This window comes from Oreochromis aureus, linkage group 2, assembly GCF_013358895.1.
Source record: "Oreochromis aureus strain Israel breed Guangdong linkage group 2, ZZ_aureus, whole genome shotgun sequence".
Classification (NCBI taxonomy): Eukaryota; Metazoa; Chordata; class Actinopteri; order Cichliformes; family Cichlidae; genus Oreochromis; species Oreochromis aureus.
Genome location: NC_052943.1, coordinates 30,578,287 through 30,650,125, shown reverse-complemented (window position 1 = coordinate 30,650,125; position 71,839 = coordinate 30,578,287). Strand labels below are relative to the sequence as shown.

The 71,839-nt window shown below is 48.4% G+C and overlaps 1 protein-coding gene across 1 annotated transcript; it reads left to right on the top strand.

The window, feature by feature from the left end:
* Positions 1–17,932: 17,932 nt before the first annotated feature.
* ppargc1b (peroxisome proliferator-activated receptor gamma, coactivator 1 beta) lies at positions 17,933–69,667 on the top strand. Its single transcript, XM_031726001.2, has 12 exons — positions 17,933–18,270; positions 51,081–51,266; positions 54,907–55,101; positions 60,088–60,213; positions 61,516–62,461; positions 62,590–62,635; positions 63,345–63,409; positions 63,505–64,108; positions 64,294–64,351; positions 64,520–64,638; positions 64,989–65,116; positions 65,311–69,667. Exons 1-12 carry the CDS (start codon positions 18,190–18,192, stop codon positions 65,400–65,402), a joined length of 2,646 nt encoding a protein of 881 aa, XP_031581861.1. The 5' UTR covers positions 17,933–18,189; the 3' UTR covers positions 65,403–69,667.
* The last annotated feature ends 2,172 nt before the right edge of the window (positions 69,668–71,839 follow it).

Sequence of the window (71,839 nt, the reverse complement as noted above, 5' to 3'; positions counted from 1 at the left end):
GATGTAGACATCAGGAGCAACGCAGGGTTCAGCATCATGTCAAAGATACTTAGATAGATGGCATGTACACTGGAGCAGCCAAGGATCGAACCACCAACCTTCCAACTTGCAGATGAGCCACAGCCACTCCACCCAGTGTGAGAAATATATGAGTGCCAAAGGCAGAGTGAAAGCTCGAGTCGAGTTATTTAGATTTGCCGGAGTCTCGTAAACATGCACGAGCCTAATAAAGAGCAGTACAAACTCAAAGTGAAAGTACACGGAGGTCAGAGCTCCGTAATCAGCTCATGCGGCGTGCAGCAGGCTGAAGTTCATTCACATTCACTCACATTACATCAGAGCTAGCTGAGTTAGCTAAACCTGCTGAGGGATGAGGAGGTGTGTTTGTGAAAATGCCATCAGGACAGAATGTTTAGTAACAAAGGAGGTGCAGGAGGAGACAGCAGAGGATGTGGGAGAAGAGAAAACAATGTAGTGTGAGGCAGGAGGATCAGGAGGAGGTGTCAAGGGAAGGTCTTTATATTGCTCCACCATTCCTCCATCAGCCTTTTATCTCTCTGGGTCGAGAGGATCAAGGGTCAGCCGGAGGACTGAGGGATGGATGGGAGAAGCATCTGACACACACACGCACACACACAGACAGACCCACACACACACACACACACACACACACACACACACACACACACACACACACACACACACACACACACACACACACACTCGAGTTGACACTTTTTATTTCAGTGAGCACATCTAATTGACATAATGCTCTCCCTCACCCCTAACCCTCAAAAATGACTGGCTATCCCTAACCCTTGGGTTATAGTACATTTTGAGTCTCAAACATGTGTTCAAACTCGTTGGAATGGACATTTGGCCCCCATAAACGCCGGTGGTTCCCACAAGTATAGTGACATGTCAATTTTCTGTCCCCACAATGATGTATAAACATGCACACAGACTTCTAAAGTCAGGAATTCTAAGCCGACGCACACACAAGTGCACAGACACACACCCACACACACACACACACACACACTCCAACAACATCTGCAAATGTGAATTTCCCCTTACTGGATGTTCCCTGTTTCTGTGAGCTTTTACTGAAAATATGATGAAACTAATAAACTCTGGAATGTTTGATCATGTGACAGTTTCACAGTGACAGCATGGATCTGGTTTTACTTCCAGTGTGTGACCTCGATAATCACTGAAAACAGTCTTTAGACATTAATATCATCTCCGTTTTATTTGTATCTATCTGATATCTACAAAGCTAAAACAAATGCAGCCGCTCTGTGCACATGTAAAATTATCCGTTTTTAAATGTTGTGAGGAAAACGCTGTGACCGAGCCTGTCTGTGTGATTACTGTGGGAGTCTTCTTATTGTGCAATGACCATGTTTCCAGTTAAAGTGATGCATTCTCTGCATAGAAACTGTTTTGCAACATATGCAGTAATAACGTCCTCTCACCAACACAGTGTCAGTCAAAGAGCATCCTCTTTCACTGATGTGTTGCGCTCAGCTGAACGCAGCTGCTGCTGTTGTGTGTCACCAACACGTTCCTGCTTCTTAAAAGTGTTTGTGAGGGTCAAAGGTGGGTGTTAGCCCACCTGTGAGGTGCTTCAAACCTCTGTGACAGCTGAACTACACTCAGCACCCCTTTAAACGTTATAATCAGAAGCAGTCACTGAAATGAAACAACATCTGGATCATGTGCAGAACGAACACAGCAGGCTCTAGAAGCTAGCCCGCACCGAGGCTGAGCTTCAGCTCCTGCTGTAGGTCATTCAAAGCCTTTCTTCATCACTGCGTCTTAACACAGACCTCTGTAAGGTGCTGTGAGAGTGAAGGCTGAGCCGGTTCTGGTGTTCACACATGTATGGACGCAGATAAGAAGGATCCGGCTCAGTGTGCATGATTTCCACAGCCAGCAGTAAAACCAGCAATGAGTGGGAGCAAACAGGACTTCAGTGAAGGCAGAGAAACTGCCCTCAAACTTCAGTGGATTCTTCTCAGCAGCAGACACATTTCACACATCTGAGCTTTAAACTCTCACAGATGCCGAAAGAGTTACTCCCATCACATAATGAAAGTAATCAGAGTAAAATGATGTTGTAATGAGGCTGCTTTAATGGGTGTGGCCTCACAGCAACAGTACATTTACTAAAAAACGGCTCCAGGATTTCATAAGATTTAAAAAGCTCGGGAATGGTTAATGAGAGCCGGTTGAACCAGGAAAGTCTTTCTTTTCAAAGTAAAGAGAATTTTGTGAGTAAAAATCAGGAAACCCTTTCAAATTAAAGGTCGAAGGGTTTTTTTTAGGTTTGAGGCACTTAAATTGTGGAATCGCTGCATTCCTCTGAGTTTTTCTGCTTCCAGATATAAAATTGCAGAATCCAGTGTTGTGCAGCAAGAATGAAGCTGATTTTTCTTCCTCATCTAACTTGTCTGTGTGCAGGTGAGATCAGGTGTGAACAGGTACATCAGTATTCCCTCCAGTCTGAACACGAGTGGCTCTATTCAGCTCACAGCAGGATATGGATCAGTCCCACCGCCATCCGCCATACTGACGCTGGTTCTGTGCAGAACAACAACCGCCCCATGCCTTCTGTCCTCAGGTTCTCCTCATGCATAAACACAGAACGGTTTATCACCAGATAAATATTTATCCACTTATGACCAACAGTCCATCTGTGAGGGGGTTAATCACACAGGTTAATGTGTGGTTAGTGTCAGACAACATGTACTCGTGTCCTTTACTTATTAAACTGCAGCACTGACTCAAGGAACTGTTATTATGATCTTGAATCACTAAAATTATAAAATTACAGTTTAGCTGAGGAACAAACAAGCACTGACGCTTTAATGCTACAGTGACAAGAAATAAAATACCAGCTGACAGTCCGCAGAGAGGCTGCTGCAGTTACCACAGTCTGATGGACGTCATCCATAAACGTGCTCTGAAACGGAGCAGGAGCCTGACCCTGAGGAACACCTCTGACTCCTCATCACTTATTCTGTTCTTCTGCAGCACTTTATTATTATTAAGTGGGACCAGAACCTTCTGTGACTCTGCCTACCAAACCCAGTGTCACCTCCTCACGCTCCTCATGCACCTTTGGACCATACAGCTGCAGAGACCAGGTTCAGTGGACACCTCAGAGTCCAGCAGCATGTGTTGCATCAGGAGCAGGTGACAGCACAGCCAGCTAGACACACACACACAAACACTTACACACACATACAAACACAAACACTCACACATTCGCGGCTGATCTGTGCAGTCCGCTGCTCTCAGCTGATGCTTGCCCTCCTCAGAGGGACTGTGTGTGTGACAGTTAGCGTGTGTGTGACAATTACTCTGATTTGACCTTCCTGAATCTATAGCTCATAAAGTGAATGTTGTGAAAACACAAAGACGTGCAGAGAGTCAGCACGGCTCAGGGGAAACAAACTTTGTTGTGACTCATCTGCAGCAAACAGTCCAGTGTGACCTGATGAGCTCCCACATCCTGTCGTTACACCTCAGAGGGAAAAATATCTGAATTGGAAGAATAAGTGATCTTCTTCGCTGCACTACTGTCACTGAAATATCCACACATCAGGATGTTGGATGTCTGGAAAAGTTTTGTGAGTGCCTGGCAGCTCCGGTACTGGCCCGAAGGCCCGGCACGGCACCGTCATTAAAGCACTCACACATTAATGAGTTGGACTGAAGATGTGGCAGCAGACACACCTTAACACACCGTGGACACCACCTGACAGGAGGCATCGGCCCGTAGATATGCACCAGTATGCATGCAAACACATGTGTAGAGTGGGGGGCGTGGCCTGTGGACAAAGCCACGAGTTTTAGTTTAAATGAACTTTACAGTAGGAAGTTTGTGTCAGACCCACAGCAGCCTCGTTACTGTTACACATGGATGTTTCAGCGTATGATGGCATCCATCAGCAGGTCCAAGACGTTTGATTGGCTCATGATGATGATGATGATGATGATGATGATGTCCTGAGCAGATATTTCTCCTGATAATTACCGACTGCCTTAGTCTTTGTAGATTTCCTCTTTCCATCTGCTGCTTTAATATCATGCAGGGTTATTAGTCGTGGATGGAGTGCTGACACACACACACACACACACACACACACACACACCGGGACGACTGGGTTAAATGCAACTCATGCTAAGCCCGTGTCAGCATGCAGCAGATGGAAGCAGAGAGAGAGGGAGGGCGAGAGACAGCCGCCTGAATGCAGGTGTTTGTGTTGGATCATCTGAGCATGTGTGACAGCACACACTGTACAGTACATGTACACACTCTGTGTGTGTGTGTGTGTGTTACATGTGCATTGTTTGTGTTGTTTTTGTTAATCGATACTCACAATCGATTTACAACACAGTGTTATGAGGGTAAACAAGAGGTACCACGTGTGTGTACGTGTGTATGTGTGTGTGTGTGTGTGTGTACATCTTTGTGAGGACCAGAAACTTACTATACTTGTGGGGACCAACCATCCCAAATCTTGTTCCTCACAAGTTTGAAGGCATTTTTAAGGCTCAAAATGTGGTTTTAGTGTCAGGGTTACTGTTCAGGAAAGCATTATGTCACTGAGATGTCCTCACTAAGATATAAAACGTACAAGTGTGTGTGTGACGGCAGCCAGCTGTGACAGATGTGGCTGTGCAGCCTAATGATTATGCTGAATGTAAACACCATAAGCCCCGTCAGAGTCTTGCAGTCCTGCAGCCCAGATGCCTTTCTTTTACTTCTCTGTGATTTTTCTCTCCATCATTCTGAAAATGTTGGTTTTAGATTATGAAGTATTTTATTCTTCACAGGAACATCTCTTTAAACACAGTATAAGCTGGCATGGAGCAGATACATTATGTCACGCTCCAGGATGTCTCTGTTTGTGTGTAATATTCATATTTGCTGTATGTATTCTGCTTTCGTGTTTTTAGTTTTGTTCTTGGTTGCTTTAGAGGTGAACTCTTCTGTGTGTGTCTTGTTCTCTTGTGTCTAACCTTGTGTATTCAGCTTGTATGTCTGCGCGCTTCCCTGTGTCTCCTTCTCCCAGCTGTTTTCACTTCCCTGATTACCTTCTGCGTATAAATACTCGCTGTCCTCCCATTAGCTCTTACCTCAGTGGGATTTTTTCTTTTCTTTTAGTCCTATACTCAAGCCAGTGTGTTCTCTATCTTTATGTTTCTCAGTTTCCCCTTTTGGATGTTGGGTTTTTCCTTTCTGCATTTTGCTTAAATCCCTCAGAAGATGGCTCTCCTGTGTTTGGATCCGCCACACAGCACTCAGTCTGCTTCTCCTGCAGAGGTGCTTTCCATAAGTCACAGCTCCAATGAATACTCCTACTGATACGCAGTAGAGTTCATGGTGGATTCGATGACGGTGGGCTTGCCAGGTCCCTCCTCAGCAAAGCACCCCAAACCGTGTCACTTCCACTTCCTTCATGCTTCACAGCTGGTGTGAGGATCATTTCCTGCTGTATTTGTTTCATGCCAAACATGTCCTCTGTTCTGGTGTCCAGATAATTAACTTTTATCTGCCAGACAACTTTATTCTAGTCTCTGCTGTCATGTGCATGGACAGTCAGACCATGTTGACGGCAGACTATTGTCTGGACAGTGGAAAGTCTGATTTCTAATTCTGTTGAGATCTTTTTGAATCTGAAGGTCTCAGACAGCTCTTTTGATCTCACGTCTGTGTTCACTCTGTCTTTAACAGTCAGGATCACACCAACCAAGAAACCTCAGGTTTAAACAGAAGAAGCCTCCTTCACAATGCTGAGTAACAAAGTTCTGATCACGTGCACCTGAAGATACACCTGTGTCAGTGTTTTCTTCACTTTCATTGTTTAGTTATGTTATTTGAATCTCCCAGCATTGTTCAAACTGATGTTAAACATCCATATCTCCAGTGTATCCTAACTTTATCCTGCCATGGACATGCACGGATACAGAGTGTGTGTGAGTTTGCGGGTGTCCAAATGATGCAGGACTTGTTTTTAGTTCAGTGTAGAGAAAATCAAAATCTGGGCTGGAGAAGGAGGAGATGCAAATGTAATAATTAGTTATTGATCGAGACAGCTCATTAAAGGAAGACAGCAGCGACACTGGATGTATTTGCATCGGTGTAACTATAAGTCAGCGGCGACAATGCCACGTTTACGTCCCCGCAGGCAGACGCCTGATTTACAGCTCCAGGCTAAGTGTTAATCCATCTGCATGAAGCTAATGGAACCACGGTGTTGATTTATTCCTCCATCATGTACTGCCATCACGCTGCTTCTACTGTGTTTCTACTGACTGGGGCAGACACAGCATGTCCTCCATACACCTGAGCCTTCAAAGTCAGGCTCGGTCTGTTGGATTCTGGACGAATCTGGTGATAACGAAATAAAAGTCCTGAATTCAGTCGTGCTGTGTTTATTCCCGTGTGTGTGCAGCCTGGATCTAAAAGAACGCACAAACTTTGTGAATCTTCTTGTAGACACCAAACACGAGCTCTTTGGGCTGTTTGTATTTTTGGCTGCTTTTTGCACATCTGTTATTTCTGCATCATTTGCTGTTTCTCATCCCTCATATACCTTACACATCTGTGACTCTGCATCCTCGTCACACAGAATATTTGTTGTTTTTGGGTTCTTCGCTCCTGATTCATGAGCACTGCCATCGACTCACAGTCAGCGTGTCACAGTGAATGCAGCCTTTCCTGAATGATGAGGCGTCATCTCAAATCATTTTTAATGAAAGCAGGACTCAGACCTCACAGAAAAGCCTGCTAAGAGGCTGCAGGCACCTCTGTAGAAACCTCATGATCAGCATGGGTCCTTCTGACCACTGCGTGCATCCAAACTCTCAAAGTAATTAAATAAAGTAAAGAAAACAGTCCTAACTTAAGTTCATGTAACATTTTCTTCCATTTGAGTAAGTTCAACTTATTATTTTTGACCAACTTCAACTATTTTGCACATCAAGTGTCTACTACTTAAAAACAGAATTTGATTTTATTTATTTCTTTCAGTTACATGGCTTTGGTTTTCAATTTGATCCCAAACATAAAAGATATGTCTTTAGTCTGATGTAAGAGCTGAGCTGCTTAGATTCTGAGAAAAGACTGTGGAGCAAAAGTAAAATATGCTCATCTCGTATCAGTTCTTCATGTCACACAGTGCAAATTTGTATTTATCTTTTATATTGGTTTTATTCTGATTTTAAGTATTTATTTGAGTGTTTGTTATTTGCATGATTTTATTCTGTTTAAATAAATGCTGAGCACTGGGAGGAGAGAGGCCCCAGATATGAAGAGGAATGCAGTAAGGCCAGGTGGAAAAAGAGGGACCCGCTGCCTGATGGTGGAGTGCGATGCCTCATCTAGAGACAGACCGGTCAGCGTGACGTGGTGACCCAGTCCCAACAGCAGGAACTGCGACAGTAGGCAACAACGTGTGTGATTGATAGCAGGGCAGAGGTATACCTCTGCCTGCATTTGTGAGTAGACTCCACTGTTCACCGGGTGCAGCCGTGTTGGGATAGGGTCGCCATGGCTATAAGCCAGGCCAGGTTGCCATGATGGTTCTGGCCCCAATTTGTTTACTTACAAGGCGATGACACGAGGGGAGTCACGGTGGCATCGTGTGAGAGACTCCAGTACAGAATTTGAGCTGGGCTGGGATGTGGTGGGCCCAGTGAAGGGACGAGACGGGGATAGGAGGCTCCTCCTCGTCTGCCTGGGACGAGGCTGGCGTGGACCCCGCACCGGAAGAGGAATTTAGCTGAGTTTGGTAGCTGAGACACATTTAAACACATTAAGATAATTTGTTATTCTAACATATTTGATTTTTCTTTCCCTTTTCATACAATGCTTATCATGGTGTACAGACATTATAATAAAGTATAATCTTTCGCATTTATGGGAATGGAGTTAAAGAAGGATTCAGAACTGATGAAAAAGAGTAACTGTTAGGTAAGTGACATGCGCTGGTTAAACCAAAGAGAAGTTAACCTTTAGGGTTTGACCATGTAGAGAAACGGCAGAACCCTTTGGGAGGAATATTTTGCTGCACGTCTGAGTTAAAACAAAAGTATTCCAGAATTCATCTCTTCCTTCCGAAAAATTCTTGCAAATTTTTGTTCAGATATGTTTCAAGCAGGCCTTCGAACATTGGGATTCTTGTTTTGTACATCTTATGAAATCAGTCTGTGCTCGCCACTTCACTCACTTTGATGAGCAACATGGATTCTTGTTCTCACCATAGTAAAGATGCTGGCAGGTTGAAACTTGGAGTAGCCTTACACCTGTATGGAAGAACCATAACTATCACATAATCATAGTTCAGTTCATTTTGAACTAAGTAGTTTTCCTGTATTTCACTTTTTTTCCTCCAGTGTAGGTGTAGTCAAAGCTCCCACCTTCAAAGTGGTTCAAACAGAGCATGCCCAACACGGTCTACAGTCGTCTTATTCAACCGATGACTTTATTCAAACAGGTGAGGCAGCAAATGTTTTGGCGCAAATTTAAAACCTTCACAGTGGAAAGAGATTTATCATGAACTTCCAATGGAGATTTTAGCATTAGTATTAGCCCAGTTTGTTTTAATTTTTTGATTTCCTCTTTTTCTCCTACCTAACAGCTCAAACTTCAACATCCACTATCTATTGTTCACTATATCCACTATCCCTCCTCTGCACATATCCAGACCATCTCAGCCTTCCCTCTCTATTTGTCACAAGTTCTGTGGCCTCAGAACTGATTACTGTCTACAACACAGATCATCAGTTTCTACCTACCCATGTGTAGTTTGTTCTCAAAACAACTACAGACATACAGAGTTGTAACTAAAATAATACATAGCTTTTAAACATAACTCCTACACACCAGAAGTTCCTGGGTGATGCTTAAACACAAAGATAAAGTGACAAACAGCAGAATCCTCTGGGTTACAGCTGGTGTAAACCAGCTTTCTGCTTAAAGGGTGAATTGGAGAGATGATTTGTCATAAAATTATCTTGTGAATTTGATCACTCTCTCTCTTCATTCAGCACAAGCCTGATGATCAGCGGTCTCCCAAGAACTGCCAATCAACTTGTTGGTAATGTTTGGAGTGATCTGTGCACTACAGTTGTCCCAAAGGACTGAACAACACCGTATTCATTCAGAGTTCAGCAGTTTGAGAACCTTTTTTCATTTTTTAGCAATAGCTAGACTACAAGAAATTTATAATGGTCATTGTTTTTGAATATGAATGTTAACCAAGCAGGTGTTGAAAAATAAGAGAACCAGGGCAGTGGTGTAGTATATGTAAATGTTACAATTTTTAGAGTGATCGTTAGTGATCCCATTTGTGTCAGGAGTATCAGAAAGCTGAGACACATTTTTTCTAAACACTGAGTCTCTGTGGCCTTTAAATCCTAAAACACACTGCACCAAAAAATGGTCCACCCCAAGGATCGGGTCTCCCGACACAAACAGAGTAATATAGTGTACGCTGTTAAGTGCCAGCAGGATTGCGATGATTGATACATCGGGGAAACCAAACAACCCACAGAAGAGTTACCTCGTCAGGCCAGGACTCCACAGTCTATTTACACCTACAGGCCAGTGGACACTCATCGAATGATAAGGATGTACACATCCTGTACAGGGAGGAACGCTGGTTTGAGAGGGAGTCAAGGAGGCCATTTACATGAAAGGGAAAGACCATCTCTGAATCGAGGAGGGGGCCTAAGGGTACATCTTTCACCATCTTACAATGCTGTGACTGCAGTCATTCCCCAACTGTGTGAATGGCACTCATGGCCATTGATCAGTGGGCTTTGATCAGTGGTCATGAGAATTTGCATATTAATAATCAAGGAACTGACCTCACAGCCCATTGTTAGTGGTGCTAGTTTAAGTCATTGTGCAAATGTACTGTTTTTAAGGTTGGAAACCTGCAGTCAGCTGAGACTGAAGAAGTCACCAGATGATGATGAAACGTTTCACTGAAAAGATGAACAGAATCAACTTGTTTCGATTTCCTTACCTGGAAGATTGAGCGTGCATCAAGACACATTACAGTGTTAAAGTTTCAGCAGTTTATGGTGTAATTAATCAAATCTGCTATTCACAGATTCAAAAGTGCATATTGCCTTTAGCATTTACTTTTTATAAAATGATTTCTTGTAATATTTGTTGAATTTTAACAGTGCAGTGTGTTATTGGTGGAGGCCAAGGAAATACTGTAGAACTGCAGAAATGTACTGAAGCTGTTAAATTTACCAGGACTCGATGTGGCAGTCGGTAGGGGGGGGGTCAGTGATGGGGGGTTCTGATCTTCCTGGCTGATGTGAGGTGAGTATTACGGAGCTGGCATTAACTCATGACTGGAGTTATACGCTGCTGCTGCTGTTGGAATGTTGTGTGTTTTGCTGTGAATTCAATTGCTTTGTTATCAGTGGTGTGTGGAGCGAGGGAACAACATCCAGTGGGAATAGAGACAGAAATGTGGGATGAAGGAGAGCAGGAATGAAATGTGTAATGAGCTGAGCTGGAAACTTGTGTTAGCGCAGACACACAGAGGTGTGGGCGGATTGTGACCTGCGTGTGTGCTGAAGCAGAAAGCTTTTCTATTTCTGTCCTTGTTAGCGCTGCTCAGGTTCTGGGCTAATTTCTGAACTTAGTAGATCCATTAGCTGCATTCATGCAGGTGCGATGATCTGACGAGAGAGCAGACCGAGGATGGAAGATCTGTGCAGCTCGCTGCTGCTGTACGGACGTCTGTGCCGAGTCCAGAGAAAGGAAAGGCGGGGTCTAAACACCGACCACAGCCGTGCTCTTAGTGATGGCGTGGCCACGTGTGCACCAGTTAATGAAAGACACTTTTCCTACTTTATCTTCTGCTCGTCGTTCCGTCCTGGCCGTTTGAATCCAACCCTGACCTCCGAGTCAGACACGTTTTATGGATCCCAATGATGTAACGATACCTGCTGACTACACACAAAAGACACTCACAGTGTCAGAACCTGCCGGCCTTTCAAAAAGCGAGCATGGCAGAGAGGTCCTACGTGGAGTCGAAGCTCAGCCTGCTGCGTTGAAAGCTCAGTGGACTTCTGACTTTGTGAAGTGGTAAACACTTTGAGGATGTGCTGTGAGTGTGAACATGAGGCGTGTGTTATCTCTCGATGGTTCCCTCCTGCTTTCTCACGTGTGTCATTGAAGGACTATGATATGATGATATGAGAGGAATGGTGTGTGATTGAAATGCAGGGTGGTGGAGGGGAGTTGGCTGTGAGGAGGTCACTCAGGTGGGCGCTGTGTGGCTCGTAGCTGACCCTGCAGTCCAACATGGTTTTATGTTTTCTGCTTGTTGACTCGCTGTGAGATGATCTGATGTAATCCATGATGCTGTGGTTGTTTCCCTAAACACGAAGCCCTTCCTGTGTTTGCTTTGTGGCCACGGGGATGATGCTCTGGTCTCACACACCTGTGATCTGCCCACAGGTGGGATGTGATGGCATTTAAACCAAGCCTCAGTGAGCTGTAAGCAGAGCGTTTAGTAATAAGGCCTCTCTACCTGAACCACTTTCACTCTTGTGTAACCCTGTTGCATACTGACCACGCCCACCTGCTCAAACGGCAGCTTCCTGTTCAGCAGGTGTCTCCAGGAACATGTTTTGGCATATGCACGTGCACACACACACACACACACACACACCTGGGCTCATCTCAGGTGTTAACCTGTGGAGCATGCAGAGTGACTAAAACATGAATGAATGAATTCAAACATGGAAACGTAATGAATGAACATGAACATGAAAGCATTAACCCCACTGCAGGGGAAACATGGCTCCTGGTCCTGGTATTGATTGATTGCCTGAAATCCCATCTTCACAAGGCCGCCGTCTTTACTTCATGTTATTTCTCTCAGCATGGCGACGTAATGTTTTAAAAACACTGCAGAGGGGCTCGTGTCCACTCGCCGATCGTATCGATGGCAGCGCTCGAAGGCCGCAGCACGCTCACGTCCTGCAGATGTGTCTTGATGTCACAGAGTGGTGTGTATGTGTCTTTACCTTTGACAATGCAGCATCTCACCCTGAACGAGTCGGCTGCTTTCCTGTCTGAAGCCGCTCGTGCAGGACGCTCAGTGGAAAAACGTTTCTGAACATTGGTTTGACAGCGTGTCGTCTGTTTGTGTTTTTCCTGCTTGTCAGAGCACATCAGGGCGACGCTGTGGGCTGAAAACAGAACGTCACTTTGGCCGTTGCTAATACTCTGCTGGCGTGGACTTATTGGCACTCACACTTGGCTAAAGCAGGGCTGCTCTGAGCCGCTACTGTGGAACGACTTAGAGAGTCATAGAAAGACAAAGAACACACTGCTGCTGGATTGGAAGGTCAAAGGTCAAAGAGAGCTGTTGAGTGACCATAAGGAGGCAAAACATTAGACACACAGGTGTTACCAGCAGGCCTCCCTAGCTCAGTCTGGTGATAGACTAAGTAGAAGAATGTGGCGTCATTCTTTTCTAATGACCAGCAGGGGGCAACTCCTCTGGCTGATTAGATTGGCCTTTGAGAAAATGAGCTTACTGATCAGCTGACCTCTAAGTCACTGCTCACTGGTCTGATGATGGTCCTGTTAGAGTCACGGAGGAGTGTTTCGGGAGGAGCTACCTGTGATTGTCTGAGTAAATGGTAGCGTCTCACTACAAGCCTCGTTCCCACTAAAGTTATGCTGACTTCGACTTGCAGCTTGGAGTAGAGGGGAATTGAACCATCAGCCTTCTGACTGGTAGTTGATCCGTTGAGCACGCTGCTGAGTTTGACACAAACTCGGCATAAAATGATCTCACTGAGATGACATCGTGATGGCTCCGCCCATGTGGAAGCATCCACATCCGTGGAACAGCCGTGGAAATCTTGTCTCAATCACTTTATCCTCCACCTTTCATGACATAATGTCTCAGGTTGCATTTATTCTTTTCACACACTTGTTTTTGGGTGTTTGTGCGACGTTTGCCGTGATTGCAGAGCAGAAGCAGAACCACCAACCTTCCAACAGGTAGACAGCCTGCTCTTCCTCCAAAGCTACAGAGTTTTATGATCTGCAGCTGTGTGTGAATACTTGTGGACAGGTTTGTTTCCTCAGTGATATATGATGCCAAAGGATCAATCCTAACTTTTCTTTAAATGTTTCTTAATTATCAAATCCACATTTAGATCAGAGTGATCTCTGAGCCATGACATTTCCTCGAGTGCTGGTCAGAAGATTGTTGTCAGAAATTTATTAATGGTGTGCAGATGCATCAGTCCATTAAGAGTTTCTTTCCACGGAGGTGACACCAACTTTCCACTCGGTAATGCTGCTGACTCAGGGCTGCCTTTAAAGGAGCACCGAGCCTGGGCTGGATCCGCACGCCAGCGTGACTGCGGTGCGTGATCCTAACGTTGATGTGAGGCATCAGCAGAAATAAGAAATGGTGACAGGTAACTCGGCGTTACGAGCGTGCATGTTTTTACTTACTCTTCATGTACTGCTTCTACATGATGAATCCATACTGATGATTGTAGTCTCTGATGGTTCTGCAGAGAGACACAGAGATCTGCTGAGAACAGAAGCACAGTAACCTGCACTCTTTGTAACATGAATGGTTACAGAATAACTACAGAAACACAAAACTTTATATTCTCGGTTAATCTGTTAAAATCTGTAAATGAAAGTGGTGTCGTTGTGAAGCCGTCTCCCTGATAGCCGAGGCTGTCACCAGGTGACATGCAGTACTTGTCCCTGAGGTCACCTGCCACAGCAAAGACCTGCTGGTGACAGTCTGACCTTAAAGATCAGCCTTTCTTTGGATCAGTGAGCGCTCCGTGAGGAATACTCAAATGTGAACGCACACACACACGCACATGTCTCTGCTTTCAGGATTTTGTTTAGTGCCTGTGCAGCTCACTGGGGCCCAGGCGGGCCCTTACAGCCCCTCTGCCGTCCCGAGTCGTTGCCTGGCTCCACAGGCTTCTGTTTTCTAACCCTCGGCAGCTCTTCCTTGTTTCTCCGCCTCTTTTTGTCTTATTCAGTCTTCACTGTTTGTACTCGGGGATAACAAAATCCGAAAGGAGCTCCGGGCTGTTTATGGTTGGGACATATTTCCCCAGAGAATCAGCACTTTTAAAGACGGTGTAGTTCGGAGCATACACTCTTGTTCTGTTAGGGTGTATCTCGGTCTGTTCTCTGAGCTGGCTGAAGGCCTGAAATATGATTATAAAACACAGTAACATAAGAAGAGGACAGCAGTGGAATGCAGCTTGGAAAGTTTGTTGGTATCTCAGTCACGCTGGCTGATTCTTCTGAGGACACCACCGACAGAAACAGTGTGCAGACATAGCAGCTCTGTAAATTATGGCAAACACTATTTTTACCAGCTGGCAGCGCGGGTGCAATAACTAAAATAGTTTTACTCCTGCAGGAGGAAACAGGCCGGTCGTTCAGGGTGCAGGGACAGAAACTGTTCGTCACCTGGGGTTGTGTTAGTTTTCTCTGGTTAAAAAGCAGGAAGCTGCGCTGAGGATAATAGCTAATGATGCATTTAAATATTTAAAGACAAACACACTGATGGAAAGTGTGCCTGGACTCAGGACACAGACAGCTGTTCATCTGTGGACCACTGTAAGCTAACACAGGGTGACACAGCTGTCCGAGTCCAACAACTCCATCTGTTATCAGGCTTCACTTATCCTAACAGCATCATCAGGTGGTCGTCACCTCCCTCAGTCTGCCAATCAGAAACCTGCACAGGTGTTCTGGCAGCAGAGCGGCTGATGGACAGAGGAAGAAAGAAAAATCTGAGGAGGTTAAACAGATGAGAGCTGAGCTGTGCCTCACTCAGAGAGAGAGCTTAACAGTGATCAGCATCAGAGCACCGGAGCTGACTCTGTCCTGCAGCCTGGGGAGGCTTTAAAGTTGTGTCTGAGTTTGGGCTCAGGGCTGAGTGAGAATCACAGAAAAATAGAGCAGAAATACGTTTCTATAAAATTCTCTAATTTTAATGATGCTCCTCACACAAAATCCAAACTTGTGACCCTCTGAGCAGCCCCAACCCATCCTCCAGGAAATGTGGCGCTACCGTCCAGAGATCTGATTGGTCTGCTCCAGAGCAGGTTAGGTGTGTCTATAACAGATGCTCTGCGCCTGCTCAGTAATCGTTAGCTTTGAAAATGAAATGCTGACATCAAACAGGACACGGCGCTATGAACTGTGGGTGTTTTACTCAGGTAAAGCCTGCAGGTGTGTGTAAATCTGTGGAGACTAGACCGGAACCAAATGCAGGATATGAACTCAGAGCTTCAGGTGCTGCTGCAGACTTTGGAAACGTTCCTTAAACATTGTCTGAGCATCGCTTCGGATGCTTTTCAGGTGTCGGCATCTTCTTCAGTGGATCAGATGGATGTTTAAACCAGTACGACTGCCCGTCCCCCCTATGGGCCATTCTTTCCAGTTGAGCCCAGGTGTAGCCCATCGTTTTTGCTTCTGCCTCGAGGTCTCGTTGCCGGGTGTTTCTTGGGCGGCCTCTCTTTCACTTGCCTTGGGGGTTCCACCTGAGAGATCTGCCTGGTGATATTGGTTGGCGGTTTGCTTAGAGCGTGCCCTACCTAGCACCATCTCCCTCTACTGGGAGTTGACAGGTTCTTTCCCATAGTTTGATGTTTCTGATGGTGTGATGTTTAAACCAGTGACCTGCTGGAAACACAGAACCAAAGAAACCTGGAGGCCTGGATGGATCAGTCTGTTTAATCCATCTTCACTGGTATTTGCTGAAGTGTTTCATGTGACACACACACAAATAAGATATGCAGAATTATTCAGACATGTTTCCCTTTTTGGTGCAGTCACTTCCTCTCTTTATGACACTCTCTGTGTGCATGCTTTGCATACTTCTAACACTCTCTCTCTGCCTCGTGCTTGTGCACTCCTCACTGACATAATGCATAACCCGGCCCCGCGTTCATGTATTAAAGCATAGAAAAGACCAGAACTGTTGAGAAACATGAACATTCAGACCCTCAAACAGGCGGCACGGAGGCTTCCCACAGATGTGCTCCTGTCCCGAACGTCCTCAGTCACAACTACAAAATAAGACTTGGATCGAGGAGCACGTTTCTGTGACCGACAGCAGAATGAGAGCGAAAACTTGGCTCTGCAGTAATCACATTACAATCACTGTGTGCGTCTCCATTTTCCCGCTGCTCTCTATCTGGAACAGCTGCCATTACACAAACTCACAGCAGTCACAGCACATTCTGCAGTCTGCATGTCAATGAAGCTTTGGATTGCATCATGCAGCAATAATGGATCATTATGTAACATTATGGACAAAGTATCCTGGAATGCATTTTCACAATAATCTAATAATGTTACAGTGCATAAAACACCCAGTCACATTAAAGTTGATTTATTCTGCTCATTTCCATCTCCACTCTTGGTTCCTGGGCTCTATCAGGGCAGCTTTGCATGATTCACAGTTCAGAATAAGCCATCTGTATCCTCCCCCGTTCATCCTCGGTCTGAAACGAGCTGTTTCTGTTCACACCTGGTGCTGCGTGAGTGAGATCCTCAATTTGTGACATCACACAGATCCCAGAGGAGAAACGCTGTGATAAACAGAGTGTTTGAAGCAGCCTCACAGGGTTACTGTTTATATACTGACTCATCATTAGAAACTTTGCACCAGAGCACGAGATAAACTCACCAGACACTTTATTGGGTACACCTGCTAATACCAGTTTGGACCTGCTTTTTTACTGAAAATCCCACCAGCAGCGGCCTGAACACGGACACAGGCAGGATGGATTCATTAGGTATTTATTAGGTATACCCAATAAAGTGGCAAGTGAGTCTATATGTTGGGGACGTTAAAGCAGCTTTCTGGTATAACTCGGGGTAAAGTGAGTATGTGCTGATGTGGAGCTGACCCTGTGGGATGACTCAGGTCAGACACACCCTGCTCTGTGTAAAGCTCACTCTTAGTCCGCTGCTTCGATCTCACACAGAGAAATCATAAAGTCCGGTTGTATCCAGTGAGCTGGGAGCAGAGCAGGCTCACCTGCCCGGCCTGACTAACCAACGCTGAGCCCACCTGGCTGATTTACTCATTTAAGAATAGTTAATCAACATAATCTCAATTACAACAAAGAGAGACTAAAGTAAATACTACAGGCTGATATCGGCCCTGCTGATCAGTTCATCAGACAAAACATGAAGTTTCAGTATGTCACAGCACCTGGAAACCTGACCCTCTTCTCCGCCCACAGTTGGAGGTGGGATTGATCCAAATATCGATAGTACTGATACACTCATCGGTATTGGATCGATATGTTGTTTCTGTCCGCTAAGCTGACCTAACAGGCACGTCTACATTCAGGAATGCTGAAAGCCGTTGTGTTATTGCTGGACATTCAGATGTTTTCAGGATTTGTAAACTGATTTTGATTCATCCTGTAAAAGTGACGCAGCGGCTCAGACGCTGGCATTATTAAAAGTGTCGGTAACACTGGCCTGCAGCATCACTGGCACCGGGGCACAGCGCCGAGGCCCTCACCTGAACGCCTTTGGCCAATGGCAGCAGGCTGACTCGGTGACTGACAGAAGTTGGCTTTACAGTTGCCTGGCAACAGCCACAGGATGCTGTCAACACGTGTGCTTTTCAAAACAAAGGCAGAGTTATGTAGAGTCCAGAGTGAGGAGCAGGTGTGTGTTTGTGTGTGTGTGTGAGAGAGAGAGAGAGCGAACGGGTGTGTTACTGTGTGTGTGTGTGTGAGAGAGAGAGGGTGTGTTACTGTGTGTGTGTGTGTGTGTGTGTGAGAGAGAGAGAGTGTGTTACTGTGTGTGTGTGAGAGAGAGAGTGTATTACTGTGTGTGTGTGTTGCTGTGTGTGAGAGAGAGAGCAGCAGGGTCCGAGCAAATGACGTCACACAGGTTAAGGCTCCCCTCCGGGGGCCGCGTCTGCGTCCCGGGCCTCATGTTTGTCCCTGTGTGGGCGCTCAGGTACGCCGACCCTGACGCTCGCTGTCCGCGCACGTGTGGCGTGCGGGTGAGCAGAGGCGCCCCCTGCAGGCGCGCTCCCGCGCCGCTGCTCCTCCTCCCGCTATACTCTCCGCCCGGCTCCGCGGCTCCTCATTCAGTGGAAGATGGCGGACTGCGCGGCGCTGCTGGATGAGGAGCTGTCGTCCTTCGTCTTCAGTTACCTGACAGAGAGCTCGCGCAGCCAGGTGAGAGACCGTCCGTGCACATGAAGCTCTGCGGACCGGGGCGCGTGAAGGGAGCCTGCGGCGGCATCCCGACCCGGTCTGCACGCGCGTGGGTCCGTGTGTGTGTGTGTGTGTGTGTGTGTGTGTGTGTGTGTGACTTTGACGCAGTGTTGGAGGAAGTTTTCTTGTCGGCGCGCAGACCGGGACACGTGTTGTGTCCTCACGCATGGACTGTTTGTCATATTCGGGATTAAAACTGGTGTGTGTGTGTGTATGTGTGTGCGTCCCGCTCCGGTCTGCCGGTCCCGGTGCCGGTTCCGGTGCTGGTGCTGTGAGTACGGAGGGGCGCGCGGCTCCGCTCAGGTGAACTCGGAGCGTTTTGTAAGCTTTGCGTAACCGCGCGTTACAAAACGTTTGTTTGGGTCACGTGGTGTTTGTCTCCGTTAAACCGGTGTGTGTGTGTGTGTGTGGGGGGGGGGGCGGGGGTCACCGGTGAATCGGGGTGAGGATGATGATGATGATGGTGATGATGCTTGCAGTGGACCCGCGTGTATCCGAGCAGCCTCGTGCTGTGCGCGGAGGGAACTCTGCGCGTGCACGCCCCTGAAATGAAAAATTCTCACGCGACACCGGAACTTATCGGCCTTGATCTCCATCTGCTGCGCGCGGGGCACACGCGCAAACCATTCCGTCTGTCCTTATGCGCGTGCGTGTGTGAGTGGAGATGATCGGGCTGACCGCGAGGGTGGGGGGTGGATTTGTCACAGCTGATTGGCAGCTTAAGCACGTTACTGTGTGTGTGTGTGTGTGTGTGTGTGTGTGTATACAGGGGAGACTGTGGACTATTTATACACTTACATGTACTTTTACACACACTGTAACACACACACTGTAACGCACACACACACACACTGTACAGTACGTTACACACACACAGCCTGGGGCAACCCTCACACACATCATAGTAAATATAATCCCACACATGTGTGTACTGGTGTGTGAGTGTCCATGCTGTGTATATGACATGTTTACGTGTGTGTGCGTGTGTGTGTGTGCAGAGTGTGCAGAGTGTGTGTACCAGCTGTCTCCAGCTGGTACACACACTCTGCGGTCTTGAGCTGTGTTGTTGTGAGCAGCCACACGTCTCTGATGCTTCTGAGCGTGTGCGGCTGAACTGAGAGTGAAACGTGCGATCAGAACATGAACAAGTTTGCTCTGAAACAAAATGGAGTCGGAGCTTGGCGTGGAGCGGCGGGGACAGCGATGTGGACGTGTGTCCTGCGAGGCTGGGCTGCAGAGTCCTTGGAGATAAAGAGCAAACGAACCAATCGGGTGGTTGTTGCTATCCCAGCGCAGGTCCTGTACAGAGTGATAAGGTGCCAGTGCTCTGAGGTGCATGAACGTGTTAATATTTACTGAGGTTATTGGAGCAGGCTGCTCGCTCTCTCTCACTGTGTGTGGATGGCTCTCGCCCCTGCTGGCTGCTCATTGTAATACTACTCTCTCCTCGTGACCGGAGTTACAGAACAGGCCCACTGCAGTCATGTGAGCTGTAGTGGAGAGAGGGAGGGAGGGAGGAGGAGAGGGGGCGTCACCGTGACGTAGGCGAGTGCTAGCACCGCCTCCTCCCCTCCTCCACCTCCTCGTGCTTCTCTTCTTTTCTTTTCATACTCAAGCTTGTCATTTCCTTTTCCTGTCGCTTGTCTTAGACCTGCTCCCTGCCTGCTGCAGCCTCTGTGTGTGCTGTTTCACTAACTCTGACTGCTGCACAGCATTTCAGGAGAATCTCCCCAGTTTGCTTTGAGTTCTTGATGAGCAAAGCAGCAGACGGCTCAGTGTTTGAAAGGTCAGGGCTGATGCCGTCCTTCAGTGTTTCCTCCCAGCGAGCGACGTGCAGACAGGTCGCTCTCAGCTGGAGAAACGTTCACTGCAAAATGTGATTTTTGATCAAACGGAGTCAGCTGACGTGTGCTGGGAGATCGCAGCGAGCAGCATGTTCAGAGCTTAAATGAACTTCGGACACCCGGGCCAGCCAGCTGACCCCAATCGCAGGGGCTGCGGGTGAGTCGGTGCTGAGCGCCATCAGGCTGCCGGCTGGATCAGGTGTGTAAAACAAGCAGCTGACTGCAGCTGGACTCTGGGCAGGGCCGACTCGAGGACACTCACCGTGTTTCACTGTAGCTGGCCAACGATTAGCTCGGCTCAGCGACTGTGCGTTCAGTGACCCCGCAGCCACAGAGAGTCATGTGTGTCGGCTGATGGCAGGAAACGGGGGGACACATAGGCGGACGTTCCCGTCTTCGCTGCATGTGCCATGAGGTCACGTAACACTGAAGTGGCTGCACCTGTTTGTGGGCATCGTAAAAACCGTTCTGTGCTCCTGAAATAAATCCTGAAGCATGCAGAGAAGTCTGAACGCGCTCAGTTTAGGGTTGGAGCAGACCTGCCCCACCAGCCTCACCGCTGTGTCTGCGCTGGGTGAGGCGCTCCACTCAGACTCTAGATATTTGAAGCTCGAGGACGCTGAGCATCAGGACGTCCTCTCAGGTACCAACCAGCAGCACGCTCGTGGCTGACCTGGTGCTGTGCAGGGAGCAGCTCAGATAGTCTCAGCTGAAGTTTGGACTGTTCTTGGTGTGAAGGCTTTCAAATGTGTGGTTAGCATCATGAAAAGGATCGGTGGCTGCTCACAGCTGAGTTTAAAAAGGCCCCACGGCCCACGCACACTTTCTCCCTCTGTGAGGCACTCGTGGCCTCCTCTGGGCCCAAAGCCACATGAGAGCTGTGATGAAGCTGAAAATCGCTCTGTGCTGTTTATAGTGTTCATTTCATGGAGATGTAGCTCATCGCCACCATGCCTCTGAGTGTGTGTGTGTGTGTGTGTGTGTGTGTGTGTGTGGCGTCAGTGCACAAACAGCTGACAGGAGCAGTGATGAAGGGTGGAGATCATGAGAACCAGAGCGAGTGTGTTCCTCCTGTGATGCTCGGCCTGCCCGACATAAACCACGTCAGTCTGCAGGTGGACTCTTGACAGAGGTGAGCTTTGAAGTTCCAGGGCAGCGATGGATGCAGGCATCACCGCCAGAAGCAGACGGGATCTGCAGCCTTTGCTCTCTCTTAAGGTTTTCTCCATTTCTCCTGGCCATTCTCCTTCTCTTATCTGTCTGTGGGAGTCGTGATGTGCAGTGCTGCAGTGCAGTGTGTTCAGCTTGCAGCCCTGCAGTGACTCACCTGTCACACACACACACGCACAGAGGCAGTTTTAGATGCAACGTGTGTCCAGAACCGATGTGTGTGCTTACCATGCTGCTAATATACACTGCAGTAACTCGGTGTGGCTATAGGAACACCTGCCAGACCGAGCTTAGGGCACAGGAAACCAGCGGTTAGAGGGCGGGTTCCGACCCAGTCAGAGCAGACCTGCTGATGGTGGTGTGGGTCGTGGTGTGTGTGTGTGTGTGTGTGTGTGTGTGTATGCGCGAGCGCTGCAGGTGAGCGGTCTCTCTGTAATGAATGAATCAGCGTCACAGATGAGATTTTGGTGATTTGTTTAATGCTGCGTTAGCCTCACCTGAGTGTTCAGGTGCTCTGATCCTCATGGTCATTCAATGGTGTCACATATTCCTGCAGATAATCAGCACTGACCTCCAGATCTGGGCGAGCGTACCTCCTCATAATGTGCCGTTTTGTGTTTCAGCTCTGGACTAGCTGAGGCAGTGTCACCTTTAGCCCAGTTTCCATAAACGGGGCTAGCAGAGGCTTACTGACCTCATAGCTGCTCAGAGCTTCTTTGTTAACCACTCGAGCCCGCTGCCTTCGTGTGCACCGTTTTCCTCCTGAAGCTGTGGCTGACGAGCCATAGGTCGTGCTGTGGGTTGTTTTGGTCACTTTGAGCTCTCCGGAGGATCTCGTAGTGGAATAAATGTGTCAGTGATTCTCTCTCACATGCACATGTCCAGCATGTAAATCTGTTCATTGGGGCCACGTTCCAGGTTGTTGCTTTAATGCAGATGATCTGTCTTACAGGCTGTGCCATAGCTCACACTTCTGTTTTTCTGGCTCCTTCAGAGCTTCAGCTCCAATCACTCCATTTAAATCATCACAACCCATCAAAAGGGGTAACCACGGCGCTGCAGCAGGTCGAGCAGGGATGTCCTTTGGTACTGGAGCTTTGGTCTGACTTCTAGTTTGAACCAGTTTTGGCTTCACTCTGTCACTTCAGAGTCAGCTGATGCTGATGCTGAGTGTAACTGTGAATGAGGCGAGCTGAATTATGGGCACACAGGACCCTGGTGTCATTATGAGGTGTGAGCGGGGCAGGTTTGCGGGTCTTTGGCTGTGAAGTTGTGTGCTTGTGGTGGCGGCGGGGGTCCTGCGGCGTGCAGGAAGGAAGAGGATGTTCCACAGCTGTTCGTTGGTTCTGTGAGCCGTGCGGTCTACAGTCGGCATGATGTGGTGTTGTGGTCCTTACTTAATGCCAGGAATAGGACGTTTCCTGTGGTAAATGGTAAATGGCCTGTATTTGTATAGCGCTTTACTAGTCCCCAAAGCGCTTTACACATCCAGTCATCCACCCATTCACGCACACATTCACACACTTATGATGGCCACCCTGGGGCGCACTGACAGAGGCGAGGCTGCCGGACACTGGCGCCACCGGGCCCTCTGACCACCACCAGTAGGCAACGGGTGAAGTGTCTTGCCCAAGGACACAACCGGGGCTCGAACAAGCAATCTTCCGATTACAAGGCGAACTCCCAACTCTTGAGCCACGATCGCCCCTGGTAAAGTAAGGCGTGTGTATGTCTTTCCTCTGACTTCCTCGTAACATCAGAGGTTTTATCCAAACTTTTCCGAGTGTGGATGCTTCCACATGAACGTCCTTATCTAACCTGTACAGGTGATTTGTATTCTTCCCAGGGACCCGGTGTCGGGATTGATAGTGTCAACATGAGTGTGAGGCTGGTTGTCTTTGTGCACATGCTCCTGCTGTGGCTTTGTGTAGCAGGCTGATAGGAAGGTGAAGCAGAGGGAATCCAGCCTCCAGCTCAGGTCTGCGGAGGGAAACATGGAGACCCGTTACCTGATTTATCACGGGGGGGGGGCAGTTAGGTGACGAGCAGTTAGGTGACGAGCGCAGTGTGAAGCCTGCTCTCTGTACAGGAGGAAGCATGTGACACATTTAGGAGATTCAGGGTGGAGCAGGTTCTGCTGCTGCGCCGAGTGGACCTTCATGCGGTGCGAGCCCTGCAGAGGCTTTGACGATGCTCGAGTTTGAGTTTGAGCTCAGACTTGTGGTGGGTGAGGCTCTGCCTGTGAAATGTGTCTGCTGCTGATCGGTTAGGCCTGGCCGCCTCTCTCTCTCGTTGTCACGCTGCCAATGTTTTGGCTGGGCTGGCGTCGACTCGGAGGTATGGAGCTGTAAAGATGTCTGCGATGGGAGGACACAAACATCAGCTGCACCCTGGTACCCGAGTGTCGCTTCGTCCTGTAATCCAGCAGGATTACTGGATGAGATTACGACTCATGCTCCGTGAGTGAAGGATTACAAGGTCGTTTCAGGGGTGAAGCCTCGCGGTGCAGTCCTGAAACAGGTCTTCTCCTGGGTTCAAGCATCACCGCGCTCACACTTTCACGCACATGCGAGGAGGCTCCGCGAGTGTCAGAGAAGAAGAGCAGAGGGCTTCAAACACTGCACTACACCTGTATTCATACCTGAGCCAACATGTCATCTGAAGCATGATCAGCGCTTCTTTAATTCTGAGCGTCTGGACCGAGTTAAAGCTGCGCCTCCTCGCTGTCACTTGTGTCGTAGTGCTCGCAGTAATAACTTTTGGCACACCTGGACTTGCCTCGGCACACCTTTTTCCAGCCGGCGGGCAGCTGCGTATGATGGAAAGTTTCAAGTATTCTGTGCCGAGGCGCGCCTCAGGGTATGCCACAGTCTCACCTGTACACACCTGTATTCATACCTGTGCAAGACGGCCTGTCAGACGTTCTCCTTGTAGCAGAAGACATTCAGGGCGCACGGCAGCATTCGGCTCCGTCCAATCACACGTGTCTGCATCCAGTGCTCACTCCTCCTCACCGTGAACCACGCTGTAGCACTGCCAACACCCAGCAGCTGCTCCACCTTACTGAACCTTCTCAGGGGATAAAAGTCACCTCAGTGCTGCTAACAAGTACCTACAAAATACTGCAGTAGTTCTGCAGCGGCATAGTATAAATGTAACACACTACTGCAAATCACACTGCAGCACACAAAGTACAACTAATTCTAATTACTACAAGTACTGGCAACAGTACAGTAAACAGCAGGATCAAGAGTACTCCACTGAGTAGTAGAAGCTTTAGAAGCTGTATTCTAGTAGTAGTAGTAGTAGTAGTAGTACTATAAGTACTTGTTTGGTGTAGCTGTTGTAAAGTGTGAAGCACTGGTTTGTGTTGTTTTGGTGAGACACACGGCAGCAGGAGGCCGAGTACTCATGTGCTTGTAGTAATTGTAGTAAGCAGGAGGCTGATAGTACTGTCACTAGTAGTAGTAGTAGTTTTTGTAGTAATAATCATCTGACTGCTAAGCAGATTTGATGGTTTTATGAGCTGAGCACACACAGTTTATAGTATCAACAGAAGGACGGCTGGGTCCTCTATCTCCACGTAGGCTGTGTGTGTGTGTGTGTGAGACAACTCTCAAGGGCACTGGTGTAAATGAGAGAAAAGGTTAAAGGAAATTTCCATGCCATGGTGTAAACGAGCACGGAGTGGAGAGCTCACACACACACACACACACACACACACACGCTTGCATGGCATATAGCCGTAGTAACCATGTGCCAGGGGAAGGCGTGCTCAGGCTGGTGTGAACATGCACACTGTTTATCAGCTCAGTTACTGAGGAACTCAAGCCATCACAGTCAGCACACAGATATGGTTCAGTACACACACACACACACACACACACACACACACTTACTTTGGTGCCTTTTATCTAAGAAGGAAACAACAATTAAAAATAACTATAAAAGGACTAGGTTTTAAAGTGGAGTAATAGAGAGGAATATACGTGTGTGTGTGTGTACGTGTTATAAATAGGTTTGTTGCGACAGATGCGTGTCCTTGCTGTCACCTCACAGGACAGATATCAGCCTCATTCAGAGCCGTCAGCTCGACTTCCTGTGAGTACGACCTCGCAGATGCCGGCTCGCTGCCCGATGCAGGAACTCATCACCAACTAGGAACACGGCGCTCTGGCAGAGTCCAGATGTGATGCAGCTGTGACGCAGTCTCACCATAGTGTGATGTAACATAATAGGTCATAAACACCCGAATGTGCTGCTGCTTTCACTGAAGGGCTCAGGAGAGTCTGCAGCTTAGTGATGGAAACTTTAGACGTGTGTGTGTGTGTGTGTGTGTGTGAGTCATGTCTGTGGGTTGTAAGTAAGCAGGCTCTTACCTGCATGCGGAAAGAGAGAGAGAGGTGGGTGAGGCCTTCAGTGTCCTTTGGGATGCAAAGACACACATGCGTATAGGCATGTGTGTCATACACTCATGATAGCATGCATGTGTAACGTGTGAGCACATGCTCCCAGTAAAACAGGATTGTTTTTCACATGGAAACGTTCCAGTCTCTTCTCCTTCGTACTTCGTGTTCTGCTCACATTTACACCCCAACATGCTCCCTCCTTTCCTAACTCCTAACCCCCTCCCTCCTCACCACTCCTCTCTCCCTGCCTCTCTCACTGACCCACTTCCTGAAGGCTGCTCAGGCTTGCGTGACCGCAGAGCTTAGTGCTCCAGTACTATGTTACACACACGCACACACACACGCACACACACACTGCAGAGTGAGGAGCAGCTGACTCAGTAATAGCTGTCACTGATCGTGATTAAAATCAATAAAGTATCGGTAACACGTGTAAGCGATTTTGTTACATGTTTATATTGAGAGTTTGTGGTGACATCATTACTGCCACAGTTGACACATACAAAGTGGCGCCATGCCTAAGCTGCAGTCTGTACCTGAAACCTTTGTGAGTCTTGCACAATCTGGCAGGCGTGCTATTGGCACAAGCCTGGTTATTGGTATGATGCAATGGAGTAATGGGCCACATTCCTATTTGTCTGAATATGTGTCGAAACACGCGTGTGCGAGCAGCTGAGCGTGTCTTCGTGTCCTGAGTTTACTCAGCTGGGTTTACCTGAGCCAGGCTCTGATCAGGTGGTCAGAGTTTGGAGGCTGATTTTATTTTTGGATTTGTGCAGCCGGAAACTGAAACGTGCACATTATTACTCCTGTGAGAATGCCGTTAGCCTCCTGATCTAAAAACACATAAATCAGTCACAGTGGGCTAAATCTGATTCTGTTGTTTTGAATGAAGTCACACATGTATCACCATTGCGACCGTGGGAGTTGGACATGAAGCTGTGTGTGTGTGTGTGGTGATGCTGATCATTCGTCCTGATGCTGAATGGGCCCGGTCAGCCCCTCGGGCTCTCGGTGGCGATTGGCTTGTGCACATGAATAAACGTGATCTGATTGGATAACTCAGAAGTTGAAGTTTAGCAGAAACAAAACGAAGCATCACGCAACGCCACAGTGAACGCTCATCCTGACACTGATCACCTGGACTTCTGGAGTGCAAGTGGAGCAGGGCAGGCTGGTGCCTCCTGGGTGGAGCTATTGTGCTTTGACGCTGGTTTCCTGCTCGGCCGTGTTGGAGGGTCTTTGCTGAGGCTGAGGGGTGGAGTTTTTGAATGTTGGCTGGACATGTTCTCTGTGTGCTCATTGGTGGATTATCTGCAGAGCACACCTGTCCCTCCAGTCGCTGCGCATCTTTCACTCCTGTTTGTCTCGCAGCAGCTTCTCTTCATATGAACACTTTTCTTTTTCTTCCTCGTGCTCCGCTGCCTTTCATTGTTTCCTCTCTTTCCTGTGTCCCACTTCCACACACACTCTCTCACCATGACACATACGTGTTTGTGTGTGTGTGTGTGCGCGTGATGGATGTTTGGTCAATCAAATGTGGGATTTAGCTTGACTATATGCGCTCACAAGCACAGACACGTCACGTTTATTGCACGCTCTGTCTGCTCGTTACTGGGACACCAGAGCTGTAGTAAGGCCTGCTGCCGAGCGGGTCCCATATATGATCATTTGACCTGGTTAGTCCACAGGCTCTGCAGCACTTCTGTTTAACGGGCATCGATGAGTGGATGCTGGAGTACTGGTCTGGCCCAGTCTGGCTCTGTGCTCTTATACCACGGTCAGAGCCGGCCTTCCTGCTCTCTTTGTGCCGTGTGTGTGTTTGGGTGTTGTTATTCCCATACTGTGTGATAACGTAGTGCACCGCCTCCACCCTGTGTGTTTGTGTGTCTTGTGTTTTGTGCGGCCGTGGTCCGGTTCTTTATTCGGGCCGCCAGCAGCTGAACGAGTGTGTGAACTCCTCGGAAACCAGCGGAGAAAAGCCTTCTGGAGTTTAATGTGCTCGCCCTGCTCGCTGGCGGTGTGCCTCCTTGATTGTAGCCACCAGCGCACCAGAACCTCCACCCGTACAGATTTTAGCTGTCTTGGAAACTGCCCTTGCCTTCATTTAAGATCCCTTGCAGAAGTCCTTTCAAATCCAGGATCTGTTTCTGCATGGCTGCCTGCACGTTAGTATGCAGAGCATACAGCAGCAGCATACAGAGCTCTGAGGTGATGTAATGCTCTCTCTGGCAGCCATGTTGGAGCTGGTGAAGTGCTGGATATGTCCGACTGAGGTTGAGGAGGCACTGGTGGGGGGGTATGCAATGACTCCAGGTGGTATAGTTGTCACTGAGCCGTAGCTCAGGTGGAACCTCGGTTGTTTCTCTGTAAAAACTCTGTGATAGACTGCAGGGGGTCACAGTGTGGAGTGGGATGTTTAAACAGCCGCAGAGAAAAGTACAGGTTTGCCAGATGATTCCAGCACCCTGTATGAGTGAATGGTCCTGTCAGCCATGATGCTGAATCCAAGTATTCATTTATTTAGAGACAGGCCTGGTATTTTCATAGCATTTCCATGCAGGGATTTCTCCTCTTGGGGGGGGGGGGGGCTTCTGGGAGGTTGGCGACACGGCCCTGGAGTTCTCTCTGAACTCTGAGGCTTCCAACAAGGGTGACGCTAAACTGCCTAGAACTGTGTGTGTAACACAGCAACTCGCCAGCTGTCAATCAATCCCTGCATTAGTACTAGGAGTACTTACTGCAGTACTGCAGTAAGTACTCCTGCTGTGTATGATTGACTGGAGGCAGATCTGCTCCCGTACTCTGGTACAGAGACTGCAGGGATGACTAACGCTTGCATAAGAACATCCTACACACACTCACACACTGACACACAAACACACACTCACACATCAAACACCCACAAATGTGCAGATTCACAGAGTGACACGCCGGACAGCCACAGTCCATCCCGCCGGGTAAAGTGTGCGTTTCCGCGGGTGACGGTGAGATTTATATGTGTGTGTGTGTGTATAAAACAGAGGAATCAGGGTAGTGTAGTAATAGTGTGAGCTGGTGGCGTGAAGGTCGCTCTGCCACTATGAACATCACACACACACACACACACACACACACACACACACACACACACACACACACACAGACAGAGGTAGCTCTGAAAGTGCTGCCGTAAATAAGACGGGGGCTGGACAGGTGTGTGTTTGTGTGAAGGCCAGGTGACGGGTGTCTGCAGACACTCTGACAGTCTGTTTTCCACAGCGTCTGTTTGAACCGTCGTGAATAATTTTCCCTCATACGAACAATGCAATCTCAGTTTGGTGCACAAGCAGCTCATTAGTGATGTCAGTAACCATGACATCACCCTTACGTTTGTGACGTCTCCTTTTGCAGCTTTGATTTGAGCTTTTTGGATAGCATGATGTTACTTTTTTAAGAGACCACATTTGAATGACAGTTATCAGCTAAGCCATCATCAGATAACATGAACAGTCTTCAGGTCAGGTGAAGCCATCCACCTGTCAGTCAAAGAGGCCATGCCCCTAATACTTGAAATGCATACAGCCGTTATAAATGGGGAAATTATCTATAGAGACTAAAACCGCCTGTGTGTCAGGCTGTAAACACGTTTATTTTAACATGGTAGTCTGTGGGACTGACTCACTGCTGCCTCTCCTGGACACCAGAGGAACTGCAGCCGTTGGTGCTTCAGGTTTAGAATGTTGTTGAACAAGAGTATTATATTTAAATATGAATTTAATTCTGCAGTGAAAAGAAAAAATCAAATGATCATTTTAAGGTCTCTGTGTGAGCTGCTGTCGTGCATCCTGCTGGGATTATCAAAGGTTCATATTTATTCTCTCCTGCTTTAATTGAATCTGTAGTTTACCTGCCGAAGGATTAAAAATACTTGTTTCATAACAGCAAAACCGATAGAGGAGACGTGACAGGAACGGATGCAGAAAAAAAATGATCTCTGTGTGTGTGTGTCAGACACAGAAAGGAAGCAGATCTTTTGATGGGACAGCTGGGAAGTTCAAAGCTCTGCAGCTTTACGTCTGATGATGAACACACACACACGTACACACTAACACACTTTCTGCTTTCTGTGCTTGGTACAGCTGCAGTGACACACACACACACACACGCACGCACACACACTTGTTGGGTCAGCCTCATAGAAGCAGGTTCACCTCTGCGGAGCCGAATTTAGAGATAAACCAGGTCAAAGGTCACAGAAAGTCTCTCTTTGGTTCTCTCTTTCTTTTCTACCTTATATGGTGCTGCTGCTGCTGCTGCTGCATGAGACCCTCCGTCACGTGCACCGTGCAGCACACCACACACACACAGGTCACAAACCAGCTTCTCTCACACACTCTGATTCTCGTTCATAACGGAAGCTACAGATGGAGGGAAGCTGTAGTGTTAGTATAGACTCTGATGTGCCCTTTAGCAAGCTGTCTAACAGCTTTATACCTGCACCAGTGGCTAATGGGTCCATGGTTAGGGTTAGGCAGGAACAAGGTCAAAGGTCGAAGCCCTGTACCTTCTGTGTGTGTGCTGAGTCAACATTAAAGCGGCCGTACGTTAATGCTTAGCTCTGTTTTTATTTTTCCTCTCTTTGCATTTCACTGTGCACGTGATGCTGCATGTACACGCTTCTGACACTGACGGATGGAGCTCGCTGCAGAGCCACATCTGCTGCTATGCTATAAACACACACAGACACACACACACGGCCTATTTATAGCTGAGCTCTTGCATGTGTGTGAGTGTATCTCTGTTCTATTTCAGCGTGGGAGCACTTGGCATGCACAAAAGACGTGCCTGAAAAGCGGCGGTTGTTTTCGTGCTTGCGAGGTCACTGTCTGACCTGCGTGTGTGTGTGTGTGTGTGCGAGAGAGATCTTATGAAACCCGATCAAAGGTGAAAAAGGTAAAGCAGCAGCAGCAGACAAATGTTCTTTCACTTTTGTGTTGCACAGCAGCATCACCATTGCACAGTGATGGTGTGAGCTGGAGGCGGAGCCAGAGGCTGTGATTGGCTGATGTGTAAATCCAGGCTGAATTTTCTGAAGTCAGAGTGTTTTAGTGTGGATGCAGTAAGCGCTGACCGCCATGCACGTGTTCATGTTGCTGCTGATCTCTGAGTGGAAGCTTGTTCCTGGCTGTTTGGTGCAGATGAGCTCTTGAAGGAGAATATGCCAGCAGCTCAACGGGCTTCAGCTCCACAGTGGAAAGTAGAATTAAGCATTCATGAAGGTACAGTGGGTTAGGGTTAAGTGGACTGGCAGTCTGTAACCCCACGACTGCTCAGCATGAGAAGGACACGCAGACCTGCCTAATCATCCACATCAGTGACTATAAACACAGCTCCTCCATCACTCTGCACTTACAGTTTATTACCATTACTTTTTTGCGGGTGGCTGTAGCTCAGGAGGTCGAGGAGTCCAATTAGAAGGTTGGTAGTTCGATCCCTGGCTGTCCCAGTCTGAGAGATACTGGACCGTGATCCGAGTGTGAGTGTTGGAAAGCACATCTGTGAGAGTCTGTGTTGGTCTGTGTGAGTCTGTGTGGATCTGTGTTTGAGTCCGGCTGCAGTAACAGGGACTGTGTGGCTCTTTCTAATACTGTGTATCGCTGTCTCAGTCTGGTCTGTGATTGGCTGATGTGTGTAAACTGAAGTAAAATGTATCACAACCAGCTGTCAGGACAGGTGAGGTCGCGAGCTGCTTTGCTGTCGATGGCGGTCTACAAATAAAAGACGGGCTCAGAGAGCCTTCAGCTGACTCCAGGCCCTCTGACATGCTCAGTGAAGTCTGCTACACCTGCGGGTGGTGCAGGGGAAGGCTACATGCTGTATTTATAGCTCCACTGTTTCCATGCTAAGCTCTTACATGTTTTACTGCATAGCAGCACACGCTGCATCCACTGACAGGGTGTCCTTCAGGCAAAGAGCTCACTGACCTTCATGATTGCTGCATATCAGCAGATATGGACAGCTGAGGGGTGGGGGTGGTGTTACTCTGGGGAAAGGGCACCACAGCTGAAATGAGTGGGGAGAGGAGAGGAGAGGAAGGAAGGAAGGCCACAGAAGAGGAAAGGAAGGTTAGAAGGAAAGAGACAGAGAGAGGAAGAGGAACTCTGCTTTTAATTCTGTAGAGAGCAGTGAAGGTCTGCCTCAGTGCACACACACACACACACACACAGTAGTTTTTTGTTCCTCTTCATCACTTCGGCCGCTTCCTTGGAGACGATTCACAGATTTGAAAGCGAAGGGAGATAATTAATAGTGTTTATGCGTGTGTGTGTGGCGACCAACTCTGCAACACTGACCGTCTCCAAGGAGATGCAGAAGGCGAGAGAAGCAGCCAATATGGCGTAGTAAACCCGAGAAGTGTCCCCCTCTCTGTGTGTGTGTGTGTGTGTGTGTGTGTGTGTGTGTGTGTGTGTGTGTGTGTGTGTGTGTGTGTGTGTGTGTGTGTGTGTGTGTGTGTGTGTGTGTGTGTGTGTGTGTAGTTCAGCCCTGTACCTGCTCGTTTGTTGCCTAGCAGCTCTGTGTTTGACCCAGGTGCGTCTAATTCATCCTTCCTCCCTTCTTTGTTTCCTTCCTTGCTCACAGCTCATGTTGATGTTACCTTTGCTTCTCCAGTTTTCCTTCATTCCGCCTCTGATTATCTGCTGTTCTTCTCTTTCTTTCATCCGTCATTCTGTTGGCACCCATTTTACTTACCTTTCCTTCTTCCTGTCCTTGCTTCCTTCTGTCCTCGCCTGTATGTGGACAGAGTGACCACGATGGTGTTGCAGGCTGAGAGTGACCCCGTCCTCCCATCCTTCCTCTTCCATTTGTCCAGTTCAGGGCGTGGTTAGGTTGGAGCCTTTCTGAACCGTCATTGGCAGAGAGGCGGGGCACCTGGACAGGTTGCAGGTCTGTTACAAGGCTAACACATAGAGACACGATTCATACTGACTCCCAAAGCCAATTAGAAGTCTACATTTGACTTAACGAGCACGTGTTTGGACTGCGTGAGGAGGCCGGTGGGTTTGAAACCAGGACCTTTTTCCTGTGAGGCGAAAGTGCCGGCGTCTGCACCACCATGCCTCCAGCTTTCGTTCAGCTCGGCTTCACACATGAACTCAGTGAATCTCGGGTGGAGGCTCATGCCGTGCATGGCCGCCCCTCCCTTAGCCTGCTTCAGCTGGACGTTTTTTCCTTCCAATGTCGCCAATTGCCTGGTCATCTGATTATTAAGACTGCTGAGTCTGGGTCTAACCCTAACCCCTACAGTATGAAGAGACTCAAGCCTGTGAGTGCTGAATAAATACACGTGGACAAGTGAGAATAATTAGCAGAACGCATCGATTGAGGATTGTTTCCTTTGTATTTGTTGTGATGTGCCGGGACAAACGGTGTGTTCCCAGCCATCTGATTTGAGACCGTGGTTTCAGACTTTACGGATTTCCTTTGAGCTTCACCTAAAGACGATTCCTTCCTGCTCTTTACGAAGCATTCCAGACATTTTTCCCTCTTGGATCTTTGTGTGTTTTTGGTTAAACAAAAGCACAAAAGGCTCCAGACTCACAACAGCACACATTAGCTCTGCTGCTTCCAGGTAACCGGCCTGTTTTATCCTGAGAAATGCAGCAAATTACTCATCAAACGGCCGACTTCTGCTTTAGCTGTCACTGTGTTTGTGTGTGTGTGTGTGTGTGTGTGTGTGTGTGTGTGTGTGTGTGTGTGTGTGTGTGTGTGTGGTGAGAGAGTTGAAGGTTTGTGTTGGCGGCCGGCCAGCGGTGGGAATTACAGGTTATTTGTCAGAATAATGTTGTTGGCTGACTGCAGGAGTGTGTGAAGCCCCGTGGCTTTGGATCGTATATTTGGAGCTTTGGTAATTATGAGTGTGTGTGTGTGTGTGTGTTTACATCACAGTGGCAGGAAGATGAACGTGCATGATGAATGTTGTCAGCTCTGTGTTTGCAGCAGATCGTCTACTCCTGAAAGGTGAAAGGTCATCACTATGAAGCTCAGCGGACTGACCCTGTGTGTGTGTGTGTGTGTGTGTGTGTGTGTGTGTGTGTGTGTGTGTGTGTGTGTGTGTGTGTGCGCGCGCTTGCTCCTGAACATTACGTTACCACACACTTCACATAATAAACTGATAAGCTGCATCTTTGTCATTGCGATTAAAACACTGACAGACGATGGCGCCCTCTGATGCAGATTTGACGTTGACCTCGAGCTTTAATCCTGGAGCCATTGCTTAGAGTCCCCCCCCCCCACACACAACCTTTTTTGGTGTTAAAGCTGCAAATCTCCCACCTCACCCAAACAAGGTCTGGGTGTAATCCCGTCGTACTGATGGGTCGATGCATTCTGGGATATCGGTAAAGGACGGCGCCTGCACAGAGGTGATAGCTGCAGGTCGCTCCCATTAGCTCAGTTTGGTCGTATTTGTTAAATCAGATGTGGAAGCCAGGCTGAGTTTAAACCTGATTTCAGTGGGTCACATGATGAGTGCGGAAGATATTGTGGTGTTTGTGAGGCAGACTGAGAAAGGGAACTGGAATCCTTACATCTACTGGCTTCACTGGTCTGTAACCCAAGATATAAATTACCCAGACTCTGAGGAGGTTTGAGCACTGACACTGCAGCTGCGACGCTCTAAGAATGCAACGATACCAGTGAGAGCCCCGAACACCGTCTTTATGATGCAGCGTGATTACTCTGGATTTCCTCTCTTGTGTAGTGCGAGTCGGTCCTGATTGGTCGGTGGCACCACATTTACAACATTTAAAGTCTGAATCCACCAAACAGAGTCTGAGTCGGTGATATTCAGGTCCAGCTTCTGCCGGCCAATCACGCGGCTTGCTGAGAGCAATGTTGCTGGGAAAAGTCACTGATTTGTTGTTGCCTTGTGAGCAGATGGCTCGGCCGTCTGTCTCCAAGTTAGCAGGATACAGAGGAGATGAGTCAGCTAACGCACGCACACACACACAAACACACACTCTCTGTGGGGACTGTAGTGTCTTTTTCCTGATAGAAAATCAAAGTGTTTTTGACTGAAAGTTTAATGTTTTCTGAGTGCCGAGTCAAAACCAATCAGAGCGTGTGTGCGTGCTAGCTCTGGTCTTGAAAACACACCGTTCTCAGTAGAATGTGCTGCTGCTCTGACAGCAGCGTGTGTGTGTTACGGGCAATGAGGATGGATTTGGAGGATGTGTGAGGAATGAAGAGCTGCAGCTTGAATCAAACACCGAAGACAGCCAATCAGAGCAGAGAGAGGCATTCCATGTGACCTGCAGCTGTGTGGGTCAGTGATCAGACTCAAGTTATTCTCTTTACAGTTTGGGTTGTTTTCCATCTTCTGGCTGAGCTGCCTCAGTAGCGACCCACAGGAAGTCTTTCCTCTGTGTGAGGTCACATGACACCATGTGATGGTCGGACTGCAGAACAGTGTTAGCTGCGGGCTATTAGCCGTTGTTTTGCATTGCACTGGTGACCCTGAGCCGAAGCCTCCTGCTCCTTGCGCTGTTCAGGTGTTTCATGTAAAAAAAAGCTCTGAGGTATTTCTGTGTATTTACTCATGATGCTGCTTGGCCATCAGCTGAAATACACACACACACACACACACACACACACACACACACACACACACACACACACACACACGCAGCTCTGCAGTTAGAGTCTGACATGTTTACTTCCGAGACTTTGTAGCTATTGGTTGCAAGTTTATTACAACTTTACATAATTCCATAATTGGCCGAGTGTGACTGGGCTGCCTTGTCGTTACCCTCTATGCCGTGATGTGGATGCGCGTAAAGAGGTCACTGTCAGCCTGTGTTTCTGTTTCTCCACATAGTGTTCCTGATTGGAGCAATCAGCTGCCTGTCAGTGATCCTTCAAGCTGGGATTCGCAGCGAACTCTCCAAAACCTGCATCTAAATTCAGCGATCTTCGATGGCTGAAGAACGCTGAGCTTTCCGTGATGCATGCAAATATAACACGCTTATTCTATGTGCATGAAACCTGCTGGATCATCTTTATGGTGTGAGAAGCACACTGCAGAATCAGCAGCTGTGCAGCTTAGCATCTGTCACATCTGCACTATTTTGAAATGGTGTGTGTGTGTGTGTTCGACTGGAAGGCCTTTTGTTTTGCTCAGGGCATGTCCGCTGCTGGGATCGAACCTGCGACCTTTCTGTTAGACGTGCAGTGGGCTCAGAGTCAGTGGGAGGCGAGTCGAGCAGCCCCAGGCCTTTTTCTGTCTGTGTTTTTATTTACTGTCTAGTATGTGCTGCTCTTTAGCACAGCTGTTTCTCACTGTGCCCTTTTTAACCCCACAACACCAGCGCCCCAACGCACACACACATGCGCACACACACACCAACAGTCTAGGATAAAGGTCAGAGTGCCACCCGTCCAAGCTGCTAGAGTTACAAAACAAATTGTGGCGTGGCCTGGCGAGGAGGGGTGGAGGATACAGTGACAGCCCAAAACTTCACACACGCCTACACGTGCACACAAACAGACACACACCAAGGATAAAGTGACACTGGAACATTGACCTTTGAACCTTTTCTCCCAAGAGCTGCTCACCTCCTCCTTTTCTTCCTTCAGTTTTATGTCTGTGGGTGTCTATGGGTGTGCATGGGTGTCTATGGGGGTGCGTGGGTGTCTGTGATGGAGAAGGCAGGAGGCTCTGCGGATGTTTGGAGGTCTGCCTGCCTCTCTCACTGCATTAGAGCTGCTCCCTGAGGATAGAGGGGAGAGATGGATGACGAGCGTGGCTGCAAAAATAACTTCCATATTTAGACTCGGAGAGGAGAGCTCAGGAGCGGCGTGGGTTTCAGGGCTGCTCGGAGAGCTGAAGCATCCTCGGGAAAGCTGCTGGTCCTGATCCGTCTGTAATTTCAGGGATGTCAGTGGAATGAGAGCGTGCGAATCAGTCCTCTGTGGAACTGATGTCTGCACGTGAGCTCTGATGATCGATGCTCACGGCTGGTTTGTGACGATGCCGCTTTTTCCTCTTGGCTGCACTCTGACCTTTCAGCCACATGCCCCAATCCTCCTAAGAAGGTTTAAAAATCTTAGACGAAGTATTCAAATCATCGTCTTTTACAGCGTGTCTGTCTGCCACGTAACATGTTTGTGGGTGACCCACAGCTCTGTGGGTTTTACTGTGTTCACGGTGAAACTCGGGGGTCGCTGGGTGATTAAGCTTTCTTTAATGTGAGCGGATTGTTGGGTCTCAGGAGCAGGTGCGTCCACACATATTAGACACAAACTGGCTTCATTAGTGTCATTAATGGTAAAGGTGACTCGTGGCTGCGGTCTAGGAAAGAAGCTGATTGATTATTTGTTGATGATCGATGGGATGTATTTGGCTCGTGGGCAGCCGTTAGTCTCTGTTTGTGTCAGAGTGAAATATACAGAAAGGTACTCCATCACATCTTAATTCTGCCGTCGCGTCGTGATTCAGCCTGGGTAAAAAGGTCCCATTGTTGCATTCAGGTGTTTTCAGGAAAGCAGGAAAAGAGATTCATCAGCAAAACAAACTGATGCAGCTTTAGCTGTTTCCTTCATGTTCCCATCTCCCCCGCCTCAGCTGCCCTTCTCGCACCATTAAGGAGTCGTGACTCTGTGGATGCAGGGAGGCATCGACAGAGAGGGAGGGGCGGGGGTGTGTCGTGATGCTCGGCTTCACCTTTCTGCTCTGCTACAGTGAGACAAGGTGGAGGCGATGGAGGGGTGGGGATCTGTGCGTGGTGGAGGAGAAGTGAAAGAGCACAGAAATGGAGTGAGGGGAAAGGATGACGGAACGAGAGAGGACGCGCACGCGCGCACACACACTCAAACACACACACTTCCTACGAGTCTCATAACGACCTTGAGAAAGCAGCCGTGTGTGTGCATGTGTACATGTGTGTGTGCGTATGTGAGAGATGTCCAGCAGTGATAAGATTTTTCTATTAGTTACACACGACTCGAGCTGCCCGCTGCAGGAGGACACTTTCCATTAGAAGAGAAGTGAGAGCACCCTGCAGACGAACTCTGTGGATCACTGATGTATGTGTGTGTGTGTGTGTGTGCGCGTGTGTGCACGTGCTCAGTAGGTATTGTTAGCTGACCCAAGAACTGATGCAGCTCCACACTGTAACCTGCAGCCTGCAGAAACACACACGCACACACAGATTTGTTTATGTTTTTGTGCGAGTGCAAACAGGATGTGATTAGGCGTGTAATTAGCTGTGAGTGCTCATGGTTTCATCAACTTTACACGTCTGAGCTGCGCTACAGACATACACAACAGACGCACACGACAGACACACACTACACACTACAGACGGGTGCAGGGTGAATTTGGTTCTGGAAGTTTCCGGGGTCTGTTCTGGACTCGGGTGCATGTGCTGTGGCCACTCCTGTTATTGACTGTGCCAGGAAGTGAAGGCTGATCGATTGGCTGTTGTGATTGATTGACAAGCAGATAAAGAAGTCCAGAGTTCCCTTCAGCTCTGCATGGATGTCACGGTAGCAGAGGGCAGCGGGGCCTGCAAGCCTCTAGCTCGTTACTTCACCTTCTCTGCCCTCAGCCTGCTCTGTGAGATCGCCACCTTCCTGTCTGTGGTGTTTTAGTGTCAGGGAAGTCATGCCTTACACCTCTGTGGGTTTGAGTCCACCTGAAGGGGCTTTGTGTGCAATCAGGTGGTTCCACACGCTGAGCCATTATCTAATTTGACTCTTGATGATTGATTAAAGCCCGCCGCTGCTGCTGCGACTCGCCGTATCGCATTGCGAGGTAGAAGGATCGTATTTCCTCCCGGCGTCTTTGCCCTGTTTGTCTGACGTGTTGCTGAGCCTCAGCGGTTCTTTAGTCACAATCAGCCGAAGGCGTGTGCTCTGCAGCGGTGTGCTGCGGTTTTGCTGATGGCGTGGTTATGAAGCAGGAAGGATGGCAGCGAGGCTGAGGAGGTGCGGACTCAGTTTGGTCCGGAGGCTGAAAATGAGATCTTTAAGTTCAGATTTGAAATAAGTGTGTGAACAAGTTTGACCAGCTGGGGTTAACATATAGTTGGCCTCGATTAATGAAATCTGATTGGCAGATGGGTCAAAAAGGCGTGACCGTGAGTTTAAATGAAAGTGAAGTAATCTGATTGGCTGACCTGTCACAGCTGAATTAAGGTCAGGGGGAAGTGATGTAGTTTCAGAATAAGCCGGTGTGGCGCGGTGCAGACGTCGCAGATTCGGTGAAAATGGTTTCCATGCATTGGTCAAACGTGAAGCAAGGCTCCTGCTGCGCTCCTAATTCTGTCTTGGAGAACCTGCCACCGTCCTTCGGAGGCTTTAGGCTGAGTCTTCCTCATTTAATCCCACATCGACTCGATGATGTCAGGGCGCTGTGGCGACCTCGCCATCTGCTGCAGGACTCCTTCCTGTCACTGATGGTCAGGAACCTCTGACTCCTCTGTGATTCCCACAGAATCCACCTGCTGGCGATGAAGCCTTCATCCTTCTTTGTTAGTGTCATCCTCCTTTACACACACACGCCCTCATTAACCCCTGCCCTGCTGACCTGCCCTCGCCGATGAGGTTCTCTCTGATTTTCTCAATCCTGTTAAGAGATTACAAACTGTGTCTGACTGAAAATATAGATTAACAGGGTGGAGGAGGGTGGAGCTGGGGGGCTGTTATAGATGTGGATTATTGGAGGGTGGTTGGTTGCACATTAGTGGGATCAGTGTGAGCGATGTGAGGTTGAAGTTCACAGGAATAATTTGGGGCAGTAAGTCCTAGCGTGTCAGAGGAAGAAGAGGAGGAGCAGAAAGGCATGATGGGTACTCCTGCTCCTTTAATGAGCTTGGTGCAAAAACAAGCATGTGGACTGCATGAAGTAAGAGGAGGAGGAGGAGTGGAGGCAATGCTGTAGGAGCACAGGGAGGTGGATGAGCTTGGGTCGGGTGTGTACGTACAGCTGGGATCAGCTCCGTTAATGGCTAGCACAGCTGAGGAGCCCGTCAGATCCTCTGATCCCTGAAGACCTCGCAGACATGATGGAAGCAGGTGCAGGTACAGCTTCACAGGTGAGAGGTTAAATAATGAGCTGTAGGAAACCAGGTGAGAGCAGACCGGGGCGGGGCTCAGAAACAGGGCAGGTAAACTATAAAGCTGCTGTGGTGTATATTTCACAATAAAAGCCTGAGGTATAAGATGGAATAAAATAATTTGGGGGGGGGGTGAAGATGACAACTGGAACTCTGAATTTTAGGATGGTTGGCAGCATTCTGCCGGCGAGGGTTTAGTGCATCAGGTAAAGAGATGAGATAAAAACACGAAGAACGATCTCAGATTCAAGAATAACAGGACGGAGTATTAATATGTGTCAGACCTGAGACACGCACATCCACACAGGTCCCATCAGAGGCACCTGACAGACCTTTATCTCAGTTTTTACTCTAAACAGTAAGTCGGGCCACAGAAGAGTGTTCATTGATCAGCCTGCGTGTGTTTGAAGCCGACCTTCGTGCCGCAGTGCCATCGAGCCTTCGCTGCCTCTGAGAGAGGAGGCGAGTTGGGCTGATGGATGGAGAGCAGCTAAAGGGCGAGCTGCAGCACTCTGGAACGAGATACTGGGATGGCCGGACACCTGAGACTGGAATTGCGTAGACGCTGAGGGTTAAAGCGTGCTCAGTGGCACTTCAATCAGCACAGGTCTCTGAAAGGGAAACTGTGGAGGACACAGAGGACACTCGGTCTGAGCTTAACTTCATGTTTCTTTAATTTATCAGGATGAGGCCTTCCTCTCCGTGTTTAGCCGTGCCAGTGGTCCGTTGGAGCGTCTCTGTGTGTTCTTCCTCGTTCTCTTTCTCTCTGCTCTGTTCTTGCTTTCGAGGCGGCCTCCATGCTGTCTCAGCTGCCATCAACACTCTTATACCTGAACTTTGAATCGGCCCTCCCCCTCAGATCCTGTTACCCAGCAGCCCTACAGAGCCAACTCAGCGGCTCTGCCTCCGTCCGCCATCCACTCGCCTTCGTTTTCCTTCCATCACTCCACACTGTCTGAATGTTCACACTTTGGGTCTAGATGTTTTCTACTGTTGCAGGACTTTGATTTTCTGTTCAGGAGGCTAACCCCCCCCGCCACGTCTCTGACTTGTACCCATCAGCCCTGAGAATAGTCGGGTTTAGCCTTTACTGCTAATCTGAAGTCTTACTGGATCTGCCTACATCCCAGGAAGCCCAGTCAGTAAGTCCAGTGACTGCCAGGCTGTGTCTCACAGATGGCTCTTCAGCTCAGGTGGATATAATTTACCTGAGGGCAGGACGGGAGAACAGGAAGAGCGTTAGCACAGCTCCGGCCTGTCGAGTCTGGTAAAGACTGTTCAGCTTAACGTGCGTATTTCCATCCTGGCATCATTAGCCTCTTATATTCAGGCTAGATTTAGCCCCACGCCTCTGCTCCTCTTCCTCCCTGAGAGGTGGAGGAGAGGTGAAGGCGGGGCGGGGTGTGGGGGGTGGATGAAGCCAGATTAGGTTTCAGAGCGACAGAGGTTGGCTGGAGGTGAGATCAGTGTAACGGATCTGCCAGCAGGAAGAAAGAGAGACGGGTAGACGGGCCGGATTCCACGACGCACGTAACCCGAAGAAACCCGGACTTTGTTTGTTAACCCTTGCAAGTCCGAGCCACGACGGACAGGTGAACCCGAACCCTGCATACGGACAATGTTTGTCGCATTGTCAAGCTGGACAGGAAGTCTCATTCGTGCGGCTCATTCAGCGAGCAGAAGAGACGCTCACAGAAATATTCTCATAAAAACCAAAAACAGAAGTTTTGTTTCTCAACATTGAAACTGAAATGAACCAAAATGTTCTGTTTGGCTGACTCGTGCCTGGGCTTCTGGTTTTAGACTTAAAGGGGGAATGAAATGAGGATTTGGAACGAAGGGGAGGAAAAGAAGAAAAACAGAATGTAGAAGCGTACTTTTGGCTATGTCAAAACAGAACAGCCTGAGGTTGAGCACTTCCCCACGTCGCGCCCTTGACCACAGTGTGTCTGGTCCTCACTTCATCTCTGCTAAGGTTGGGTCATTGCTCAAATTTTAAGCTTGTGGTAGTAACGAGGGAGGGCGGAGCTTCACAGACGGTCCAGAGACATAAAAGTATGACAGTTTTATGACGGCTGAGTGGGACTGAGTGTAATTCGTCAGAGCGGATTCAGAAGTTTGTGGTGCCGAGCCTGCACGAACGATCTTAGAGCCACAGCTAACAGATAGTTAGACGTGAGGTGGTGAGATGTTCACTCAGCTCAGCAGGAGGATGTTGTCAGTGTTCCTGACAGTTTACTACAGCTGCGTTAGAACTCCAGTAACTCTGCAGCTGGATTAGATCGTTAAACTGAGATTAGTCACCTCACAGGTGAAAGATGCTTCACCTGTGACGTCTTTGGGCAGATCGAGCTCCCACACAGAGCATCCACCAGAGATGGGGACTGATCACACTGAAGGTCATGACCTTTGGTGCAGGCTGACACACAGACATAGTCTCGACTGACCGTGGCTCTTTATGACATCATCACCACCCAGAAATGAAAATCATGTTGAAGGACAGTTTCCCCCTGCTGGAGGAGGTCCAGGGTTCCTACTGGGAGATTTAAGAACAGACACCTGTGTGAAGCCGGAGGAGAGGGTGGGGCTGTTCTCAGATCTGTGATCACAGTTTGTTTCAGTCCTGCTTTAAATATACGACGTAAAAATGGCACCTCAGCAGGACGAGTCATTATACCCCGCTACACACAGACAGGCACACACACACCCTGAAGCAGCAACAGTGATGGGAACAGCCAGTACTTTACAGCACTCTGGTTTAGCAGCATCTCACTTCCTCCTTCAGTTGGCCTCAGTTGTACTCATCACTATACACACGCACACACACACACACACACACAGATACACACTCCTGTGTGTCTGGCAGCAGCTCCTCGAGTCAGCAGCACTCTGTGGAAGAACTGGTCATGAGACCAGGATAAGAGCTAAACATAGTAACAAACACACTGTGACAGGACACACACATACACACCTATTACAAGTGTGTGTGGTTTACACACACACACACACACACACACACTGCAATAGCACATTTACGTTGTGTAAAGTTTCTTCTTTCTTCTCTCAGACAGAAAAGAGGAAGTCCAGAATCCAGACTCTGTTCCAGCTCTGAGCTGTTTGTCTTTGTAGGGAAACAGCGATCTGGGGGCGGGGCTTTCTCTCATGCACAGACACACCTGTGACACCTGCCCCATCTGCCTTGGAGATTCTAATGGCTAAACGTCCCGTGGCTCTGTCTGAATGAGTGTGAAGAGCTCGGTGTGGTAAAGCAGGGCAGCCAATCAACAAGGATGAACTAAAGGTCTGCACGGAGGCTCGGTATCAGAGAAAGGAGGATTTTTTTGAGCTGTGAGTCATGCAAAGCTGCTCTGGGAGTCCCCATGCAGCAGAATGGATGGATCAGAGATCTCAGTAGCCAAACGATGTTACAGTGGCCTGACAGAACATGTTTGCATGTTTGTGGCATCATCTGCATGTTATCGGTCAATCAGCAGATTAAAGTCGAGTTTATGCGGTGAGCTGTCGCAGGGTTGGAGGAGGCAAGGGAAAATCACGCTGTGGCGCTCAGTCAAGCTTCTCGGGAAAAATGGACTAAACGCTCAGCCTTGGCATATACCCCTGTGAGCTTTCACTGTCTCACTTTGTGCCTCAATAATCAAACGGCACTTAATTGGCTCTTTGTGGGTGGAGGAGGGAGGGGCACTTTTTTGTCTGCTGTGATTAAGCTCATCCTTTCTGTGGAGGCTGCGTGGAAGTTGAAATCCCTCCACCGCTCGCAGGTGTGTCGCAGTCAGCCTTCAAACAGACCCTGGGACTGCAATCAGCTGCAGGGATCACTGCGTCAGCTTGTGTTCTCCTGCTGTGTGTGAGCTTAGCGTGGTTCTGTGGGCCGTCAGACTCGTGCACCAAGCACTTCCTGTCAAAGTGACTTACAACAAAGTGGGCATTAAAGGCGCCCCAGCCGGGCGCACTTCCTTATCTCCTCCATGTCACTTCAGTGTGCAGAGCTGGGATGTGATTACACCTTCTCCATCCGCCGCCTCTCATCATCATTTTTCAGCTCTATGGGAGCGTCCGTCACCTCACCTTCACCTCTGTGCCCCGCCTCCTTTTCCTCATTACAGCGTCTGTCAAAGACGGGCTTGGGTCATTTCAAGTCCCGATAAAATATGTCTGTAATCGCACTAAAGCCACGGGGAGCAGACTAATCGTGGACTCACTGCTCAGAGGATCAGGAGTTTGGGAAAGGTGTCGATCCAAGGATTGATTACTTCCGTTTGTGTTCCGGAATTATTTCAGTGATTCTGCAGTGAGTGCTGTTGCAACATCAGCTGTTTGGTAATCTCAGCTGATCCGGAGCTGCAGGCCCTGAGGCAGCCCGGTCTCTGAAACCCGCTAACCTGGAAACGCCGCCCAGTGCTCCACTCTCAGCCTCGTGTGGTGTGCAGTCCAGAGAGCCTGACCTTGTATAGTGTTGGTTCTGTGTGTGTGTGTGTGTGTGTGTGTGTGTGTGTGTGTGTGTGAGGGAAGTTGGGACAGCTCTCACATGACCTGACTTGTGACTGACCTTGCGTAACATTACAACAGGCCTGCGTCCAGCTGCCAGGACAGCAGCCGAGCTTTGATTCCTGTGTGTGGATCAATAAAGTTTCACGTTATCAATGCTCCACTATTTTTATTGTTGTGATTTTTGGCCCAAAGTTTGGAGGAGGTGTGATTCATGTACAAAAACATGACAGCCTCATTTCACTCAAGTTATGAATCACCAGAGAAGCTAATGTTTGTCTCAGTTTCAGAGCTAATGTGTGACCCCCTCGCTGCTCGTGATTGGCTCGTGTCCTTTCTGGACCTGTTTGCAGATAGTTGTGTGTTCTTTGAGATTTTTCTTGCCTCGTATTTTTTCTTAAAGAGTTAAAAAAGTGTTCACCTTTGAAGGGTGACCTCAGCTAACGAGATGATTTCAGCTTGTGTAACTCTGAGCCCAGTGGAAAGACGCGGCGCTTGCGCTCAGCCAACCCAGAGATAAGCTTTGAGGAATCTGAGTGTTTAAAGATAGAAACGAAGGATGCTGGAGCTCCACCGCAGAGCCTCGCTGGCCTTTCCACATCCACTCTCTCCTTTTAGCCCAGATAGCTCTCCCACGTGCAGGCGTGCTATAAATAGCCCAGGTTTAATGCGCGATTGTCCCGGCGGACTTCTCGTGCTGGTAGCGTCTCACTGCTTTCGCTCAGGCACACATTAACCACAAACGGATCCCACCACACCTCCACCCCCCAAAACAGCAGAATTACACAGTGAGGGCCTTTGGAAGGAGCTGATAGTGAGCAGATCTCAGAGGTCAGAGGTCAGGCTCATTCATTTGCAGATTACCTCTGCTGTTCCAGCTTCATTCACGAGGCGGAGGCTCAGCGTAGAGCCTTCGTCTCTGCCTGTCAGTAACTTCAAAGGTGTGAGTGTTCTGCATTCATTTCATGCCCATTTGCTTAATCTGCCCGTTCAAGCAGTAACTGCTTCAGAGACACTCCGAGTGATGCTGCCGGGCCATGGTGGCAGGGAGGAATAAACCCGCCTCTGCTGCCGTTTGCTTTCAGAGAGGGGGATGACGGAGCACCGTGCTGTCACTTAGCAAAACTTCTCATTTAAAGTCACATCTCAGGCTCCTCGGCAAGAGCCAGGACCTGCTTTGTGCAAAAGTGAGCATGTACGTGCTGCTCTCACCTTCTGGTCGCTTCTCCTTCTCCCTCAGCTGATGCTTGATGAGTGCAAAAATTTGAGCCATGACTTCCATCAGCAGGAGTCAAAGCTCCACCTCCTGGCGCTCACCCGAACTCGACCCGATACGGGGTCATAGTGTCAGCGCCGGCGTACATTCGCAGCAGTTGGAATAAACGTGGGCAGCGACAGAAAGGCTTCAGTGAAACACAAGCAAACATCTGCTCTCAATCACACGCAGGTCAGCAGTAAATCACTGCATCGATGCCTTAAATGGGCGTCTGGAGGCTCTGAGAGCCTTCCTGTAAACGCTCTGACGCAGTTTGACTTTTGGACCTGCAGTGAATCCCCTCGCCTGATTGGACGCTGCACACGTGTTTATGTTTGGTTTGTGTCTGCATGAGCCTCCGTAACCAATCCTTCCAGAGTTGCTCCTTGCCGAGGTGCTCCTCGCCGAGCTGCTTCCTCCTCCCGGCGTCTGATTCATGTTGTGAAGCTTTCAGGGTCTTTCTCGCGATTCAGAGTCAGTGCAGCACCACAAGCACGCCGCAGCCTCGTATCGCCTTCTGCTGCTGCAGCGTCACGTGTGCGCTGATGTTCTGGGACGTGTTCTACATACGTGGGACGTCCCCATGTGTGTGCCTGTGCATGCGTGTCATGTTCAGGGATGGTATTATTGATTGATGGCTGTGGTGGAGGGAAGGGAGGATGATGGAGGGAGGAGTGGAAACATTCAATCAGGCTGTCCTCTGATGGACGAGGGGGTGTGTGTGTGTGGGGAGGGGGGGGCAGGCAAAGTGGAGAGGAAAAAAGAGTATACGAGGAGAGGGAATAAAGGAAGGAGGGGGGTGTGGGGGGGGTGTGTCCTGAGGAAACTGTAGGTGGAGAGAAGGGCAGAGTGGCCAAGGAGGGAAGGGTGCATGATGGTAGGAATGAAGAAATGATGGGGATGAGTCAGAGCCACGTGAGGAGGATGTGAGCTGCATGCTGAGGGAGCTCCACGCTCAGTGAGGTGAAACAAACCTGCATCAGCAGCGGGGGGGGGGTCTTACCGAGGGCGTCCTCTCCTCTGTCACTGCCCCCCTTCTTCCTCCTCCTCCTGCTCAGTGAAGTCAAGACCGCTCTCCCCCCCTTTCCCTTCACTGCCGTTATTCTGACCTACATCTTCGTTCCTGCGTCCTTCTTCTTCAGCGCGTCTTCTGTTTCCGGCTCCGTTCAGCAGCTCGTCCACCTCTCAGGTTCCTATGCTCTCTGCTGATTGGCTCTTTGATCATGTCTCATGAGTCGTTTATGAAACCGTAAACGCTATCAGCTGATCTTATCGCTTCCATGACCCGAATAAACACGCTGAATAAACACGAGACGCACAGCGAGGCGGTGAGCTGAGGTCAGAGATCACTGAAGGTGTGTGTGTGTGTGTGTGTGTGTGTGTGCGTGTGATGTAACTATGCTTTGATTTAAAAGTGGGATAAAACACGCAGTTCAAAAACAGCCAAATATTAAAATGATGACGCAGCGGGATGGGGAGAGGAGCGATGAGGCTTTTATCATTTCTGTGTGCTGGCTGTTGATCGAACAGCTGATTGGGGCAAATATACGAATACTGTTAATTGCTTTTATGAAAAATGTTAGGGCTGGGCGATATGACCCAAAATTCTTATCTTGATATTTTTTAGCTGGATGGCGATATACGATATATATCTCGATATTTTTTTAAAGCCATAAAGTAAGAACAAATAGAGAGTTCTTAGTCAAAGCTGTGTCCCAGATGTCACACAGGCACTTTTATTAACATACAGCATAGATGTACATGAAAAAGGTTAGCGTGGTTAGCTCGTTAGCACGTTGACGCCGTCCAGCCCCACGCACGGGGTGATGCGCGGTAACTCGTTAACGGAGATTTGCCGTGTCCATCTTGTCGCTGCCTGCAGGTGAAGCGATGGGGGAGGAGGAGTTGTGTTCAGTGAAGGAGAGAGGCGAGGCGGAGTAATGTTGTGTAGAGACAAAAGTGGATGAAAGAGAGGCAAACTTGCGGCTCCACAAGTATAGTTATAACGTAACATAGACTATATTGATATAAATGATATTGTCACATCTTATATGTCGTGCAAAAATATATCGATATTTTTAAAAAACTCGATATATCGCCCAGCCCTAAAAAATTTGTTCATTCATGGTGATCGTGAAGGAGAAGACGGCCCAGAGCTGCTTTGTTGTTGTGGTCTGGACAAGTTGCTGATGTGGACTGTGTCATGTGTTACAAACGGAAGGATGCTCCTGCACAGTCCCAGAGATTCCCAGAGACGATCTGTTTGGCTCAGTGTTGGGTCTGACGTAGAAGTGTGCTATATATACTTGATGTATCACAAGTTTTTCCAAGTACGTTGGTTAAAATGGCTTCGAGAATAAGTTGCCATGGAAATATTAAGCTGTCTGCATGTAATTCACTGTGAGTTTTTTTTTTTTCTCCCACACGCTGCGAATGCATCAATAATCACCACTTTTTAATCTTAACCTTTCTAAGTCTCCAGCTTTGTGTGTCCTGGGTCTGTTACCTGACAACAGTATTCTCACTAGAAGACAGAGACTATGGGTGTGTTTGGCTTTTATAACAGGATGCAGGATAATACTGAGGCACTGGAAGTCATCTAGCCCCTGTTGTCTCAGGGAATGGACTGAACAAATGTCCAAGATGGCATTATATGAACAGGTTGTGTACAGAGTTAAGGGGAGAGAAGATATTTTTGATCAGGTCTGGGGTCCCTTTTTGTTGTACATCGGCAATGTCTCTTAGATAATGTGATAAGTTCTTTTTTTATTTTGTTTTTTTATGTCGTTGTTACTGTTGTTGTTGTTCTTTTTCTTTGACAGCCAGTAGAGGAAAGAAATTGTTTAATATAACCATTAGTCAAGGTCGAGTTTAGTTTCTAGGCACCTGGGTGTTCAGCCCCTTTGTTTTTGTTTTTGCTGGTGTTTCCCAGTAGGCGTTTTCTTATTTTGTTTCTTCTGGGGTTTTTTTCTTTTCTTTTCTTTTTTTTTTTTTTGGTTTTCTTTAGCTATTGTTAGATCTTATTTGTTTTTTGCTGTTAAGAAAAGGACAGAGAACTGAGAATATTATTACTCCTGTTGTCTCTGTGTATATGGTTCTGTCCATCCAAAACATGAATAAAAAAAATAATAATAATAATCACCACTCCCGACCGGACATCTTCTACCTGTGCTGAGCGTGCGTGTTTATTTCCTTCCACAGAGGGAAAAATATGGCGACAGTGGGAGTTTAAGACGAGCGAGGGAATCAGGCTCGCTGTTGTTTAGATTTCACGAGGATGTTGAACAAAATGCGGTCACTTCTGAAACATGCCGTAGAACTGTTGCCGCAGTGCCACGAATTTATTCCAGCAGCTGAAAAGTCGTCCTCTGCAAAACAAAGACTGTTTTAAACTGTGCATGTGAACATCTCCACACACACCAAAGAACACGTGACATAAACCAGCTGTGACAGTCGGTTTTATAGTCGCCGTCTAGACTTTTGTCATTTGAGGTCATCACATTTTTAATTTTTATGTTGTAAGCACAAAAGAGAACCTTTGTAAGTAATTTTGTCTCATGAATTCTTGTTTGATGTATTTTTTGTTGCTGTGATCGTTTGTTTATCAAGTGTTGACCACAGAGACAGACGTACTGTTACTGGTGAAAAGCCTCTGTGTGCAGATGATGCTTCAAATAAAACATTTAAATTGAACGAGTGCAATTTTAGGCCATATGTGATTAAATATAACATTAAAACGTGTAACATAGTCTGACGATGGATCCAAGGATTTCACCCCCTTTGGGGGTCGTCTTGTTGTCCCACTCATGCACCTGTTGTTAATTTCATGAAGCAGCAGAAACGGATTAACTGACTCAGTCAATATCACGGAAGTTTAACTGAACTCTAAATAAAAAGTGTTCCTTTCATTGTGTGAGCAGAGAGCGTTGCTCGTGTTGAACGTGTTAATTTGGTTAATTTCATCACCACATCAGTGGTCTCGGCTATGCTAGCTGAAACCTGATAGAAACATGACAGTTGCTGCTGGGACAGAGTGTTCTCCATGCTCAGACGCAAACGGGAGAGGACGAGTCGATTACAAACGGAGCTGCTTTGTGTTTGAGGAAAGCTGATCTGTTTGAATCAGTTAAAGACGTTTAACTGGTCGACCCAGTCTGCGTGTGTGTGTGTGCGCGTTGTCGTTTCCTTATCATTCATAAAACAGGACATTGATTCTGTGTGTTGTCTTCATGCAGACGTTAAGGAAGGAATGTTTCCTCCTCCCCTCAGAGACCACACAGTCATTTCCCATCAAGGCGAGTCGCGCACACACACTTCCTCCTCTTCGCAGTGACGTGGCTCAGTGTGTGTGAGAGGCTCGGCCTGCCGTGACTGTGAGCCACATGGTACAGAGTTTAGAGACGTGATCTCGAGGGTAAAACACAAACCGAGCACAGAGTTTCCGTTTTCACATGTTCCTTTTCAGGAATTCTTGATTAGGAAGCGGGATCTGAAATCGTCTTGTATGGGCAACGGACATTTTCAGGGGTTTTTCAGAGGGGGGCTGGCCAACGCTGAGGTGTTTGGCAGTGCCTGACTTTATGAAGGATGAAGGCTCTGGTTCCTTCAGGCAGAGGCTTCGTGTAGGTGTCGAGTGATTTGGTAATGGGAAATGATTCTTGAGGTCTCGTTAGCTCAGAGAGTGCCTGCTGAGGTTCTTTATGTCCATAAGAGTTCATGTGGAGGTTCCTGTGATGTGATCGTAGGAGATCCTCGTTGTTGATTACTGCCTGGAAATAATCTCCATTCCTCTGCTGTGTGTCTGAGCCTAGGCCTCCTTTTATTCTCTTTCGGTGTTTGCAGTGAGTGACGCGCAGAGCTCGCACTACTTTGAGATATTTGTCACTAAAGAACATCAGAAAACAAAGTTATATCAACCATCCGCTTCCTCGATCAGAGTACACATGCAGCTCAGTAAAACCAGCGCTCATTACGTGTCATTGTGACCACAGTGAGACGTGCATTGATAGATGAAGACCGTCCACAATGGCCGACTGTACATGTGACACACAGTCTGTGCGATCCTGGTGTTGAACCTCCTCTAATGTGGAAGCCTCATTACATCTAATGAGCAGCTGCTGATGAGAGCTCCTTGTGATGCTGACAGCGAACAGTGATTTACAGTGCAGACTTTTATCCAAAGTGCCTCTCACTTTGAGAAAGGGCGGCTTGATGGGAGCTGAAGCTCTGACAGTACAACCACACAGAAACATTCAGACTCATCGGAGTCGTGGAAGAAGAACCATCTCCACGTTTGTGTTTCAGAGAGCACAGATAGCATCATCCACTGCTTAAGGCAAAGTAGAGCAAAAACACACTTTTACCCAGCTGTGATCTTTGTGACTTGTGCTATTTTGTTGTATCCCGAAAGAATCCAGGCTCCTGGGAATGCTGCTTTGATCTCAATGTTTAACTAACGTGACCTCTCCTTGTCTTTTTCCGTCCTCAGTATGGGGAGGAGGAGGTGTGTTCGGACCGTCTGGACACCGACTTCTCGGACATTGACCTCTCCCAGCTGGACACCAGCGACTTTGACAGCGTCAACTGCCTCAGCGAGCTGCAGTGGTGCAACGATCAGTCGGCTGACGCATCGCCGGCCTCTATTCACTACAGCACAGCAGATGAGCTGTTCGAGGTGAGGTTTCTGTCCTCTTCTCGGCGCCTCTTCTCTAAAATACGTCTCCTTTTTTTGGCCTCTTTCTTTCTCATACCTATGCTCATTAGAATATCTTTCTATTCTTGGAAGAGCTGGTGGTCAGAGGGAAATGATTCTTCGTCCCTTGTTTAGTGTTGAGACAAAGTTGCTGTTGTGTGAAGGACTTCCCAAATACTCCCTGCTGACTCCTTTAGCAGCACAGTGTACAAAATATGTGCTCTGATATTATTTTAGTGAACTGAGGCGAGCACGAGGTGTCAGGCTGGAATCAGCCGGCAAACACGTCCACGCGCTGCAGGCTTGTCTCGGCACTTCACACCAAACAGAGGCTGAATCTGTGCTTTTTGTTTTGGCACCTTCTTGTTTTTCCAGACCTTTTGACCAAAGCTGTTGTTTTATGAATTAATTCAGCTGTTAATTGAATCTCACACATGCCTTTCGTGGAGTTGGGTCTCAGAAGGATGTTGTTAGAGAGCCAAAGTTTCCTTTGCTGAAGTGGGTGTAACGCCCAAAGCCCTGGCCTGATCCTTGAGCTTAGATGTGGACATGCAGCGCGTCTCCGTGGGCTCAGCCAAGAAAGTAGTTCCCAGTTATGCTGCGTGTAACACGATGATGCAAGTAGCACATCTGCTGGGCCGCTGAAAGCCCGAGGCTCCGGTGTCCGGTGCCCTTCCTGGATGAATTCAAGGAATACCCTTCTAATCTTTCTTTATCTGCGAGCCGGCCCTGGATCATTGATCGTCCATAGGTTTCCAGTCCCTGCAAAGTCTTGCAGTCCCATTATGGAGGCTAAATTGAGAGCACCTCGAGAATAAAAAGACAATAACAGAGAGATAAAGTAGCATTTAGGTCCACATCATCTGCTGTGTAATGCAAGTCTGCTGATGGAAATTGCTTTGATGCTGCAATGTGCCACAGAGAGTATTGGTTAAATGAAGACAGGCAAAGCATTATGGGAATTCAGGTAAATAAACACCCACAGCCCCTGTCTGCACTCCAAGCGCCTCAGTTTTATTCTTACTTCGATCCACATTAGCTGACGCCTGAGCGACTCTTTGACTTCCTGCTGCTGACACGAAACTAAACTTCGCAAGATCACAGACGCACAACACACACAATCACAGAAACAATCACACAAACACAGTCACATAGACACAATCACAGACACAATCACGGACACACAGCACACACACAGCACAGACACAGTCGCACAGAAACTGTCACAGACACAATCACAGACACACAGCAAAGACACAATCACACACACAGTCGCGCAGACTGTGTCACAGACACAGGTGTATTCATACTGAGAAATTACAGCAGTGAGATTCTTCATGTCTGAGATCCACTAACAGCAGCCGGCTAATAAGAGAAGATACGAAGAGGAAACGGGCGCGTTAATCTCACCGTTTTTCTGGTTCTTTGTCTCGATCAAACACTGCAGCTGCTTTACTTCCCGGCCTTTGTGTTATCGGGAGCTCTTTGATGGTTTCATAGCACTTTTTCCTCTCTGTTTGTCTCCTCCTCATTCTGGTCTGTGTTCACTCATTTTTCTGTTTCTGCAAACTCACTCTGCACATGTGCAGATTTTAAAAACACAGCCCCCCCCCCATTCCTCTGATTTGTTATATTTCAGTCAATACTGTATTGATCAGACTAATACAGCAGTGCAGATGGTCAGACAGCGTTTGCTTATGAACACGAGTAATGAATAGAGTGATAAGCAGGCGCATGAAGCCCCCCCCAGTGTCTCTGCCCCTCTGCTATCAGTCAATATGGTGCTTATTTACGGTCGCGTGTCGCAATCTCATCCCCAGCTGGAAGTTATCGATCGTGTTTGTCTGACTTAATTTAACCTCAAAGTGCAGAGATCAGGAAAGGAAAGAGCAAATTGATTTAGAATTAGGATTTTAGCAATAAAAGCACACACACGCTCAGTGGACATCTGTTCAGCTGTTCATGTGTCAGCCAATCACATGGCAAGACGACCTGCTGAAGTTCAGACCAAGCATCAGAATGATGAAGAAAGAATGTGGCATGGTTGTTGGTCTGATCTCCAACCATCTCTGAGCTCAGAGGAAATATCCAGCCAGCAGCAGCTCTGTGGGAGGAAATGACTCACTGAGGTCAGAGGAGGATGGACAGACTGCTTGGAGCTGATAGGAAGGCAGCAATAACTCCAGTAACCACTCGCTACAACCAAAGTCTGCAGAAGAGCATCTCTGAACCTTGAAGCAGATGGGCTCCAGCAGCAGAAGACCACACCGGTGTCACTGCTGTCAGTAAGAACAGGACACTGAGGCTATGGCTAACACAGACTCTCAAACCTGGACAACAGAAGCTGGAGAAACATTTCCTGGTCTGACGAGTTTAAAGCATGAATCCATCCTACCTGTGTCCGTGTTCAGGCTGCTGCTGGTGTGACTCTCAGTACCATCGTTTAAACTCCGCAGCCTGCCTGAGTGCTGCCACTGACGACGCCTATCCTTTATGACCTCACTGCACCGTCTTTAGCAGGATAACAAAGCTCCGCGTCTCAAAGCTCTGATCATCTCAGACTGGTTTCTAGAACATGACCGTGAGTTCACTGCACTCAGATGGCCTCCACAGACACAGATCTCAGTCCTGCAGAGCAGCTTTGAGATGCAGCAGACACATCTGCATCAGCTGTGTGATGATGTCATGATGATGTCAATCTCTGAGCAGCTTGTTGAATCTGACCCATGAAGAATTAAACTCAGTACTAACAGGTGTACCTGCCAAAGTGTCTGTAAGTTCATCTATATTTTGATTGTCAGGTAAATATGAATCTGTTTTTCTGTGACTGTTAAACTAAGTATTGTTTTTAGCCAATCAAAGGCTTTCCTCTGCTGATGTAGCACTGTGTAGATTCCCGCAGAGAAGACATGAGTTGGCCTGAAGATGGAGAATAAATGTAGGAATAAATAGTTTTGGCAGCTGGGGACAGATGGATCTGGATGATAAAAGAGAGAGACAGATGAATGAAGCTCGCTGGCTTCCCGTAGGCCAGCCGTGCTATCGCCTCTCCACCAGACTCTGCTCTCAGCAAGATGGCAGCTCGTCAACAGTAAACAACTCCTGTGTGGATGTCACAGGAGGGCCGGCGGTGGAAAGAGAGCTGAGCTTGGACTGAAATTACACATAAATATTATTTTCTCCAAACGAGACAATGTTCATGTTGAAACATTACAGAAGTGCACATACAGCACGGCAGAGAACTCGTATCATAGTGACGGAGATAACGAGGTCAAAGGTCAGAGTGGAGTCACCTGACCTGTGATGTTATTGTGATAAATGACACAAACGAGAAGAAAGAGTGATCAGAATGGATGGGGCATTATTTGGGGAGTGATTCAGCTCCCAAAGAGTCCTTCAGTCTGAGAACCAAGACATCCATCCGTCCAAACATCCATCCATCCAAAAGCCATCCATCCAAACATCCATCCATCCAAACATTCATCCATTCAAACTCCCACCTATTAGGACTTTGGTGTAATATGAATGTGGTGATGATGATAGATCTGGTGTGGTGGATTAATAGTGGATCTCTGAGGTTTGTATCTGTGTTCCTGATCCCGCCCATGTTCTCTTCCTGCAGATAGAAGAGGAGAACGCGGCTCTGCTCGCCGCTCTCACCGACAGTTTGGATGGCATTGTGGATGCAGAGGTGGGTGGACTCTCTGTGTTCCCCGCCCTGGGGGAGGAGCCCAACCAAGAAGAGGAAGATGGTCTTTCTCTGAGCGCAGAGGACTTCAGCCAGCCTCTGGGGTCCGAGACCGAGGACCCGTCTCTGGTAAGATAACAGAGCAGCGTGAAGCAGCATCAGAACTGTTTCTTTTGTCTCTATTCTGGGTCCCTGGACCTCACTTTTCCACATCTCCCTCTGTTATGTTTGGTATATTCATCTCCTGTTTCTCTTTTGTCATTGGTCTGCAAATCAAAAGTCTCTCACAGCCCAACAGACAGAGATCCTTTAATGCAAGCTTCAAACCCTATCCAGCCCTCGTCACCCCGGCTGGCTCAGCATCTCCTTTCCCATGCTCTCCCTGCAGCTTTCTCCCTCGTATCGCCGCCTGTGTTGCGTTCACTAACCTTCATGTTCCCCTCATCGGCCTGTGAGGTTCAAAGTCTGCCTTTAACTGCAGGAAAACGGAGCAGCACAAAATAACCTTTCATCTTGTGTGTGTGTGCGCGTGTGTGTGTGGTGTGGGGGTCCTGTTTCTGGGAACCAGGCATCATTTCAGTCACACATAGAGTGAACTGCTTCAGAGAGAGCGCCTTGTAAAGGTTTGTGTCAGAATGAGATCTGGTCATAAATGATGAAATCCTGAAAAAGAATAAAGTCTGAGACGTGTTGAGGACGGCGATACAACAGATTCTTACAGCGAGCTGCTGACCTCAGACTTTTAGGAAACTTTTAAAGTTGTCTGAATGATTTGACGATTCTGCAGACCTACACAGACTCAGGACCATGAGTGAGGTGGTCTGTGTTGGTCTTTGTGCTGAAGCGTGTGTGTGTGTGTGTGTGTGTGTGTGTGTCCCTTTTCTTCTTTCACTCAGAGCTGCTGGAGCCCCCCCCTCCCCCTGGGCCTCTTCCTTGTTCCCTGAATCACTCTTCCTGGAACAAATCCTGTTCTCTCCTCACTTGCCCCTCCCCCTGTTATCAGCCCTTGCCTGCACCTGAGCCCGTCGCCCCCTTACCAAAAACTCTGAAACCTGTTGAGCCCCCCTGCTGGGCTCAGCCTGGAGGTAACTGAAGCAGGAAGTTATTTGACTGCTCGTGCAGTTACCTCCAATGCTGTCTTGTTGCTCTCGTCAACACGAATCCACCCGCTTCCTCAGCGCGCGGTGCTCGCAGGCTTTTCTTGTGTGCTCTGATTTAGCGGCAGCTGACAAAGATGCTATTGTTTGGCAGTCGTGAGTCATGGCGGATGTCTGAATACCTGCAGTGTAAACGTTCACCAGCGTGCTCTGACTTCTTTTTGCACTGACACGCTGAGGCCATCTATAAAACCAGCCTGTCCACATTTGCTGGGCTCTAAAATGAATGCAATGATAGACTATGAGATAAGAACGGGTCAATAACCTTTATGGAACAATAAAATATGTTCTTACAGCAAAAGAAGACACCATTGAGTCTCCTAAAATCAGGCTTTTTGGATTGAACTGCTCTGCAGAATTATACCAGCAAATGAATGATGGACCCTTACAGTGAATGCAGCTGTGCTGCAGAGGTCGGTGCTGGGGTCAGAGGTCGGTGCGGTGCAGTATAAAAATAAGAATCTGTGCATTTTCATGCCTCGTGCTTCTCACGTATGTATACAGAAGGACAAGGAGGTCGAGGAGCGTATAAATGATGAGACGTTCTGTTCCCCACCTAAATAATATCTGAACACTAAGACTACAGAACAACAGACACTAACAGACATGTAGGTGGAGCCTCGACAGTGTTGGTGTAATCATGTCCAGTGGGCCAGACACCAAGGATGGTGTCTGGCCCCATCATCCTTATCCCTGTTCATTTAAAGGTACACTGTAAAGTGTGAGCACCCACTGCGAGCTGTTTTAGTGACATCACCAGGATTGAGGGTTCAGTTTGACGACATGCAGAACACATCACCAATGACACGTTTAGGAATAATACTGTAATACGAGGTACTGAGCCAGAGGTTTTACTGTATGACTGGAGTACTCTAGTTTACTAGTAGTAGTGGGGACAGATCTGAGAGGCCTTAGCAGGAAAATAACCGGTGGCCAGGACATTCCTTCCAAATTGGTGGAAATTGCAATGACGGTAAATGTTTCAGTAATCAGGACAGTTTGGCTCTTGAGGAAGCCAAAAGAGAAGCAGTCAAGCCTGTGAGCGCTAACGGTGAGTGTGTGCCGGCAGGAAGTCGGGCATTGCTGCAGGCGGTTAAATGCAATGAATCTTTTGTTTGGTGCAAAACAGGCCAAAGATAGCGAGCAGTCATGCCACGACGTGCCTTCGTCTCTGCTGTCTTACACGTTTGTCCTTGAAGCTTCGGCGGTCATCAGTCAGCCGGAGCTCAGGTTGTAAGTAAGAGACCCCGAAGGTCACAGAAATGGCAGCTCAGACTTCATGACTGTCGCCGCCGTTTATTCTTGAAGTTTTGGTTCACTTTTGATAATATTGATCCCAAAGGTCCACATGTAGAAAACTCCAGAGCAGTTTGATTGTGACAGATGCAGCTCTGAGACACACGGGGCTCCGTTAGCTTTAAATTATTACACTGCACAGGGCTGTGTTTGACTTCAGAAACAATTTATGTCGGCCTGTCTCATATCATGCAGCTTTAACAGCTAACTTCAGTCTAATAAAACAAAGTTTGGTCAACAACGTGCAGCTTGGCTGGACGTAAATGAGCTGTAAAAAGTGAAGGTGTTCTCATAACATTTGTTAGATTTCGATCACAGGTGCAGCAGCCGGACATCCATGCAGGCAGAGCAGCCTCCTAACAACATTATTCTCTTTACTCTGTGTGTGTCTGTGTGCTGTCACATGACTGCTGTCACTGTGTTCAGGCCTTAATGAGGCGGCGCCCTCTACTGATAAATCCTAGAATCCTAAATTTTTTTCCAAGGTCTTCTAAAAGTCGTGTCTGTGTGGTGTGATTATAATTACATGACATATATGTATACAGCTCCGTAAACAGTGACAAGTTCAGTTTCCTCAGAGCTAAAAGAGCCGTGCAGAAGCTTTTAACATGTGTTTTCTCTGCACCGTGTCCCCCTCCTTCGGTGCTCGTGCACGCTCTTGCAGTTTGTTCACACGTGATTGGCCCTCGGCTCTTTCTTCCTGCCTGTGTGTCCCAGTGTAGAACAAGGCTTCCATTGATGAGGCCACTGAAGTTGTGGGAGGTGTCCAGAGTAGAGCGAAGAAGAGTAAACTGTGTGTTTGAGAGCCCCGGACACTTTCAGTGGTCCAAACAGACACAAACCTTCAGTCGCCACTTTCACGTCCCTCAATGGGACTCTGAGCGGAGCATCAGCATGCGCTCAGAGCCAAGTTGGCTCGGCCACAAAGAGCCGCTGTGGCCCATTAACGATGTGGGCGACCGGCCCGCTCACCCAGACCCACATAGTATCTGTGCTTGCAGCCAGCACTGAGGGCTGGTGATGATGTGCAGTGGCGCTCACAGAGACACGGCTTCTAATCCTGACCTCCAGATAGGCAGCCGCAGCATCACGCCATAATAAACGCTCTGCACAGACCTACTGCGTAGGTCTTCATATAATGTTGCTTACCTGTGACGGCCCCGATCAGAAACAGAGTTTTTATGAAACGGCAACATCTGTGAGTTTCTATCAGCGATTCAGAGAGACCCAACCCCTGCTGTCAGGAGTACTGCAGTAGTACAGTATCAGTGAGCTGGTCACACATGCGAGCTCTGCTTGTGTATAATTGGCTGATAATCAACAAGCTGAGGTCATACCACAGGAAGCTTCTCGTCAGCTGGTACAGCTTTCAGTTTTATAGCAGCAGCTCACCACAAACTCTGGCGAGCTCAGAGAGACCGCCACAGCAACAGAACCGGGTCACGGTTCTCCAACCTCCAAACCGTTAACCAAACCTCAAACTAAAATCAGAGCCGAGACTCGTTCACCTCGCTGCAACACACTGAACTTTACTGTGACTGCTCTGACATGCAGGCTGTCAGCTGACCACAGCTGGCTGTTTCAGCACGTGCTGCTTCAGGAAATCCTCCGCATGGCTCCGGTCCTCCTCCTCCTCCTGCAGAGCTGCATTTTAGAATAGAATAGAATTCAACTTTGTCATTGCATATGTCACAGGTACAGGGCAACGAAATGCAGTTTGCATCCATCCAGAAAGTGCTTTAGCCGTGATATAGATATATTACAATATATATTAGCAATAATATAGATATGTAAGTATATTACAGAAATGGGTCTATTATGGTATGTTATAATGTACACGGTATGAAGTATGTTATGAATATTCTATAACTATAAGTATGTACAGGCTGTAGTGAGTACAAGCTATGTACAGGCTATGACAGGATATAAATATGAAAAAAACTATACAGAATATGAAATAAAAAACTATACAGAAATATGAGATATACAGTTATACAGAAATGTGAACTATGCAAGTTATAAACAGTTGTAGGATTAAAAATTATCGTATGTACAGAATGATTATTTACACAGAACTATACAGTAGTGCAGTTAAGATAAGTGAGATATGTGGATAATTTCTACAGAGGCTATATAAAGTGCTAGTGGTTGTGAGTGGTGGTTCAGTCCATGTTATTTTCTGCATCGTCTTCTGCAGAAGGAGCTGATGGAGCTGACATGAAGCTCAGACCTGCACTGAATGGGTGACAAGGACAGTGGGCGGGGCTTGGGGGTGCTAGTGTTAATATTCAGCTGAAGGGTAATACTGGGGAATGATGCAGGACAGGTTGGCTTCACGCCTGTAACAAGAGTGTGATGGAGGGATGAAGGAGCAGTCATGCTCGGATATTATAGAAAGAAAGAGTTTGTAATGGGAACGTGAGCTTTAGTTGAGTGATAAATGTACAGTATGTTGACCCGGCCTGCATGTTACTCTTGTACAAACATCCATCAGCGAAGTGTTAACAGCTGACAGAACGTAGATTAAAAACCGGCGCATTCATCTCTCTGTGAGCCCTCGGCCCGTGTTTGTCTTTTTACTGCATTTGTACGTCCGCCTCTGGCGCTCTTTGTCTACGTCATGAAGACACCTCTGACACCTTTTGATTTTCTTCCTCCTCAGCTGAAGAAGCTGCTGATGACGCCTCCCAACATGCCCGCAGGCATGGACGTGCACAAAGAGGGCGTGAACGGCCATCGCTACTGCAACAGAAGCTTGCGCCTTCGTCCGGTCAGACCTCTGCTGAAGGTGAGACAGTTCCTGTCAGTACGTGCTGTTTAAAGGTTCACTGCTTGTTGAATTAGGTTTTCAACAGCAACGTCATCAGCAACAAATTATCAAAACTAAATTCTCCAGCCTCTGGATTTTTACAATGAGTATAAAACCAGTCGACGCAGTACTTGTGGCTGCGTAGGTAGTAGTACATCAGTAGTAAGTGGTACAGTACGAAGCAGTTTTTACAGATTATTAAGCTGTATAATAAAAGCTTGCAGAAGCCTTCCTGAGGAGAGGATGCTGCTGATGCTGGACAGAGTTCACAGAGCTGTGGCTTTAGCTTTAGAGCTGCGTAGCTGTGCTGTGGCAGATTGTGTGAGGGCAGCAGTGAGTTATGTGGATAAGCCACAGCTGCACGCAGCACAGACATTAAACGTGAGCCTCTGTGCAGGGCAGGAAACCGCTTCCATGCTTTGTTGTGTGGGGCTTCATTTTTCGTTCCCATGAACAGCTGCAGACAGCAGAATGAAATAAAACAGTTCATCTGAAACATCAGGATGTAGTGGAAGACTACAGGCTGCTGTAGTTGCATCCTTCATTACCACATAGCAGGCCTTAACTGTGTTCGCTCACAGCACCGGTGCTACAAGGGCTGCAGACCAAAAAGTTGTTGCACAGAAAGGCCTTTTGACTTTTCCTTTCTTGTCCTTCAGATTGTGTTTTTGTTTCGTCCCAATGCAGCTTCCAAATTCCATCAGATTCTCTGAGCCGCCTGCACATGCCCTCTACCAGCACACTGGCGGCAAACACAAAGCAATTCCGGGAATTGTTGTAGAATTTGAGTCTAATTACACTGATACAAGAACAATCACAACAGACTACAGCTACTCTGTAGCATTGTGACGTAGTTTGGCTTCAAAATCATTTATGGCACTGATACGGCCTCCTGCAGAGGGAAACAACATCCACTGTGTCGGAAAATCAGAAATTGATCCATTTTTACAATTATTTTATGTTTGTTTGGCATCAGAGCGAGGATCGTTGCCAGGTATACATAATAAAGTCACGTTATAGTACATTTTTACAGTGAGCCGAGCTGTTTTTGCTCAGCAGTGCACACACAGAGCTGAGCATCATCATAAATCCCTCGCGTCTTATTTTTTCCTACATGCTCGCGTTGTTTCTCACCCACTGGTTTATGCTCTTGGTAGACTGTGGTGCTCATTTGGGCAGTGCTTTTTGCAGGTTGTTGGTAGACACGCCCCCACCGCCATGTTTTTTTTCCTGTATGCAGAGCACTTTCTGTTCTCACTGCTTGTTTGTCTCCATCTTCAGAGTGATGTCCCTCAGGAGAGGAAGCCCCGGGCGGTGCGTCCCGCTGGGCGTCTGTGCACAGAGCTTCACCGCCACCTCACCACCACAGAGGACACCGCAGCTCCTGACACGGAGGAGGATGACGAGGAAGAGGAGGACGAGGACAGTGAGTCTGAGGAGGAAGAAGAGGAGGAGGAGTCCTCCAGCAGTGAGGCGGAGGGAGCGGCAGGCATGGCCGCTGCCCCCGCTGAGGCACCGAAGCCTCAGTTCAGCTCAGAGAAGGAGCTGCAGTCTGTGGTGGAGCTGATCAGGTACATGCACACCTACTGCCTGCCCTCGCGCAAGCAGCAGGGCTGGGATCGTAAGGACCGTGACCTGCCGCGGCCCCGGGCCCGACCTGAGGCCCCCCGCTCACCCGCCACAACCTCTCACAGCAGAGTGATACTGGTGGCTGGTCCCGGGACCGGCGGGGGCTCGACTGGGTCAGCCAGCGCCGCCCCCAGGAAGCTCCCCTTCGCTCGGCGAAGGGAGATGAAGGCTGACTCCCTTCTCCGCACGCTCTTGCAGCAGAGCAGCTCTTTTGATGTGAGCAAGCCTTACAGACTGCACCGCCCACCCTACTCCCGCAGCCCCAACCGAACGGGAGAACCCGCTCCCTCAGGCCCCGCCAACCCCAAGCCAGACCTTGAGACCCCTGAGAGGAGAAGCCACTCCTCTGAGCCACCACGAAGCCTGGAGGAGACTGCAGACTGCAGCGGCTCCTTCTCAGTTCGTCGCTCACGGCGGCTGGCATCGTTTCCAAGCCGCTTCGCCAAGAGGTTGCGCCCTGAATGGGCCAGGGAAGAAGACGGGAAGGAGGGACGGGCGGGGTTTACACGGCCGCCCACCCAAGCTGGAGGGGAAAGCGCGATGGAGACGCTGCCAGGAAAGCTAACGTCCAGTGAGCTGAGCGACCCCTGCTGCCACGGTACGTCACGCACGTCCTCCTTCGTTCATGAAGGCGGGGTCTGCGAGTGTGACCTCGTCACAGCAATACTGACCTACATGCTGATGAGTTTGTACATGGCAGTGAGAGGATTTTTGTTGTGGTTGCAGAAAAGCCAGCCTGCCTGTGTCTGCCTCTCAACACAAAGTCTGCAGGGTGAGTATCCACAGCTCAGAGTACCTGTAGGTTTCACCAGGCAGGTGTGCCTCAGTTATTTAGGCCTGAAGCTTCACTTTAGGTTTACTGATGTTGAGCTGACAGCAGTGCAGAGGTGACGCAGCAGGCGGTCCACGCTGAACATACTTCAGATTATGATGCTGAGAGGATTGTTTCAGCTGTGCTAATCTAAAGCCTGTAAACATGCAAATGACTGTTAATCACCTGGAAATCATAAAAACCTGCATTCATTCGTTTCATCCTGTTTGGGTATTTGCTTAATGGTCTTAATTATAAAAAATTGAATGGTTGGCAGTTTGTCAGTGTGCACACTGTTTGGGCTGACACTAAATTTAAGGCTTCGTGCAGGAACGCAGTGACATCACTTACCCTGCAATGAAACGGTCTCTCACCAGTTGAACTCACTTTTACTTCGGTATAAAAGACGCAGGAGTTCTAGCATAAGGTAACCAAAACAAGAAGAACCCTCACATTCAGGCTGCTCACCTGTGGGTCTGATGAGATTTCAGGATAAAAGACTTCAGCACCATCCATGGAACCATTTCTGAACTTATAAGCCAGACCCAGATTCATCAGGACCCTGGCTGGTTTATCAGAATTTAATTTGGGCAGACAGAGTACTTTTTCAACATTATTGAACGATGGTTGTGTTCTGGGCTCTAACGTGTCCTCTGCTTTGATCCGGCAGGGAGTCCCAGTACAGCACCAAGGCCTTCGAGCAGACACTCAGCGTGGACCTGTGCGGAACGGCGGGTAAGCCTCTTTCTGCTGGGGCCCCACGTGATGACATCATAGCTGCACATGCTGTTTGTCGCTCATGTACTCAAGCCTTTGTCGTCCCCACTCAGGTCTCACCCCTCCCACGACCCCGCCTCACAAGCCTGTGGAAGACGAGCTGTTCAAGCCGGCAGATGGAGGAAAAGGTGGCAGCGGTGGAGGCGAGCCCATCCACCCAGCTTCAAACAGCAGCGCTGCCACAAAGACCTCGTCCTGGGCGAGCCGGGCTCACCACCAGCGGAAGCTGCCAGAGCAGACAGAGCTATACGCTCAGCTCAGGCGCATGGGCCAGGCCGGCGAGGCCGACGCCCACCACGGCTTCGGCGACCACGACTATTGTCTGCTGAGCCTCGGCGAGAGCCACAAGCGTAGCGCTGCCATCTTCGGCACCATGTTGCAGGGACGAGCAGGGAGCGAGAGAGTCGGCGCTCCAACTCCCAGAGTGGTCGAGGAGGAGCGGGAAGGGAAGGAGAGCGAAGACGGGCTGGTGCACCCGGAGGCTGCAGAGCCGCGGGAGCAGCTGACCTTGTCATCGTCACCTCTGTCAGACCGCCAGTCAGACGCCGCCACGCCGCCAGCTTCTGAAGAAGAGGCTGAGGGCTCGGCCGCATCTCGCTCGCCCTCGCCCATCCCCCACCTGTGCCCCGACTCCCCCTCCAGCAAGACAGACTCCAGGTAAGATGGACACTTCGGGGGGGGGCTCTTACATTGAGTCTTACATTGTCAGAGATCAGAGGTCATTATTTCTGGAACATAGGGGTTTTTTTTTTTTTTTTGCCGCAGTCACCTGTTACCTGCTCGTGTCTTTCAGTTTCACCTTGTATCCATCCTAATCTCACATTCTACCCCCCCTCTTTCAGTGAGAACTCGGAGATTTGTCCTGACGACACGCAGAGGATCAAAGCCAATCCTGACGAGGTACGTTCGTCATTCCAGAGCCTGAGCGCTGAAGTAGCCACGGTCAGGTGTGCCTCTGCGTACCTGAGAGCGGCTCTGCGCTCGGCCTCCCTCGCTTTAGTTCTCACATCTTTCAGTATTCTGTATTGTCCTTTGTCCTCACTGTTGCCATGGTTTCCCTGTTGCCAGGACAACTGCCAGGTGTTTTACATCCACAACCTGCCGAGCAGCGTGACCCAGAACATGCTGAGGAAACGCTTCCAGGTTTTCGGCAAAGCAGAGGACTGCAAAGTCATCATCTGCAACGAGTAAGTGTGTGTGTGTGTGTGTGTGTGTGTGTGTGTGTGTGTGTGGGCCACCTCCCTGTCGTGTAGTCTGTCCCGTGATTGGCCACGGCCCCTAAAAGTCAGAGAGGGTCACTACCTGAGGGGCTCATTAAATTTGACTTTGAAAGTTGAATTTCATGATGGCGCCCGCTCCTGTTGTTGCAGACAAACCCAAACATTTGGTGGTGATGATGTAATAGTCTCGTTTCGGGGTCAGAGGTGAAGTCACTGCTTCATTGTATCCAGGATGTCACCGATGAGCTTTCTGTGTCTGCACCACGCCTTAAAGCATCAGTAAGCTAATGCACCGCCTGTCCTCTGCTGGCCTGTAGGGAGCGCTGTGGGGTGATAAAGATCCGCTCGTCGGGCGTTCAGAAGCACTGGAGAGAGCGGGAAGCTGTTTTCCAGAACGGACCGGCGAGCCCGCGGAGGCTGACGAGGAAGCGCTACATAGACCTCGGTAATGAACGCACACAGCAGCACTCACAGGTGCACTCAGTAACCTGGACAGGTGTGTCAGTCATTAGTGCAGCAGAGGAAGAGCGCTTCAGCTACCACAGAGCATTCTCCGCCTGTAGAGGCGGGGCGCTCACCCAGCTGTGGTTTGTTTCCCAGCAGCACGCCTGACCTGAAGCTTTGCTCTGTCTGTTTCAGATGAAGCCGGTCCCGGCCCAGTCAAGAGCAAGTACGATGCAATGGACTTTGACACTTTGCTGAAGGAGGCCCAAAAGTCCCTGCACCGCTGACAGAAGAGGTCCACCGTCTGGCCAGCCTTAGTAAAGAGCATCAGCCCTGCAGCGACGCGGCTCTGCCCTCAGACTGACTCCCGGTTCCTCCACGCAAGATGACCTCGCAAAATGTTTACATTTTTACTGTTGGAATAAACCACGAGGACCTCGTTTTTTTAAGTTCTTTCACCGGAGGACACTGCTCATAAACGAGGTGCCGCTGGGACCGCGGAGCGGCGCAGAGTCACTTCAGAGAGATCGCTTCTGTGCTGCTTTCCTGTCTGCACCGGGATGCCGTCGGCTCACCGTGGACGAGCGGGCGTGAGAGACCCCGTAGCAGATCCTTGCTATCCCTGCGTGGCGTTGGTTGTCGTGGTGTGTGTCCCCATGTGTTCGTCGTTCTGTTTGTTTTGTAAAAAAAGAGAGAAAATCCCCTCTGAGGTCACGACAGGCGACTCTACGAGCTGCGTTTGCTTGTGCGGTCGCATAACCCCAAAAAAGAACCTGCTTTGTTTCAGCGACAAATTCTGGATATTATTAATTTTAAAATTACTGTGTGTGTGTTATGGACAAAGAATATAAGAAAACATTTAATGTAATCATTTTATGACTGAGAAAGTTTACAAATCTAATATGAAGAAAAAAAATCATGTTTTTTCCTTTTTGTAATTGTAGTGCTTCCTTGATTTGATCTATGCACTGTAAGGACGCACCTGTCTCTGCTGTCCCTCCCTCCGATCTCTGCCATGCTGACGTTACGGCTGCTGCTGCTGCTGATTCACACACGAAGGCTTTCGGGATTTGGGAAAAGTGTTCCCGCACTCGTTCACACGCACTGAAATAAGATGTGAGTTTACTGGAACGTGACGCCTAGAGATGTGGCCTGAGATGGAGGCGTAGGTACAGATTAGTTTGCCCACATCCATCAGAACCAGGACGAATGTTGGAAACACTTTTCCCAGATCTCAGAGCCTCCTGTCTCCCTGATGGGAGCCACATCCATCCCCCCCAACCGCCAATGCAACCGTTACTGTTTACATCTGGACAGCAGCAAGCGTGAGGAAAATGGAGAGCGCTCTGTACAAATCCAGCACTTTGTCCAGTATTCACCCCTTGATGCTGCTCATCAGCCCCCTGGGGCCGAGAGTTGCCGGCGGGTCACGTGTGCGGGCCAGCCGCGGCACGAGCGTTGCCCTCGACAGCACGCAGAAGGATCGGCTGGTCTTGTGGAATGTATTCAAGGACCTGAATGTAATCGTGGCGTTTTCCCCGTTTCTGCTCGCCCAAAGATTGTGGAGCTCTCCGGTGCTTTAAGAGGGTACACCGGCCAGGCTGCGTGAGCCGCTCCGGCCTTAGCAATCGTCCGCTTGCAGCCGATTTACATTCCCGGCGCAGCTAGCAGCAGCAGCACGCCGTCAAAGGGAGAGAGCCTCCACAGCTGCCGGCGAGGTGGCACGATACGGCCCGGGGACGAGCGAGGGGCCGGCCGAAAGGGAAGGAACAGAGCGGGGGTTTCCCGTCTGTTTCAGATGAGCATCTCTACCTCACATCCATCTGCCCCCGCCCTTTGTCTGTATACGCTCTCTCCCTCCTCTTTTATAAGTGTCTGTCACTGGTTTTTTTGCTCGGTGTTCTCGGTGTGGGGCTTTTCTCTGCTGATGGGCAGTGTGGGTGGGGTTTTTTTAATACTGCGACTCCTACCACTATTAGCCCCGGTGGGGGGCTACTCTCTGTATCCGGGGCCCGCCTTGAGGCGGTCCTCGGCGTGTCTGTTTCTTCGAGTCTCGACCGTGTCCTCGTGTAGCTGAGTGTTTCGTCTTCGTCTCGTGTTTGAGTTGGACACTACTGATGCTAACCCTAACCCGGGCCGGGCCAGGGGGGCGGAGCAGGTCAGGTTACCCGTCTTCCCCTCATTCTTCCTCGGGAACGCGCCCAATCCTGATCTCCTGCTCATCCTCGCTCCCGGCCCGACTCCCTCTCTCTCTCTCTCCCTCCCTCCCTCTCTCTGTCTTTGGGTTTGAGGGTTCCGGGTCTTTCTCAGACTCCTCCCACTTCTTTCCCTTTCCTCTTCCTTTCTCTATCTAATCGACTCGTTGGTAACACACAAAAAATTGAATGTTTACATCACTTGATTCTCGTCTGACTTTATTAGGAACGCACACTAAGTACAAAGGCGCCTTATTCAGTGTTTCAAACTAAAATAACAGCAAGCAAAGTGTCCCAGGGGGCCGCACCCCCCAAGGCTCACTGATGTCCAAAATGTATACATACTGATGGAGGAACAAGAACACCTGAATGAGTATTTGTGCTTAGTATGTATACTACTCAAAAGTGAGAGAATGTGCTGGTTTACATGTTAAAAAGAAATATATGAGTATATAATGTGTACATAGCACTATGCCTCATTGTAAACATAAAATGTATTGTGTGTTTTTGTAAAGGTGGTGGGTCACTGTTGATTCTGAATCAGGCGGGAGGTGCTGGTTTGGGTGGGGGAGGAAATCCAACACTGTAGTTCCCTTTAGTCCGTCACACTAGCACGTCCCATTTCTTTGCTGTTTATGAAACGATGCGTTTTATCTTCAGTTTTCTGAAAAAGCAATTTAAGATGCAATACATAATAATCTTCTGATTACAGCCTTCCTCACATCCTGAGGAAATAATGCGTGTGGGTGATGCTGAGGCGTACTGCAGGCTGTTCTGTGCGCAGACCGCGGCGGGAGGAAAGCGGTGCGTCGTGAACGGCCGTCCGAATTTACTCTTGCACAAAATTGTCCCAAATGGTGAAACGGCGTTTCCCATCAAAGAGCCAATGGGAAGGAATTTCTGTCGTGTAACAGCAGCAGCTGATCCACACCGCAACCGGAACACGGGATGTGAGAGGGGGGAAGCAAAAGGAAGCTGTCGCCGGTTTGACCCCGTTAAATATCTTCAGGCGATGCAGAAATCCCCCCCCTCCCCCGCAGAGGCGCAGGTATGTGGGCGGAGTTTTCTGGATGAGGTTTCCGCCCTGCTTTTAATTTGAAAATCTGAGACCGAGTGGGGTTTCTGCAGTCAGTCCTCCAGGTGAACGACATCAGCTACCCCCGTCTCCAAACGGCAAGCCTTAAAAACCAGCCGGGGGAACCACTAGCTTTTATTATTACTGTTTAACCTCCTTTCCAATCCAACGTGGTTTATTATTAAATAATTACTGACGTAATTACAACTTTTTTCAATAGCCATATTATAAAAAAATATATACATATATATGAATATATATTTGTGTGTTTGTGTAGATATCTAGATGATTATATACTTTCTTATAGAAAACTTTGATGTTGATCATTCTCCTGAGTGTTTTGAGAACACATTTCAGCATATATAGATATATATAAAAGTGCTGTCTGCCTGGTCTAGGTCCTAGGTCAGCAGGCAGCAAATCCAAATAATTTAGAAAAAAAAAAACCTTCCAAAGGGAATACCCTCGTCACAATGCAATACCTTTCTTTCCACCCTTCCTTTCAGAAAAATGGGAAATGGCAAGAAAATCATTTGTTAGGCAGGTTAACCAAAAAAATTTTAAAAAGTCTTCAGTAATAAAGAGCTCGGCTCGCAGCCCGTGGAAAAACACGTGACGTCTTGGGTTTTCTACGTTGGCGATGCCGTGGCCATTTAAAAAAAAAAAAAACGTGTCCGCCCACGACTCGTTTCACGTCTTGTCGGGTTTTTGGTTTGAGAATGGAGCCCAGCATCGACGCGTCTCTATCTCCTAAATGTGAGTTTGGAAACTCGACAAAGGGCATACGCGTTTCATCGTTTCTCATTTCTATTGATTTCCTGTCTATTTACATCTAATGACTATCAGATTCACAAATTCTTATTTTTTCTTTTTTAACTTAGTTTTTGGTAAAAGACAAAAAGGTAAATACTGCTAGTGAGATTTTATATTTTTACATATGTTGGTTTTATTTCGCGTCTTTTTTATTTATATGCCACTTAGTTTGGACGTCTTTGGTTTTGTGTGAATTCATATGTCTGCAGAATGTGGAGACAAAGGCATTTCAGTATTTTTGAATTGTTAAAATCTAGTTTCATAGAAGCGGAGTATCTGATGTTATAAATTATATTTTAATTCATGTAAATAGTTTAAAACAGAAGATTATGGCTTCCTTTTAAACTGAATACATTTCTCTTCAGAGATTGTTTACATTATGAAACTGTAGAGATGTGCTCCTCATATACTGTATAAAGTACATATATTCATTGATTTGCCTCCAAAAATAAAATCCTAATGAACAAACCTTCGGTGCACGTGCTGCTTTTTGGCACAAACGGGCGAAGCCACCGGAACACCACCCAGGTCTGCGGCCGTCTGTCGAGGCCGAAAATTGGAGCCACCGACTCTGTCCCACGTGAACAAGCTTTTTCTGCCGTTTTAATGCAGCGGTCTGTGGTTCGCCATCTTCATCCTACAGTATGTTCAGTTTTCATGCTGTCACCACCTGTCATACAGCACCAATCGCAGCAGCAGTCATCTAAAGGTGCTTTACACAATCATGAGCCACGTCCATCCCCCCCAACCGCCAATGCAACCGTTACTGTTTACATCTGGACACCAGCAAGCGTGAGGAAAATGGAGAGTGCTCTGCACAAATCCAGCACTTTGTCCAGTATTCACAACCTTGAAGCTGCTCATCAGACCTGTGGGGCCGAGAGCTGCCCGCAGGTCACGAGTGCAGGCTGGCCGCGGCGTGAGCTGATCATTCTGAAGGATCAGCTGGTCTCGTTGAATGTATTCGAGGACTGGGGTGAGGAAGGTTTCCCGGCTCGGCTGGTCGGAGGAGAGGGCAGAGGGAACGGCTGGTTTCTGATACATGGACGTTGTTAGCAGAGTGGAAGTGCTTTCTTTATAGTCGGATTTTCAGAATAATACTCATGTTGTGCTGATGTACGAAGGAGAACTGCAATACTGCATCCAATACTTCCACTGCTGGAGACGGCCAGCTTCCTGTGAATGGGATCAAATAAGAATCCCTCAGTGTTGCTGGATCCAGTCCTGAAAGTAAATGTCACTTCTGAAAATTTACTGCAGCTCATATTTCCAAAATAGTCTCAGGAACCAAAAGTGGTTAAAGCTAAACTCTGTCATTTGGCCCGTCGTACACGGGGATGCTGAGCGCATGTCACAGAAAACTACGCTGATGCAAATAAACTTTAGTCACTGTGCTGTCCGTTTGACTGACGAGACACTGTGTCTGTCTCCTGAATCCCAACTGGAAGCTGGTTCCACACAAGAGGGGCCTGAAAACTGAAGGCTCCCATTCTACTTTTAAATACTCTAGGAACAACAAGTAAGCCTGCAGTGTGAGAGCGAAGTGCTCTAATGGGGTGATATGGTACTATAAAGTCACTAAGATAAGATGGGGCCTGATTATTGAATTTGGATTTTGAATTTCAGAACTGAAAAATGAGGTTAGCTTTAAACCACCAACCACTGCAGTTCCTCTAGCATCCAGCAGAGGCAACAGTGAGTCAGTCCCATAGAGTCCCATGTTAAAATAAACATGTTTTCAGCCTGATACACAGGCTGTTCTGATATCTATACATAATTTCCCCCTTCACAACGGCAGGGGGGTGGGGGTTCTGTAAGTGCACAAGTTTGCACAATTAGGGGGTGTGGCCTCTTTAACTGACATGCTGATGGTGACACAGGTGGCTGTAGCTGGATTGTTGTCACTTTGGTTTCATTTTGTGGATGGGGCGGAGTCACACCGGTCCAGATCTGGAGGACGGTGCATGCTGAGTGGGATTCGATGCAGACGAGCTGCCTGTAGGGGTGTGTTCATGCTGCAGCCCTGCGAGTGCAGGAAAAACGGTAAAACCTTGAGAGCGTGTGCCTGGCCACGGCCTGACCTGCTCTCTCTCTCACCCACAGGAGGACTGGCCCTCTCTCCAGTCTTGCCCTGGTTAAACAGCACGCTATTAACAGGCCGCTGGCGAGTTTCCGGCTTGCTGGGCCGTGATTCACACGTCACTGAGCGATCTGATGATTGCGCACGAGGCAGCACTAAACCAGCACTGCTGCACTCGTGCTCTTGACTCTGCTGCGATTCCCACACCAGCAAAAACACAAAAGAACATCCCAGAATGTGTCAGATTTAACGAACATCAACCCGATCCTGATGCGTGGAGGCAAGAAAGAAAGGACTAAAGATACGAATATCTGCAGTTTGATGAGCTGATTGTCCAAATCCACAGAGGTGTCATCGATCCTCTCGGTGGAGACCGTGCTCAGATAAAGTGGTTTCTAACAACACGTATTATGAAATTCACAAGATGCAGATGCACCTCCACCCAAATCTGATAGTACTCCAACTGTATAGCATACTGTACACACATGAGAGAAAACGAGGCAGCTGTGCTGGGCAGTCTGGCACAACGCTGCAGCACATTTATGATGTAAGAAGGACAAA

Excerpts from the sequence above, each read along its gene's own strand:
- ppargc1b (XM_031726001.2), top strand. The coding sequence starts at position 18,190 with ATGGCGGACTGCGCGGCGCTGCTGGATGAGGAGCTGTCGTCCTTCGTC. Across the intron at positions 55,102-60,087 it reads AGACCGAGGACCCGTCTCTG|CTGAAGAAGCTGCTGATGAC; the intron begins GTAAGATAACAG and ends CTTCCTCCTCAG. Across the intron at positions 64,109-64,293 it reads TCCAGCAAGACAGACTCCAG|TGAGAACTCGGAGATTTGTC; the intron begins GTAAGATGGACA and ends CCCCTCTTTCAG.